General features: G+C 38.4%; 1 protein-coding gene across 1 annotated transcript; it reads left to right on the forward strand.

Moving 5' to 3' along the window:
* Nucleotides 1-8,492: 8,492 nt before the first annotated feature.
* Nucleotides 8,493-31,794, forward strand: LOC140241649 (DDRGK domain-containing protein 1-like). Its single transcript, XM_072321391.1, has 7 exons — nucleotides 8,493-8,644; nucleotides 9,671-9,814; nucleotides 10,495-10,610; nucleotides 12,020-12,121; nucleotides 13,036-13,158; nucleotides 15,852-15,947; nucleotides 29,231-31,794. Exons 1-7 carry the CDS (start codon nucleotides 8,548-8,550, stop codon nucleotides 29,465-29,467), a joined length of 915 nt encoding a protein of 304 aa, XP_072177492.1. The 5' UTR covers nucleotides 8,493-8,547; the 3' UTR covers nucleotides 29,468-31,794.
* Nucleotides 31,795-72,089: the final 40,295 nt, after the last annotated feature.

Raw genomic sequence — 72,089 nt, forward strand, 5'->3', positions numbered from 1 at the left:
TATATATATATATATATATATATATATAATTTTTTCGTGTAATTAATGATTTGTTTAACCCCTAATTTGGGGGGAAATGGGACATCAAGCGCTGAGAAATGAGACAACCTGGAGAGAAATTAGATAACCATCATGACCAAAGTAGGATTTACATGTGCTGCAGGGAGAAATGTAACACTATGCCCTATTAAATTTCTCCCAGTGATAACAAAAAAACAGTAAAAGATCCCTGCCAATTTTTCATACCTGCATGTCTGTTATCAAGCAATTTTATTTTCAGAAGTTTGTACATTTATTAAAATACCTATTAACATAGTATAGGACCTACGAGATCTAAGTTTGATATTTTACTGACAAGATACCTGTAGAGCTGTATGGTAGTCAATATGTCCTTTTCAGGTGTACCGAGGCTCATACTGATATAATTGGATTGTTGACTTGCCGACCATTTTCAACTTATATACATGAGTTTATATTTCTCCCCGTGTCCCATTTCTCTCCGGTCTCCCCCGTGCTTTAATTATTTCAGGAAAATGCACGAAAAGCGCGTATTGCTAGAAAGGTGTCAGAAGCATGAAGGAAAATAAAATCTCTGTCACTTTTACCTCGTCATCTTGCATTTCTACGACTAACAATTTTTATCAATGACATTTTTATCTCTGGCATTATGACCATATAAATGCTTATTTAGGGTTGGAGTTGGGAGTAGACCAATTGGGAGTAGACCAATTGGGAGTAGACGAGTTGGGAGTACACCAGTTGGGAGTAGACCAGTTGGTAGTAGACCAGTTAGGAGTAGACCAATTGGGAGTAGAGCAATTGGGAGTAGACCAATTGGGAGTAGACCAATTGGGAGTAGACCAATTGGGACTAGACCAATTGGGAGTAGACCAATTGGGAGTAGACGAGTTGGGAGTAGACCAGTTGGGAGTAGACCAGTTGGTAGTAGACCAGTTGGGAGTAGACGAGTTGGGAGTAGACCAGATGGGTATAGACCATATTGGGTATGGACAAACTAAGGGTTGGACGATATGATAACTAGACAAAGTGAATGTAGACTGAATGACTTGTAGACGAGGTGGGAGTAGACTAACTAGTAGTAGACAAAATAGATATTAGACGACATGGCAAATAGACATTGTGAGTGTAGACGATTTGGCTATTAGATCAATTGTTTTGTAGACGAAATGCTCCTTAGACGAGTTGGGTATTAGACAATACGGGTAGTGGGCAAAGTGACTATTAGACAATATGGGTACTGGACAAAACGAGTTGTAGACCAAATGGGTATTAGACTAATCGGTAATAGACGATATGCCAGTAGACCAATTGGAAAATAGACATAGTGGCTGTAGACGAGGTTACTATATTACAGGAGCGTCGTGCACACAACAAGGCCATCATAATCATCAACGGCCTTATTGCTATCCCTGCTGCCCCATCATACCTGTATCATTCATCAGACCTGACCAGAGGCCACCACATCCAACTCCGGCAACATCACTGCAGAATCCTCTCTTATCAACACAGTTTCTTCCCAAGTGTTGTTTGCATCTGGAACGGCCTTCCCACAGTTCCCACAGCTATGGTTTCAGCTCCGTCTCTCGAGACCTTTCGGAGCAGTTTGAAACCACTTAGGCCTACACTCCGATAACCCTCATACTATGGAGTTTTTTTTATTTTATTTTTTTTTACTTGCACCATTAAGTTTATCTTCTTGCCCCAGATGTGATGTTTGTTCCTGTAGTCACATCTATAACACCCAGTACGACAATACTCTTTGAGAGTGATGTACTTATCGGAAGAAGAAGAAGAGAAGAAGAACGGTCAAAGGCCTAAAAGATGTACAAGTTGTGTTCAGCAACACACATCCTGGTTGATGGTGCTGAACTTGGCTGATGATGACGAGTCTTCGTCGACACGACGGACGTCCCCTAGATAGATAGATTATAGATTGATAAATAGATAGATAGATACATACAGTAGATAGATAGATAGATAGATAGATAGATGGATGGATAGATAGATAGATAGATAGATAGATAGATAGATATAGATAGGTAGGTAGGTAGGTAGGTACCGGTAGTAGATGTATAGATAGATATAGATAAGAGATGGAGAGAAAGTGGAAGTTAGGGGGAGGGAGAGTAGAACAATTAAAAGATAGGCACCTGGAAGATCAGAGGAGCAAAGACGTCAAAACAAACAGCAAATAGCGTATTGATATCGGATACCCCTCGGCCCTCGTAGCCCTTACTCCCCTGGGTGCCCCCTCCCCATGATAATGATTCTACCTCTATACGGGGGCTAGTCCCGATACGGGACTCTTCTTTTTTCTCACTCTCTTATACGCCCTCATTGGCGGTAGCGCGAAGTCTTCTTGATCGCGACAGTCCCACCGAACTAAAACATAGTGGAATGCGTGTCCCTATTCCCAACATACATGAGACCGTGCAGCCAAATTTACCGTGTTGCGTCGCCATCTTGTTAGGTCAATTTTTCCTTATATGGAGTGCACGCTTAGGTGCGGTCAGACTGGGCCACTGGTACGCGCGCAAGCAAGAGTACGCCGTCCAGTGGCTAGTGATTATGACGTAACAATGCACGTTTGTACATGACAATGGCCTTGCGCTTCGGAGACATAGCCCGCAAACAAATCGAGAAGTTTGGCGGAAAGTTACGTGGAAAGTTTGCGGTCACACTGGCAAAACTTCCGAGTTAAACTTCTCGATCTTTTGCCAGTCTGACAAAGTCGATAAAAAGGGTCTAGAGCTCGACGAAATCATGTGTGCACGGGCGCTGTGTGTAGGCTGTATGGCGGCTATGCGGAGGACTCACATTAGTTCTTTTAACATGTTTGCGGCGTTTTTTTTTTTCTTGCTGTTGAATTTCTAGATTGCTTTATTAACTCTAGAATTACATATGCACCGTAGATAAATCAAGTTTCTTCATTAATAAGCACTTTAATTTAGGCATAATGCTCGCCACTAAAAGAAGTTAGGCCCAGAGTTTCAGTTGTTCATGAAAAGCAGGAAAGATCCTGCGTCTGTCTCATTGCTTCATATCATCAGTGCTTCCACTTTTCAAGGTCAGTCCTCCTGAAATCAACACTAAAAACTCCTGGAATTTACAAGAATATCCTGGAATCAACATCATCATCATCGATAATCATCATAAATTTACACACTGTCAGTATCACTGTCGTAGGCCCTAGCTCTATCTAGCTATGGAACCTGATTGGTAAAAATGGCAGAGGTGAAAATGACAGAGGTAAAAATGTCATAGTAAAATGGCAGAGGTAGAAATGGCAGAGGTAAAAATGGCAGAGGCAAAAATGGCAGAGGTAAAATGTCAGAAGTAATGAGAGCGATTTCGTCAGAGGTAAACGTATGAAGAGGTTTTAAATAATGACCTATATAGCCAGAGCAAACTGTATTTATCAAATTATCAAATCCAAATTGCAGATTTGAAGACTATTTATTGAATTATGTTTTACAAAGATGACAGCTCTCTCATTATTCTGATTTTGATTCAAGTGCAGTGGCGTAATCTGTCTGTTCAGAGGAATAATAAACCAGCTAAAAAAGAGCCTAGTATAGGCCTATGGGAAATTATCATTATTATTATTATTACTAAAGGGGGTTTCAACAATGCTACATAGTCCTTAAACAGTATAATCCTATACGTTGTTTCGCCCAATGAAGTTATCACACACACAAACACACACAAACACACACACACACAAACACATACACACACGCACGAACCCACTTTTGGTATAAACATATACTTCTATACGCAGATTACTCTCACATAGGCCCTACACACTCTTACATAAACGAATTCCGCTCACTTCCAGGCTAGTATATTGTCATTATTTTTCATTTTTTGAACTGTTTAGTGTAAAGAAGTGAAGGAGACATTGTCGAAGCGAACCGCTAATTTTCACCTGTTCTATGTTATTTTCTCACATTCAGGTTTCGTAGGAGCCTGTATCTTTCTCACAAGACTTGATCACGACATAATGTAGAAGTAACTAGATATATCGCTACGACGACTGATATGCCTCCGCCAGAATGCATGGTTCTCCTAATAGGTCTATAGTACAATGTCTTGACAATGTGTGATGACAGTTTCAAACAATTGGCAAATATTAAAATGACAGGTTTGACACAAATGTGCTGAATGTTCACTTTCCTAGAAGTATAGGTTCAATTGGATGAATGATTAAAATGTCAGAGTGCAGGTATTTGGGGAACTGATGATTTTTACTTGACTTTTGACCCTTTTATAAGTTTATGCATTGAGTAATTTTTCAAGGTATTGAGAAAAAGTATAATTTCAGTATCAAATGGGAAAATAGCATTATCTAAACCTGGCCTTTGACCTTTGACCTCACAGTTCCAAAGAGAATCACTGTTAGGTTGAACATGCATAACTCATGATGATACCTTGAGTTACTTTTGAGATATGGAGGAAAAAGTGCAATTCAGCACTTTCACTTGACCTTTGACCTTTTGACCTTGACCTTTTGGCAAGAAACTTCCCACAGAATATATATTGGGTAATACATGTATACATCAAGTTAAAAAAAAAACCCTTCATTCATTGCATAAATATAGGGAAAGTAGTGATATTTTGAGTTGACCTTGACCTATGACCCCCTGACCTTTGACCCACGACCCCCAACTTCCCTAGATAATCACTGCCCATCGGTACAAGCATATATACTAAATTCCATGAAGATACCTTGAACCATTTGAAAAATGTCATGTTTTTGAAACTTGAAAAATTTCATGTTTTTCTCCAGATATGGAGAAAAACATGAAATTTCATTTTTTTCACAAAATAACCTGTGACCTTTGACCTTTGACCCTGCGACCCTAAAATCCACACAAAGTATTATCCCCCAAGGATATACCATCATACCAAGTTTGATGTAAAACCACCACACGGTTCTTGAGATATCGACAAAAACAAAACGGGACGGACGGACGTACGGACGGACGGACGGACGGACGGACGGACGGACGGACGACCCGAAAACATAATGCCTCCGGCTACTTCGTTGCGGAGGCATAAAAATACAAAACGCAAAAAAAAAACAAAAAACAAACAAACTACAGCTAGATGTATCGGCAGACATCAGTAGGCTCTTGCAAAATATTTCATTACATTGTTCAAAGATTTAGGAGTGATCCCTGAGGTCACTCCAAAATGAGTGAAAATGAACATTATCACTCAAAATTCACTCCAATTTCACTCTAAATTCACTCTTTTTTGTATTCGCTCCTTTAAGAGTGAATATTTTCACTCGATTTTTTTTTTTTTTTTTTAGAGAGAGTATGTAGCACAGGAGTGTAGTAACATTAGTAGAGCATTTTGTGATACCCCTATATATATATATATATATATATATATATATATATATATATATATATATATATAATTTTTTCGTGTAATTAATGATTTGTTTAACCCCTAATTTGGGGGGAAATGGGACATCAAGCGCTGAGAAATGAGACAACCTGGAGAGAAATTAGATAACCATCATGACCAAAGTAGGATTTACATGTGCTGCAGGGAGAAATGTAACACTATGCCCTATTAAATTTCTCCCAGTGATAACAAAAAAACAGTAAAAGATCCCTGCCAATTTTTCATACCTGCATGTCTGTTATCAAGCAATTTTATTTTCAGAAGTTTGTACATTTATTAAAATACCTATTAACATAGTATAGGACCTACGAGATCTAAGTTTGATATTTTACTGACAAGATACCTGTAGAGCTGTATGGTAGTCAATATGTCCTTTTCAGGTGTACCGAGGCTCATACTGATATAATTGGATTGTTGACTTGCCGACCATTTTCAACTTATATACATGAGTTTATATTTCTCCCCGTGTCCCATTTCTCTCCGGTCTCCCCCGTGCTTTAATTATTTCAGGAAAATGCACGAAAAGCGCGTATTGCTAGAAAGGTGTCAGAAGCATGAAGGAAAATAAAATCTCTGTCACTTTTACCTCGTCATCTTGCATTTCTACGACTAACAATTTTTATCAATGACATTTTTATCTCTGGCATTATGACCACTGACATTTCGACCACTGACAACTTTACCTCTGACATTTGTACCACTGTCTTAATTATTTACCTCTGCCATTATTACATCTGACATTTTCACCTCTGCCATTTTTACCTCTGCCATTTTTACCACTGCCATTTTTATCTATGCCATTATTACACCGAATTGAACATACCTCCTTGATCATACCATAAACTAGTAGTACCTCCCGTGTTACCAGTGTGTGCGCGATTGATGAGGAAGTGGGGGTGGGGTGCGCGACATGACGCGTGCATGAACAATCGAAAATGAGAGAGTGGTTGGATCCATATAGCGTGCACTCTATATAAGGAAAAATTGCCCTATCAAAATGGCGGTGGTAGCAAGTTTTGGTGGCTGCGTATTTCCTGGGTGAACACGCATTCCACTATGTTTTAGTTCGGTGGACAGTCCACGCATCGCGCGAGTCCACAAATTGCTGCCCCCGAAAAAAAGGGGGGTCTCTCCTTATACTACACGCCCTCAACGACGGTACTTCCGCGTGATGCTAGCAGCTAGTACATAGTAAGCACGCCGAATATGAAGGCAGTCCAGGCAGTGGACTATACGGGGGCTTGCATGAAGACGTCAACATTGGCCAATGGGTGTCACGCTCAAGATGATAATGTCATAAAGATTTATGACAGCCTCTACTGTTGAATTTTCTAGTCATAAGAGTCGAAACTATGCGTGAAATTGTACTTGATCACAGGCGCGCCGGAAGCAGTTTTGGATTGGGGGGGGGGGGGGGGCAAATATTGGAGGGGGCTCACGATAGACCATACATATGTTACACAATACACACACACACACACACACATATATCTATATATATGTATATGTATATATATATATATATATATATATATATATATATATATATATATATATGTAAAGTGGCGTACGGTGGGTCGAAACATTGGGGGTGGGCACCTTGTGGAAAAGTGATTTTGACGGTACGTGTGTATGCATGTGCGTGTGTGCGTGCGCAATAATGGGACTACAATACATTACGGAATGTGATACATTCAACAACGCAGTCATTGAGCAACATTGTAAGTTTTCCTTACATGGATTATGGAATGACGGTGTGAAACGACAAATTATATACTGTCAGCAACATCAGGAGAATTGCATAACAATAAAATGCGAGCGAGCGGAGCGAGAGAGCTTGAAAATTTTGACATTTTACAGTCCCAAAACTGCTGTTTGTAGCTATATCTTTCGCTTTGGAAACTAAGGGGGGCATCGGGCGCAACTGCTGGCTATTACTGGCGGCAACATTAGGAGAATGGCATAACCATTCAATGCGAGCGAGCGAAGCGAGGGAGCTTGAAAATTTTGACATTCTACAGTCCCAAAACTGGCGTTTGTAGCTATATCTTTTGCTTTGGAAATTAATGGGGGCGCATCGGGCGCAACTGCTGGCAATTACTGGCAGCAACATTAGGAGAATGGCATAACCATTCAATGCGAGCGAGCGAAGCGAGCGAGCTTGAAAATTTTGACATTCTACAGTCCCGAAACTGGCGTTTGTAGCTATATCTTTCGCTTTGGAAATTAATGGGGGCGCATCGGGCGCAACTGCTGGCAATTACTGGCTGCAACATTAGGAGAATGGCATAATGATTCAATGCCAGCAGGCGAAGCGAGCGAGCTTAAAAATTTTGACATTCTACAGTCCAAAAACTGCCGTTGTAGCTATGTTTTTCGCTTTGGAAATTAAGAGGGAGGCGCACCGGGCTCAACTGCTGGCAATTACTTGTTGCAACGTTAGGAAAATGGCATAACGAATAAATTTGACGATTAATTTTGACATTTTACAGTCCCCAAACAGCCGTTTGTAAAGCTCTCTCTCTCTCTCTCTCTCTCTCTCTCTCTCTCTCTCTCTCTCTCTCTATCTATATATATATATATATATATATATATATATATATATATAGCTTTGGAAATTAAGGGGGGGGGGGCGGCCCAGGCGCAACTGCTGGCAATTACTGGCAGCAACATTAGGAGAATGGCATAGCGATTGAATGCGAGCGAGCAGAGCGAGCGAGCTTGAAAATTTTGACATTTTACATTCCAAAAACTGCCGTTTGTAGCTATGGTTTTTTTTTCGCGTTTATTCATTTATATACATATCTATCTTATTTTATCTATTTTTATTTATTTGTTTATTTATTTATTTATTTTTTTATCAAAAAAGCACTTCCGGCGCCTATGCTTGATCACCAGCTGCGACGAGTAAACCCTGAGCTGAGCGAAGGCCACTCGTGAGAAAAAGTCTCATTTTATTTGCGTACTAAAGGTACCTTAGTTCCGTCATACTGTTGTAGTGTACTGTATAGCTATAGTTCGATAATTTCATTGTCATACTCCGAAGTTTTGCCATCTGGAACTGTGGTGAACGTTCCTTTGCTATTCTGTGGCATACTGAAGCGCAATATGTCTTTAGTAGACACAAATCTTCTGATAGCATGTATATGTTCTGCTGTCGCGGTTGTAGCTGCCGTCTTGCTGTTTTTCATTAGACAGAAAAAGGGTAAATATGAACGATGAAGGTCTACATGCTTGACCAGTCCCATATGTTCAAAAGCATGCTGGGTGATCATGTGTGAAGAGATGCCTGTGGTTCTAATCGAACACGGCGCCGAGCGCTGTAACTAGTAGTAGGCCTACCGTACTAGGCGAGTATTAGTAACATACTAACACGGTAAGTGTTGGTACTGTTGGGGTCGCTTGTGCGGTTAATGTGGTTCTAACGTTAGGCCCACCCACTGGACCTGACCTAGACTAGACTCTAGGACCTACCACTTTTTGATTAAATAAATTTACCTTGTGTTGTATCTTAGAAAATATTCCTCAGTTTCATCTTAAGTTCATTCCACTCAAGGCAGAAAATACCGCAGATTCGTATATCCCAGGCTCAGGAGTCAGATTGCTGACTTGTCGTACCGTACACGCGGAATTCTCGACAGTAGACGCAAGTGACATTTTTTACTCTGCACTGGTACTGGTGCAAGCTCATCATTTTAATTGACTGTCTGTTTTCCCTTTGAAAAGCAAAAACAGAGCAAAATGAAACACTTGCCATTATGGCATTAAGAACACTGACACTGGAGTGACAGTGACACTAGTGACAGTCAACACAGGGATCTCCAACCATGAAAACCATACCATGATCTCTTTTTTCTAAGTCAGAGTCTATTTCTTCTTCTTCTTTTAGGGCAATCTGCCCCCTTAGATCTTGAAGATAATTGCAGATGTCAGCCAGTTTTGTAAGTGTTGACCTCTTCACCAGGATTTCATTATATAGAATTCTATGCAATTTACATGAGAGGTAAAGTTGGTTCTTTTTTTTTTGTGCATAGCAAAGTCTAGCCACAGCCTATGAAAAGCAATTCTGATAGCATTGACCACTTGAACAATGCTCATCCAAAATGTAGATACTCGTGCATATGACACAACTGTGAAGAAACTGAAAGCAATATTATGCATGCTTTTGAAAACCATAATTATGATTAGTGTTTAGTGAACTGGTTCATGGATGGATTCATCGTATTTACAGATGCAGCAGATAAGCCAAGGAGACCACGCCCGGTGGCTGCTCGGGCTAGAGATGATGGACCTCCTGTCCGGGGGAGGCAGAGGAGAGGAGTGAGAGAGAGGATGCAGCAGGCTAGACAGGAGGAGGAGAGTGAGGAAGATATAGGTGAGTACATCAGAAGATATAGGTGAGAACATCGGAAGATATAGTACTTATTAGTAGGTAAGTACATCGGAAGATATAAGTGAATACATCGGAAGATATACAGTAGGTGAGTACATCAGAAGATATAGGTGAGTACATCGGAAGATATAGGTGAGTACATCAAAAGATATAGGTGAATACATCGGAAGATATAGGTGAGTACATCGGAAGCTATGCCTCAAAGAAATGTGTCCCCTAATTGTCCATCTACCCTTTCACTTTAAGATTCTTAAAGGGGAATTCCAGATCAGATAACAGATTAATCTGAAAAGAAAGATTAAAATCAGACAGGAACAATAGTGAAAATTTTATCAAAATTTGATAAAGATTAAGGAAGTTATGAATTTAAGACAAAAAAGATTGTAACTTCTGTGGCTGAAATGTTTTACAGGTTGCCTGCAGAAGGGAAAATAGAATATTTCTTTTCAAAGGTATTTGAACCTTCTGTAAAAACTCAAGCAACTGCATTTCTCTTGCATAATGTACCCATTGCCTTTTCAACTTAATTACTTAATTATGATGGTGATAATTGTCTTATGCTATTGAATGTCTTGATCTAGACAGGGATTAATAAGAGGTGTGAGAGATGCTGAATATTTTTTGTCTTACTGATATTTCTCACTTTGTAATTTTTCTTTCAGAGGAGTGGATGCAGGATGATGATGAATCAGAAGAAAACAGGGATTCGGGAAAGAAGATCGGTGCAAAGAAAGCAAGAAAGTTAGAAATGAAAGCAGAGAGGCAGAGAGAGCGTGAGGTAGCATTCTTGAAAATATTCTTTTTTGTCTATCTGGTTGAGTTTTGTGGTTGTGCAATAAGAGTGGTGTCATGAAATTAACAATATCTTTCTTAGTGAAATCAGTTCCTTGACTTGAGGAAATTAGTGGCAGCAAATAGGGTTGTAAGGATAATAGTTGATAGGAAAATTTTGTTGTGATTTTTGTTCTTGTTTTGTTTTGTTGAGGATTAATGAAGTAATCACCACACATTGAAAATTTTACCCACAGTGTTTCTACTCTGGCATGCTGAATTTATTCTCATTATCCTGTAGAATTACTTTCCTTGTCACAATGGCCAACAGACTATTTCAGTGTTGTACCACAATATGGTATTACCTATACTTCTTTTAATAGACAGTTTGTAAGAAAGTCTGTATGACTAATCAGTTAATGGTGTTGCTGTCACAAGTGAACTGATCACCTTCACCGTTTTGTTACAGATAATCATCACATGAAAAGTGTGAAGATGTGTAGGAATGATCACAGAATTTCTATCCAACCCTTCCCCTGTACTCTTACAAGTGCTAGAGATCGTGTTTGGTTCGAGGTCAAAAGCCAAAACTACTGTGGGGGGCAAAACCTGCAAAAGTCATGGGTTTATGTGTTTTGTTATGTTTTTGGTAAGAGCCAAAAGTGTGGCTCGGCAGGTAGCTCCACCCTCCCCCCACCCCAAGCCATGGTTAAGATGAATTGTCCATTGCAAATATGAAACTAATCTAGTCTGAGCTGACTGTTGTGCTATGTTGAGACCTGTCTCTCATGAAATTAAAGGACAAGTTCACCTTCATTATCATAAGGATTAAGAGAATGCAGCAATAATAGTAGAACACATCAGTGAAAGTTTGAGGAAAATTGGACAATCAATGCAAAAGTTATGAATTTTTAAAACTTTTGTGTTGGAACCGCTGGATGAGGAGACTACTAAGGCTTGTGATGTCAAATGAGTACAACAGTATAAAGAAAATGTAAAGAAAATGCAACATATTTTCACTTTTTTCGCATAATAAAAGAGAACTTGCCTCTTTCTAAAGGCAATGGGAATAATATTAACTATAACATATGTCAGTAACGAGTCAAGGGAATGTGTACTTTTTTCAAAAGATGACATTTTGTGAAATTCTCTTTATATTTTCCTTATATTGTTGTACGCATGTGACATCATACACTGCAGTAGTCTTCTCATCCAGCGGTGACTGCACAAAAACGTCAAAAATTCATAACTTTTGAACGGATTGTCCGATTTTCCTCAAACTTTCAATGACGTGTTCTACTAATATTGCTACATTCTCTCAATCCTTATGTTAATGAAGGTGAACTTGTCCTTTAACTACATGTATTATGAATGATTCACCATTAACTTGTCTTTGCCATTCCTTGACATCTGTAGCTGATGCTGCAAGAGAGAGAAGAAAGCAGAGCAAGGCGGGAGATGATGGAAGAACAGAGAAAGAAAGAGGCTGAGAAGGAAAAGGAAGAGGAAGCAAAGAGGGTAAGTGTTTGCAGGTGGCAAGATACAGTGAGATACACACTATTCCATGCACTGCTCAAGAAGATTATCTTCTGTAGATATAAGAGCGCCCTCTGGTGTGCTCAAAAGAACATTCTAGCAGTTAGCCCTTTCATTTGCTTGAAATGCCAAGAGGCCTCATGTCTATAGATTGAGGCAATGTAAATAATCACTGTGGATTATGCATCACCCTGTTTTGTTGCCACAGTCTTTAGGTTACGCTATATCTGCCAGCATGTTAGTTGCTATTCTTTCTCACAGAGTTTCTGTGTGGTGAGCCAATAGGCAACCAATTTTGCAACTGAGAGCTAAAGAAACTGGAAATGAAAGTATTTTTTCATAATTCTCATGCCATTGATAAATATCATCTCTTAACTTTGTTCATGTTTTGGCTGTACAAAAAACAACAAAAAACACCCAGCATGTTTTAATGTCTGCTGCAGGTAATTTGTGATACACTGTACTGATAATGTTTACAGGAGACTTGTGTTTCAATGTCTGCTATAGATGATGTGATAGATTGATTGTCTTCCAACCAGTCTTGTATTGCTTTACAAAAAATAATGTGTAGTGGTTATTTGTATTACCATTTCTGCCATAATTACTGCATTCATTCTTTCCACTGTTCTTGTAATTTTTTCCTTTGCTCTCCCATTCTTGTGAGTATTATCTTATAATCATGATTATCATGATTTTTTCTTTTGTACCATTTTTTTTTATCAGTAATACTACTTTACTGCTAATGTTACCACTACTGCTACTACTACTACAACTACTGCCATTATGACTACTACTTAAAATGCTATTTTTCTGCTTCTCTAACTTAAATCAAGGTTATTGTTATCTCATCTTCATCAATGTGTATCCTTTGTTTCCCCGTGCTCTGTATCCTGCAGGAAGAAGAAGAGCGGTTGAAGAAAGAAGAGCAAGAGAAGAGAGAGCACGAGGAATACCTCAAGCTGAAAGAAAGTTTTGTGGTTGAGGAGGAAGGCCATACTCAGGTGCTGTCTGAACATGAGGTGAGTGCAGCTTGCATCATTTCCATCATTTCAGTGTGATAGGATTTTCTGCACAACATAAGATTATTTCTGAACTGAATGCAAGTGGGATATGCACAGGTCTTTCTATGACTTTTTTGTTTCAACTGATTGACAAATTGCCGTACATCGACGTAAATGAGCACAGAATTGATCTGTGTTTTAGTAGTATCCATGATAAGAAATCATGGGCATACACACTCGAGCAGGATTCAAACCTATGACCTCCTGATCACCGGACAGGCGTCATCTCCACTAGACCACCGAGCTTTCATCCGACAGCAAGTGTTGGTCCTAGTCCTTATAGCATGCAGCGGGTACTGCGTAATTATTCAAATTAATGAAATTCTTCCATCGAGGTTTTTTCATTACAACTAACTGGCAAATTGCCCTACTACATCGACGAAAGCTCAGTGGTCTAGTGGAGATGACGCCTGTCCGGTGATCAGGAGGTCGTAGGTTCGAATCCTGCTCGAGTATGTACGCCCATGATTTTTTTTATCATGGCTACTACTAAAACACTGATCAATTCAGTGCTTATTTATGTTTGCTAGTGTGTTGATGTAGGGCAATTTGTCAGTCAGTTGCAATGAAAACACCTCGACGGAAGAATTTCATGAATTTGACTTTGTTGTTGTTGTTGTTGTTGTTGTAAAAACAAATATACCATAACTGATGATATGTTACAAAGTGCTTAGAGCGGCATGACATAGTAGGAAAGTACTGAGAAAGAAACATCCGTGAGGAATTTAAAGGTTTTGCTTAAAAAATGATCCTCTATCTTGTCAAAAGTAATTTGAAAAAGTATCTGGTGACACACATTTTAAGGAAATTTTGGAAATGAGAAACAATGGATTCATGATCAACCTATGCACAGGAGGTTGAAGTGGTACACAGAGGATTAAAGTCTTGTGTACATTTCCCCTCCATCCCAAGACTCTTTTTTGAAGAGAAAGACCATACAATGTCTCTATTCATTACCACTGTTTAAATTTCTCCCACTGATGATCAATCCAGCTAAGAGACATAGGGCGGGGACTGAGAGGGGTGTATGCAAGAAATGCAATAAAAATGAAATGAAACAAAACAAAATAAAATATATGATATAATAAAATATAATATGATTTGATATATGATATGATATGGTATGATACGATCTATATGATGTAATATAATGTAATATAATATAATAATTACAATATAATGTAATAATGATATAATGTAATGTAATGTAATGTTATACAAATGATGCACAGGATAGAGTGCGTTAGTGGAGATGTAGCGCACTCGAGGGTATTTACAATTGTGAAACATGCACGAGGCGAAGCCGAGTGCATGTTGCACTACATTGTAAATACCCGAGAGTGAGCTGCATCTCCACTAACGCCACGAAATAATCCTGTGCATCATTTGTTTTATAAAATGGGTCGAAAACTAACAGCATTTTTCACGTACCTTTGTGGATCAAGATGTCCGAAGATGTTCGTCCCAAACATTTACGCACGTCGCACTCGGAAATCCCGTACACATATAAGTACTGTACGTATAAGAGTATACGTACGCCACACATGTTATGCGCACAAGAAAGGCCGGCCGGCAGCCCGAACTAGAAGTTGTTTACAGGATTGACAGCGCGTATAGTAGCGCGCGACGCACTTGTAACAACTGATTGAGTGCGCACTGCTAGTGCAAACATGGTGACGTCGGCCGTGCATGTTAGTGAGAAATTAATACAAGCACACGTGACTCATTTCAGCGCTTCCAATTGGCTACATTCTTGAACCCATTTTATAAAATATGATATTATATGATATAATACAATAAAATATTGGTACTTATACAATGCCCTTACAAGCAATAAAGATGTATCACAGCACTTTACAAAATAATATCACACAAGTAAGAATCACACTTACCGTGATTACCAGACTTATCTGTGCATGTAATGTAATATGTCCAGTTCAAAAAGTACTAGAATGCTTTGTGATTATTTCCAGATTTTTATGAACACAGATTAACAAGAACTTGGATATGGCACTGTGGATATGCATGAATTTGGCTAAGTTAAATGAAAGTTCTAAACCAGTTAAAAGTGGGCCTGGAAAAAAAAAATCATTTTACAAGAAAAACTGTGAAATTTGATCAAAACTGAATTAAAAGGAAATTATTTACAGGAACATGTTAAAAAACTTCACAGTTTCATAAATGCCAATTTTTCCCAACTTTTGATCAAATTTTCACTACTCTGCTTGTGCATTTATACTCCCTTTTTTCACAATAACTCATAACTGGTCTTGAATCCCCTGTAAGGATACACTATGAATGCTTCTGACTCATGTGATGCTGTTACAAAATGTATTTTTAACCAGGAATTATTGAACAAAGCCCCCCAAAGGTGATAACAGTACAGTCACTATATCTACCTTAATGAGCATTGATAAAACCTGGCATATTGCTGAGTAAGAACTTGAAGGAAGTAAAAAGTTTATGGACTTAACAACCGTCCTTAGGGGATTCAACTGACAGATTACAGTGAATATTATATGTGACAGTTTAAATCTGTATCACACTGTATTTGAATATCCTTCCATCCATGATAGTATCAATTAGCATATCACATGAGTGTTGGACGGGACAGTTTAAGTCTCTTGTCACTTTTGTTCTTTATGCTGTAGTCCCAATCACTACTAGAAGAGTTTATCAACTACATCAAGAACATGAAGGTTGTGCTGTTAGAGGACTTAGGAGCTCAGTTCAACATTAGGACACAGGTAAGACAAGTTTTGTTGTCGACAGCACATTCTTATTAAGGGATGAGTATGGTGAGATGTGATAGGATGATTCTTGTTTCTGGGTGTTTCAAGACCCCCAGTCCAAATGCACTTTTGACTATTAATTATTAAAGATGGACTGTATAGTTCAGGATGGATTATGCAATGCAATATTCAGTTTGTAGAATCATTGAGCAGGGTTGTTGGTGGTTATAGTTAATTTTTCTGGTCAATCTTTGTGGTTAATATCTTTTTTTAATGATTTTTGTTAATCTATTAGATAGTTAGTTTTGATTGATTTCATGGTAATGATTCAGTATGTCAAGATGTATCATTACATCCATTTGATTGGATCCCTCTATTATGCAGTCACTTAACCCTTTGAGGACAGGCTGATTTTGCTACAACACACATTTCCCATGGAGCCCTGCCTGAGTATACTCGGGACTCGTCCTCAACGGGTTAATGGAGGCAGAGTGCGTGTGTAAATGTGTGTGTGCCTAGAAGTATGAATGCTGTACGTGTCTGATCTGGTTTATGTGTGCAATGTATGTGTGTGCCAGTGATGTCATTGAAAAGTCTATGTCAGAGATGTGTGACATCAGCAAAGACATCATTTAAGTTGTTGATATGAATATCACATCGTCTCATGTAAGGCCGAAACCTAACACTAGAGGCAATGCCTCTGAGTGAAATTTTGAGTCACATTAAAAAAAAAAGTATTTAAAGGCAAAACGTATGTGATGTGTAGAATCCCCCCCCCCCCCCATGCATCACCTATTCTGCCATCCTAATGCTAACCCTGTTGTTACAGCAGTTTCAAATGTATTATATGTGATGAAGGGCTACCTTTTGGAGCAGTGATTTAAAAAATGTTCAAGATATCTCATTTCATGCATATGTGCATTTCTGTTGTACCACAAAATATCGTAACATATATTTTTTTTGCAATAAAGCCTAAGATATAAGGAGATAAACAGTATTTTTCTCAGTAAACCGGAACTGTAGACGGTTTAGTCGGGAAACACTTTTATTATAACTATTGTTCACATTTTGTATTTTTTAGCAATACCTATCATCGATTTTACTGATTCAGATTTTTACAGTGGTTGTGTCTATCCCTAACTCACATTTCAGAACTAGTGTAAAGCACTAAAGCTGGGTTTTTGTTTCATCTGCAAAATATGGTAAATCATTCCTTAAATGGATTGTATAGTATTGGTTGAGGTGAGAATTTAGCATTTAACTTTTTGTGAAATATATTTAGAAACCACTTCATGAAATGTTAAGAAGTCTACAATTCAAAGTTTATTTCATGAAAATTGGTTCTGAAACGGCTGAGCTGTCCAAAAACAGAGTAAAACAAAGAGATCCTAACAAAAGATGGATCCTACCATTTATTAGTACAGTATTGCTTGTTTTGGATATCTGAGCCATTTCAAAACCAATTTTCGTCAGATAAACTTTGTATTCCTCTTGGAATTATATGCTCTTTCATATCTTATAAGAGGTTTCTCATTATAAAAAAAAAAAAAAAAAAAAAAATCAAAAAACTTTGGAAACCTCAAACCCCATCTCAACCGAAACTGTACGATTCCTTTAATCAGAACCAGTCCCACTCTTCTCAGCCATGGTCTGTACATATCCTGAACTAGAGAGGGTGCTGTTGTTTATCTTCACACTATTCTTAGATGGAAGGAGCACAAATCTGAAACTGCAGTTCTGACTTCATGTGTGCAGTAAGGGGAACAAACTGCTTCTTGAAAAGAGAGTACATGTAGTACTAAGAGGCATTTCAGGGTAGTCTTCCTCAGGAGGATACTTACGACCAAAGCTCACCTGAAAAAAGTATTTGGGATAAATCTACATAGCACAAATAATTCTGACTTGTAGATGTTTGCTCAAAGAAGAGACAGTGCATGGAAACAATGAAACAAAAAAGACTTAGCCATGTGAAAGTTATGTTTGCGTGTCTATGTAAGCATTGATCAGTGTGATTCTGAAAAAGAAAAAGATGAATCTTTAAAGAAGAATGCAAAGGTGTGAATGATAATGATAAAAATCTCTTATTAAAGAGAACAACGAGTAATGAAGTCTGCTATGTTGATGTGAAAATCATGGCATGGTAGTGCTGAATGTGGAACATCTGTGCACATCACTTTGATATGCTGAGCTGTTTGTGTATGTGTGTGTTTCTTTTTTTAATGATAATGATAATGAATAACACTTATATAGTGCTTAATACCAATGTTTCTAAGCACATTAATACAGAAAAAAAAAAATTGAAGTAAGATATAGCATTCTGTACATATTGTCGGTCTTATGCCAAAAGGGCCTTAAACCATTTCCACTGTTATGCCAAAAGGCCCTTAATGCTATAGACTTTGTACACTATTAGTGCCCTTTTGGCATAACAGGGGAAGTCCTTTAAGGTCCTTTTGGCATGAGGCCAATGATATGATGTAACAACTACAACAACAACAAAAATTAGGATTAGTAAATAGATAAGTTTTCAGCATGATTTGAACTTATCAACACTTTCACATTACGAATATAGAGAGGGATTTTTTTCCAAAGAGATGGGGAAATAACAGAAAAAGCCCTATCACCATAACGGGTACGGGTGCGGGGACTATTGTGTGTGTGTGTGTGTGTGTGTGTGTGTGTGTGTGTGTGCATTTATGTTCAAATATCTGTACAGTTGAAGGGTGTTGCTTTGTTTGCTGTTAGACGTGACAACTCTTTAAAGCCAACTTGAAAGGAAGGATCTCTTTTTTTAATACCAGAACATAGTAGCACATCTTACTTTCACAAAGCTGATCATAGTACAATAACATCTCAACAAGCAATTTCAAAGTATTGTAATATCATATGATTCCAAATTCCAAAGAGAGCCTTTTATCTGAAAGAAGTCATGAGCATTTGAGAAGAAAGAAATATGAATGAATTTCAAGAAAATGCTGTTTCTGGCTGCTAATCCGCCGCCCACTCTAGGCTTTGACTTTAGCACATGCTAATCCAACACCAGTTGTTATGTCGAGAGGAACTTTGGTGCAAACGTATACTGTTAACCTTTATATTCTATTTTTTTTTCTTTTCTTTGTTTGAAAAAGTGTTCCGATTCCATGACTACGTCTACGTCTACGAAGATACTCAGCAGGATCCATAAGTCAGGATGTAGTGCTAAGAAATTGAACTTAGGTGCTCATTTGCAGTGCATGCTTGTTGGTGCATTAAAAATATATGGTGCGAGTAAAAATCCAGTTCCTCAGTCTAGATGCCGAGTGGAAGAGCTCCCTTGAAGACCTCCGATGAAGTGGCTTCAAGGGCGTTTTTAGGAAGCTCATTCCAAGCAGTTACTGTGCGCGGAAAAAATGAGTTCGGATAGAGTTGGGTCCGGTAGGACCCATACACTATACATACGTATGTGTGGTCTTTAGACTTAATTTAGTGTTTATCAAAAAGAAAGAGAGAAGAAAATGTATTGTACTTCATATATTATGCTTTAAAGGGATCGTATAGTTTTGATTGAGACCTGGCTTCAGGTTTCTAAATTTCTTGATGCGATGTGAAACCTTTTATGAAATAAGAAAGGGCATGTGATTCCAAGAGGAATTCATCGTTTATTTGATTAAAATTGGTTTTGAAATGGCTTAGATTTCCAAAACAAGCAACATACTAATACATGACCCATCTTTTATTAGGATCATTTTGTTTTACTTTGTTTTTGGATAAATCTGAGCCATTTCAAAACCGATTTTCATCAAATAAACTTTGAATTCCTCTTGGAATGGTACGCTCTGTAACGTTCATAAGTGGTTTCTAAACATCTTGCAAAATGTTAAAAGCTCAATCCTCATCCCCACCAATACTGTGCCATCCCTTTACAACATTTGAAAAGGATTTTGAAAAGGATTTTACTTAATTTTGAAAATGCTGCCATTGTTTCAAAATCAGTTTTAAGAGCAGTACCAGCAAATATCTCTTTGTACAACCTGTACAACTGTACATTCTGGCTTCAGGTCTCTACTAATTGTGTTCATCTTAGAGGTAAAATGTACATTGTTCTACATGTAATCTAATACATGTACATTTATGTATTGTATCTATAATGCATATCTTATAGGCAGGGTGAGAATAGGACAGTGAGCCCGTGAAAGGAAGAAGGAATTGCGAGAAAATAATTGGTGGTAGATGTCAATGTTGTTGTTGATTTAAAGAAAGAAAGAAGAGAGAGAGAAAAATGGGGCCCTATACAAATAATTTGCCCCAGACAGCACTTAACATGAAACAAACATTATAAATCTTGGAGAGATATAAACAAGATGTCAATGGTGAGAGAGAGAGAGAGATCTTCGATCTAGACAGAGATAAAAGAGAACTGATGGAAAATTAAGGGCAAGTCAGGTGATGGAGATATCTATATATGTATATGTATATATATATATATATATATATATATGTGTGTGTGTGTGTGTGTGTGTACACTATTTATTATCATTATATAATTATTATTATGGGAGATATGAGAAAGGAAGGAGAAAACGGTGCGTAGTGCGTAGCTTTGACATCATTATTCCTCTCACTGTTCCTCCTTTTCGGAAAAGTTGTTGAAAAGTTGGTCTCCGCCGGGAATCGAACCCGGGTCTTTGGCATGGAATGCCGACGCCTTAAACCGCTCGACCACGGAGACGTCATAGCGGTTCAGGCAGACCCAAGCTCAATTATCCGACGACCCAACCCTTCAGCCCTTTATGCGCATGTTCCTTTTTGGGGCAAGGAGTGTGTATGTGTATATATATAATATAACACAGAGAAAGGGAAAGTACAGAAATGAGCTACAAGAAGAGAAGTGATTGGAAATGAAGGGCCAAACACAAATTAGAAAGAAACCGATTAGGGAAAGAGAGAAATAGTGAGGAGGAGTATATGTTCAGTGACCTCTTGTTTGCTTAGGTTCCTGGTAGAAGGCGCAGAATGAAAAAAAAAAAAAACAAACAAACAAAAACATGAAATGGCCCGGGGCAATGCGGAGGAGGGCAATATTGCACAGAAAGTTGGGTAAACTGATTTTAACGGGAGGAGACGTTGCCGCAACATCGAGAAGAGCAGTGAGAACAAGGGCCACTTGTGTGTAAGGAACAGAAACCTCTTCTTGATCACGACACCCACTCAAATAATTACCATTGGCTGCATAACAAGCCACGTGTATCATTTCCCTACTTTCAGAGTCTGTGTCTCTTGTAACCAGGGGAATGGATGGGTTTGTGGTGGGGGATATGGGGGGGGGGGGGGGTCCGGGGTTGACCTCCAATACTTTCTCATTTTTCTGTATATATATGAGTATAAAAAAAAAAAAAAGTTGATGTGGGTCAAGCAATCAAAATGATATCAAGCCCTGTCTGTGCTTACCAGCCACCCCGATCGTACACCCAAGACAGGCTGTCGCCCCAAGCGGTGGTGCGGGGAGACTTGGGGCGTTGCCATGGTTACCTCCCACTTGATGTTGGGTAGTGTCGAGATGCATTTTGCATGCTTGTCTGATGAGGCAAGCACTTTGAGATGAGCACCCAGTAATCCATAAGTGCATGTAAAGGTAGAGTAATACACATTTTATGTGCCCCCTTGGGAACGTGGAGACATGTCATGGTATTCAATAAGATCTGACAAATAAGGGGAAAAGGGATATCATTACTTTCGTAGTAGCTGCTGCAATGATTTTGTCATTTTCTTTCCCCTTTACGTGGAATTTGACGGGGGTCAACATGAAATACTTTAGTAGTACTTGTGAGGAACCTTTCCTTTCACACCTTTTTTTTTCTTTTATTGTTAAGCAATTATCTTAGCTGACTAGATTTTAAGTTGATTTTTTTTTTATTTACTAGTAATCCCCAAATTTCTTCTTAGATCACATTTGAAATAGTTATAGAAGGATTCAGTATACCTCATTTTTTGATAATCTGGTTTTGTTTTAGATGATATGCAGTTGATACCCTTACGTCATGTATATAGGCCTAATATCGAGAAGTACAAGCTATACAATGTATATGTATATATACTCGAGAAACACATCCCGTAGTATATTTCTTTTCTGTAAATAATATTGGACTACATGTATAAGTGTGTAAGTGCATTGACGGTATTATAACAGGAAAGTGATTTATGGAATGTGATAAGGAGGGGATAACATTTTCAGGCGCCACTAGCGTTTGTTCGTAGACGCTTGGCTTCCAGAGCGCGAGAGGTGACCGATGCGATCACAATTCTAACGTTTGTGGCAGCACCTTATAGATGAACTGGCTAGCGCAGTCGTTATCAAACAAGGAAAATTTCATTTAATTCTCTTCGGTATCTAAAACGGATATAGATTGCTTTTATTCCGGGCATTCTAGATATTATTGCCCCTCAGGATCTCTTCTCTGTGCTATTACCCTCGGAGCAACTCCTCGGGTCATAGCATGGAATTGAGATCCCTCGGGCGGGGCAATTGTTATCGGCAATGCCCTGAAAAGCAGTCCTTAATGTGTATTTTCAAGCGTACGCTCGCGGTGGTTGTAACTGGGTACATGAGGGGCCAGCGATATATCGCTCTACGTTACATCGATTGCGTCGAGTGATATATCGTTACAGAGCGTCACACAGAGCGTCATCCCAGCAGAAGATTGCTTAAGGCTGTCCTTTTGTGAAGTCGATAGGAACTTTTGAGATGAAAATAGTTGTAGTAAATGTCTATGACTGGTGTATCCGTCATGATTATAGCTGAGACAAAGTCCTTATCCGACGGCACCCTTTAAAAGTATAGTGAACAAGCCTATTTCTCCAAGGAAAATTGAACTCCTTGCGGTGGAAAATAATCATAAATATCAATGTATCGACTTCATGCTAATTGTTTTTTTTTTTCAGTTACGTCAGCAAATAGTTATATTACAGATTCTACTGGAAGAGAGACCAGTCAAGCCACTTGCGAGAGCCAAGACCCGTACAACCGCGGAAGGACATTTTTAGATCCGTCTGAATTTCTTAACTTTCATACACCTTTGGATTACCAATCTTTGGTACCACCATTTGGTAGCAAAATCACAACGAATCCGCAGAGCGCCGTCCAAAGAAATTTATGCATCAACACATTTCGCACAGATAAAAAAGAAATGATAAAAATAATAATGAGAGATGTAACATGTTATTTTCGTTGTATTGATAAAATGGATCGATTCGTCCTGAGGCAACATAAGATATCATGTGTAGATGTGCACCGCTCGTAGATAATAAAAAAAAAAAATAATCCGACATGATTAAATCTCGACTTTTAAAGGGATGGTACAGTATTGGTGGAGATGAGAAATGGGCTTTTAACCTTTTGCGAGATACCAAGAAAACACTTATGATATAGTACAGAGCATATAATACATGTACCACTTTAAGATGAATTCAAAGTTTATTTGATGAAAATCTGGTTTGGAATGACTGAAACATCCTGAAACAAAGTAAAACAAAGCGATCGTAATAAAGTGTGGGCCCCACACTTAATTAGAATCGCTCATTTTTGGATATCTCAACAATTTTAAAACCAACATTTTCATCAAATAAAAGTTGAATTCCTCATAGAATTACATGCTCTTTCATATTTCACAAGAGGTTTCTCATTATCTCACAAAAAAAAAAGGTCTCAATCAAAATTATACGATTCCTTTAAGGGAAAGGTCGTCATCAATAGGATTTGACAGTAGGCCGTTTCAAACCTGAATGGGATGGTATAGTATTGGTAGAGATAAGAATTGGGATTTTAAGTTTTTGCGAGATACCAAGAAACCACTTATGACATAGTGTAGACCATACCCATTCTAATAGGAATTCAACGTTTATTTGATAAAAAATCTGTTTTGGAATGACTGAGACATCCATAAACAAAGTAAAACAAAGCGATCGTAATAAAAGGTGGGACGCTCTGTTTTTGATATCTCAGCCATTTCAAAACCAATTTTCATCAAATAAACGTTGAATTCCTCTGGAATTACATGTTCTTTCATATTTCATTAAAGGTTTCTCATTATCTCACCAAAAATGTTAGAAACATGAAGTTAGGTCTCAACCAAAACTATATTTACGATCCCTTTAACCTCCTCTCTAGGAAGAGCTCGATGAGAACTGGATATGTTTGCATGAGGGAGAAACATATTGCCTTATAAGGCTTGAAAAGGCAAGAGAAACGAGCAAAAAAAAAAAAAAAAAACCACAAATATTTTGACTCTTGATAGTCAAATCATGTGGCAGTTTGATCTACAATGTGGCACATTTTGCCGCCATCAGTAATTATCAGATGGCGTTTATGGAAATTGAGAGGAATTTCGAGGGGTTGAAAAAAAAAGAGGGAGTGGGGGCGAAAATACATTATGTAGACAGATATCCTTTCTGAGATGACTTAGCAGTGATCTCTCATACAGAAATAATATTGGTTCCGTGAGTATGATACCATATCATTAACATACACAGCTTTGGTGAATGCAGGCATGGGACCTTTGGCATAATACTGTTCAGTTTGTTCATCTTCTATCTTATTAGCTCTCTTTTTTTCCTTATAAAACATGTTTTCTCCCTCGGATATTAATAATTCTATGTACAATGTATACGTAATTTTAATACTTCTTTTATAATCATTATAGTAAGCTGTGTGTGTGTGTGTGTGTGTTGTATCTGGCACGATTGTGTTCCTTTATTATTGATACGAGATAAGTTACTGAATGCATCACTTTTATCTACTTGAATCCCTGAAGTAAAAAACAAAAAACAAAAAAACACCACATCTTTTTCTGACTTCAGGGATTCAAGTAGATAAAAGTAATGCATTCAGTAATTTATCCTGTATCAATAATAAAGGAACACAATCGTACCATACAATACACACACACCTTACAAGATGAAAGGACTAACAATCTCGCCATTTTGAATAACTGTACTGACTAAACAAACAAGCGTAACGTAGGTTTGATGGGCTCATGAGATTAGCGTTGTCCTCTTTCACCAAACATTGCCAGAAAACGAAACTGAGGGAAAGAAATAGAATATGCCTTGTAAGCCAGTACCGTCCATTTCTTCTATATTCATACGCAAGAATCATGACGTCAAATGCCGTATAATGATGTGTGGTGTATAGTGCTTCCCATTATCCATCACGAACTCCTTTTTTTTTTTCAGTAATAATTTGGGACTGTGATGTAAATGATACAGCCTATCTCTGTGGATATGCTTTTAATCTTCGTGGGAGGCGCACTGAGGCGGGGGGGGGGGGGGGGGGGGGAGAAAATCACCCGTGGCATTCATGTGCGTGACATTCACAGCTAACGTGTTGCGTAGGCCGGACACAGACAGCTGCCCTGCTGAGGGATGAGTGTTCCTTTCTCAGGAGGCCGAGCACAGTTTGAAATTAATGCATAATGTAAGTGTGTCCAGGATAAGCGGCATTACTGTGGGGAAAGGTGGGCGATTATCGTTTCTTCTTACATTAACTGACAAAAGATGGGAGGTGTCCTTTTCTTTTTTGTGTCTCCGCCACGAAGTCTCGCCTGAGGCATTATGTTTTCGGGTTGTCCGTCCGTCCGTCGTATAAAGTTCCGTCCGTAATCAATTTAGTGGACAGCGGAACTTAAAAACCGTTCGAGGTATCCTAATGAAACTTGGCATATGTATGTATGAGTGGACGCAGTTGTGCCTATCAATTTTTGGGTGCACATGCTCAAGATCAAAGGTCGAGGTCAAATTCTTAAGTTTTTATTTCTTATCCATTTCTATGCAGTGCCGGAAGGTATTCCCTTAAAACCTAGTGTGTACAAGTATTACCAGGTAAAGATTTTCAAAAGTCAAGGGTGAAAGTTCAGATTAAAATGCTAAATTTCTGTTGTAATTGCACTTCTTATCCATACCTTGGGAGATTACTCATTGCATACACGAGTCATGATTAAACTAGGTATACATGTATTTCTGCACCATGATTTTGGCCATGGGGTCAAAGGTCAAGTGAAAAAGTTAATGTTCAAATGTTACGCTTTTTCGTCATTTCTCGAAAATAGCTTGAAATATTGTCAAGAAAATGGATGTTATCAGTAGTAGTGATTGAAGAATTGCGGGCCATGAGATCGAAGGGCAAGGATGAAGTAAAAATACTAAAATTTCCGAATACCATGCTCTCTTAAACAATTTCACCATGCATCCAAATGAACCGAGTTCAATTAAAGTTAACACTTAACACATTTGTGACAAATATGCCGTTTCATTTTTTTTTTTTTTTTTTGCCAATTGTGTGAAACTGTTTTCTCATATTGTCAAGATACTCTAGACCTATAAGCCAGTTCGGAGTTCCACTATGCGCATGAGCAGAAACAAGGTCATTCGGACCAACGTGCATGTTGGTTTTTAAATTCACTCGGATAAGCGTCTGTGATGTAATGATTATTCATATAATCCTTATAAATGCCGCTTGCCAGCACATCCACCTGACAGCAAAAGTGGTATTTGGCAATATCAATAGAAAGAGGTTGTTAATACATTCAACGCAAAATAATGAAATGGATGCTTTCCCATGTGCTACTTGACGGATCATTCTGGTCATCTGGTGTATACAAGTTCATTCTTTGTTTGAAGAGGATCAATGAATTCCATAAATTGTTACGTAAAGCTTATGCATTATGTCGCTCTCAAAACGAATGAAGTGCCCCTAACCGACTGAGAAAAAAGAAAGGTCATTCGGACCAATGTGCCCATGAGCTAACTCCGAACTGGCTTATTGGGAAAACCATGCATTATGACGGAGGTACCAGTCGCCTGAGCAACATTTCTAGTTTTTACTTTTATATGGCATTTATTGGTCTTTTGACATATATTTCCAAGAATACACATCACATTAGTATACATCAATGATAAGCTTGATTATGTTGGTGTAAAAACCCAGAGATGCTTGATACCTATCGGCGTATAGAGGGGGAACGGACTTTGAGTGCTGAGAGCAAACTTCTTCTGAACAACATAGTCATAATATTATATCCATGTAATATTATTGGCTCTCTATACTTTTCACTATATTTCTTTAATGTAAAAATAGTTTGAGAGACTAACTAAACTAAAAAAGAATTGGTACAAAAGAGTGAGAATGGAGACGTAACTTGATAGTTGAACGTAGCCACGAAAAGTCATACGAAGATGCGACGTTCATGTATTGCCGTTAGATTTCTGGAGTCGATGATTACCAAAGAATTCAGGTTGCCTGCTCCGTTGTCCGTTGCGTTTCTGAATCAGATGTATATGAAAGCATAATGCAATTTTGATTCACGTCCAAGCTGAAGGCCAAGATCAAACCGAGCCCGAGCTCAACCATAAGCACGAAAAGAGAATGAAAGAGAGGGAGGGAGGGAGAGTGAAAGAACAAGACACTGCCTGGGCAGGAAGATTGGAGCGAAAGTTGACTAGATTAAAGGGATGGTACAGTATTGGTGGAGATGAGAATTGGGCTTTTAACCTTTTGCGAGATACCAAGAAAACACTTATATGATATAGTACAGAGCATACATGTACCACTTTAAGATGAATTCAAAGTTTATTTGATGAAAAATCGGGTTTGCAATGACTGAAACATCAAAAAAAAAAAAAGTAAAACAAAGCGATCGTAATAAAATGTGGGTCCCACGCTTAATAGAATGGCTCTGTTTTGAATATCTCAGCCATTTCAAAGCCAATTTTCATCAAATAAGCGTTGAATTCTTCATGGAATTACATGCTCTTTCATGTTTCATAAGAGGTTTCTCATTATCTCACACACAAAAAAAAAAAAATGTTAGAAACCTGAAGTTAGGTCTCAACCAAAACTATACGATCCCTTTAACATTCGCTTTCTGCGATCTTTGTATCCCAGCTGTGAAATGCTTGCTAATCAAGCGTGGAAGATTCAAGGTTGCGGGCAGAATATTATCTGCAACATACAATATACAATATTATATTCTGCAGCTTGGATAAGGAGTTATTATTTCCTTAAGACACACACATGTTTCTCGCTCCCTCTTTCTCTCTCTCTTTCTGTCTCTGTCTCTGTCTCTGTCTCTCTCTCTCTGTCTGTCTGTCTCTGTCTTTCCGTCTGTCCGTCTCTCTCTTTTCTCGAATATTATATGCCTATGTGCATCAGAAAGCATTGTAAGGACAGAATTTAAAAAAAAAAAGACATTTGAATGTTAGAGCATGTATACATTGAGACTGCAATGATAGTACACTTTAATTATGACAAGAGGAAAACGTGGTTAGACGAAGCATTTGCAATGCCTTTCCACATAATTTATTCATCAAAAAATGCCTAAATCAGTCCTATAATAGCAAGTTGTTCGTTTGTGAAGGTTCGAAGGTTTACATGTACACTGTATTAATTTGGTGTGTAGGATAGGTGGGAAGATGATGAAACATGAAGACACACGACGTACATTGTACATTGATACCTCTTTTGAACTCGTCTTCCCTTGGCGCAGTTACGATTGGCAGGACTCGCTGTGATAGCACTGTACAAAATGTTATAGTACAAAAAAGTATAGCAAAGACTAGAATTCCAATGAATTACTCTCGACGTGTAAGCGCGGGTATTGTCATTGATTGCGAACACTGTGATACTGTTAATATTATACAGTGTAGTTCATCTCCACAATAAACCCATTCATGTGACGTAATGACAATGGTTTCAATGTGAGGATGGTCTTCAGTGCGTTTGTGATTCTGTGTGAGTGTACACGTCTGTGTGGGTGTGTGAGTGTGTATACGTATGTATGTATGTATGTATGTATGTATGTATGTATGTATTCATCCGTGTGTTTCCCTCTATGCAAAATGATGCTATGTGAATGTCAAAGCGATTCTGTATCCTCTTTAGTTTTTCTGCCCCACCCAATGATGGTCAAACATTTTGGAGGAAAAGCTATGATTTACGATTATAAAAGTAATGTACCATGCTATGTCATTATTGTTGTTATTTTTTCTGTTTTCCTATATATAGAAAAAATATTGAAGTGGATAGGGGAAGTGTAATTGTGGAAAAGTAGAGCTCAGTTCAGCTTCTGATGTTTTTGTTCATGTTTTGGGAATCGGTGGATAATAGGAGGATTTTTCGCATAAAGGCAGACCGCACCAAACTAATATGTGGTTTATTTGTTTTTCCATGCGTTAAAAATAAACACCGAAGGGAAAGCATTGGAAAGAGAATATGACAAATGGATTACAATCTGTCGTATATATTTCTCTCTCTGTCTCCCCACGTATAGGAGGCCATTAACCGCGTGCAGGAATTACAAGAACAGGGCCGCCTTACGGGGGTCATTGACGACCGAGGCAAGTTTATCTATATCTCGCAGGAGGAGCTGGATGCGGTGGCCAAGTTCATCCGGCAGCGGGGTAGGGTTTCCATTGCCGAGCTGGCTGAAGCAAGCAATCAACTCATTTCGCTCAGCCCGGAGAACGAGGACGTGTACCAGAGCAAGCTTATGAGCCAAGCCGTGTAGCTTCGCGACAACGCCTGAACACTTATACAGAGACATAATTTGAGAATCTGTGATAAAAAAAGACATAATTTCATTAACCATATCTTCTGGATGCTTTTATCAAATTAGTATTTGCATTGGAGATCGCTGTCTTGTACTTTCTCCCTCGGTCTTCCTTTTCTCGTGATTTCGGGAGGGTATGGTTCATAATGTATTTCTGTGTTGATAAACGTTTCCATTCGTCATAACTTGATACATGTATAACTTGTCCTTCAATCATTATTTTCTCTTTTTTCCCCCTCCGTGTAAGAGTCTTTATTCATCGTTTTAAAGGTACTAGCCCACATTTGCAAACCCACGAAAATCAAAACTGCATAAAACAGGTCCAATATGACTTCAAGTACAAGTTATAACAGTAACATACCTCACCTGTTGCTCTTTGTCTATACCATTCGATAAAAGAGAGAAAATCATCTTTTTAAAATCAATTTTCAAACCGGGTCAACCCGACCCAATATCGAATTGCGAGCGCGGGCTAGCTACGTACATTAACTTACACATGTATCGCATGCATGTAGTATGTGCATGGACCGGAGCTAGCGAGCGTTTTTATACGCATGCATACGGTGCATTTTCATTTATTTTTATGAAAGTAATGGACTAATTGGAACGAAATTTTGCACAGGTGTTACTGCAATCATACCCAAACTCCATGCTAACTATGAGACCAATTGCTGCAGGTTTACAAATGTGGGCTAATACCTTTAAGTTTCTGTTGGGTCTGCTAATAGCGAGCTTTAGATCTGCGACGCTCAAGCTTTCATGACGCGCCTTCTTCCTTCCTTCCTGCTTTTTCCTTCCTCATCCTCCTTCCCGTCTCGCGCATGTGCAGAACAGCATTTTGGGGTCAAATGATGTGTTTTTGTTTTTGTTTTTTGGTACCCAGGGATACCAAATAGAAATCCGCTTTATTTAACCCTAACCATGCAGGCCTTGATTTTTGGCCTGTTCTGTGGCCGGGAGAGGGTTGTGTCAACCCCCCCCCCCCCCCAATCTCGGCCATCGATCGCGCAATCGCCCTGAAAATTGGCGCATACATTACCTGTTGCGTAATCACCCAGACTATCGAAGAAAAATTATATTTTTCATTTTTTTTTATATTTCATATCAATTAATTTGCGTGAAATCATAAATTATGCTCTAATTCAAAGCTAATCGCATCCTAATTTTGGTGACATTATTCTTGTAGCATTCCTAACAATGTGCTTGAAATGAATCTGGTATAAAAATTAATTTCTTATGTATTCTATTGTTTTATGAATTTCTTATGTATTTCCTTGTTTTTCGACCTTTTTTTCGGGTTTTTTTCACAAAATTTATTACAGAACCTATCTTGAGCAAAGTTATGCTAACATTAATTGATTTCAGCCATTGAAAGTGAAAATAATCATATCTTTTTAATAAGGTGAGAAAACTCTATTTGCATAGACTTTGTACACAAAATCAAATTTTTGAGCAATTTTCGGTCTGACAAGCATGTATACAAGGTCATGCAGCGTCGTAACGGTACGTCCAATTTTCGCGAAAATGGTGTCATAAGATGTGCGAGACTTGAAAGTGAAAAGTCAGTGAGCGGCGCGGTCAAAAAAAAAAAAAAAAAAAAAACATTCGCGCGGCAGAATGGTCGCGGAAAATGTCGGGGGGGGGGGGGGTTGATTCAACCCCAACTTCCCCGCCCTTTTAGGGTTAAAGCATTGTACCCTGTGTTGGAAAAAAAAAAAAATGGGTGGCAGTACATTCTAATATCTTTTGAAAATTCTGTTGCTCAGCAATTCAGCAGCATCATAATATCAGTACTTATCTCATACACTGCACCAGGCATCTCGGTGTCACACACAGACAACTGCACTGCACTGTATGCATTCCATTGTAGGGCAGGTTAGTGTTCAAAATGATCGCATGAATTACTGTTAAAATTGTAATGACGCGTTTTGAAAAAGTTGTTAAAAAGTTTCATAATTATTGTTAACTTCATAACAGGGCTGAATTAGCACTGGGATCATTATCCGACAGCTACATTTTGACCTCCATGATGAGAGTGTGTAAATATACATGCTCCGAACACGATATGGCGCCGTTAAACATGGTACCCCGGGGCGGGGTACCTCGTGGTACATTAATAGCTGCGTCCTAGCATGAATAGCGCCGCAGATCTTAAGCTCGCTACAATGAGTCATGGGAAGACAACCCATTGCGAGGTAGTCAATATTATCTCCATGCCAAGCAATGTGAAACAAAGAAAGAAAAGAGGCCGGCAGTCAAATAAAGTGTCTCGTTTTTAACTGTTACTACGTGTCTATTTCAGTCATTTTAGTTGTCAGTGCTTTTTAAATTGTTCCGAGTATAGCAACAATGCGTTGTACACCACCTATCTTACAAGCCCAGAGGTAAATGAGTTAAACGAGCGGCTATTCATCTAAGCACTCGCAGAGCGCAAACGTTTACCAAGGCAAATGGGACACTAAAGAACTGGGTACTCGTGATCCGGGGGATGTTTCCCATCCGATCATTTTCATTTTCTTTTCTATTTTATTTCCTTTCCTGCCAAGGTATACAATACAGTATGACAATTGCATATAAACAAAGTAAAGTGCAATGTAACGTTAATGTTTGCATATCCAAATGAGATTTAAATGCACGTCATTTGTTTACAATGAAACAATAAACATACATGTACGTTAGATGAAGACATACATACTTTCAATCCTAAGTTCGATTCCACTGATCTTAGGGACAATTTTGGGATCGATCAATCAGTCCTCGGGAGTTAGGAACAGTTTCACTATTAGCCATTTAGGAACAACATCACGCCTCCATCTCGCCAAGTTCTAGTTAGAGTCAGTTCTAATACACCTTCAATGTACATTGTATATGTATCCTTCCCGACTATATAAATGTAGGAATCTTATTTTGTTTTCAACTTTGGGTTCCTTGTTTGGCTTTATATTTCCCATGTTAGTGAAACAGGGCTGTGTGATCTTCTGTTCCTTATGCCACTAGGGACCTATTCTGCAATAATGTTATCGAATTGCGTCCATAACTTTTAAAGTAATATTGCTGAAAGACAGAGAGACAAGCACTCGCCAACAAACAGATAACCTCCTTGACAAAATGCCTGTAATGGCAGAAGATGCCTGATCAGTTATTGAATACATCCAATTCTCACACTGCTTAATGCACATACACAGACATTCCTACACAACGCACAACAAACTCATACTTCCATACGACATGCACACACGATAAACACACACGCAAACATACTAACAGACAGCGTAAACTAGGGATAACAAGAGTCTTTGGACCGGAATAGACAGATAGATATCTGAAAGAAAAATACATAAAGGACTTACTAGTTTACCAAGCAATAATAAAAACCAGCAATTTGTTTCATTGAGACCGGAGCGTATAGAGTTTTCTAAATCAAGAACACTGTCGCCATTTATCAGATCTCTTTACACGAAGTTTTCACTGTACTGCGAATGTGTTCACCTGCACACAGAACTGCGGGGGCCTCTTTCAGTGAGTTCTCCATATTAAGGTTGTTTAAGTGATGCGAAGCAAGCCAGGACGCCACTTGCCATCTTGTCACGGGAGCTGAATGCAAAAAGCATTACTCCATAATTCATTTCATACACCGACTATATGCATTTGCCATATTTCCGACCGTAACATCCATTTGTGATATTCCGACCTTGTCCCCGACGTTGCCTTGTCAGATCGGACGAGAAATAAATCATTGGTATACACGTACTGTCTTGATGTACCTCCCCCTCCCCACCTCCACCCCCACACCCACGCACATGTCTAGAGACATACACTCCATCATAGTGAGGACTGCTTGTCACCAAATGACATCTGTCACGTGTAATGATGTTTTTATGATGTGAAGGGGGAAATGATGCGAAGAAACAAAGTCCAAGTGCAAGTGGATGATAATGACGATTAATGTTTGTGTGTTTAACGCATTCGTTACAATAATAATAAAAGCAAGGTCGTCTTTATCCAGGGTGGCCTCTTCAGTGTTGCCACTGCTCTACCAGAGGGCCCTGCCATTATAATCAACCCTAACGTTGTCAGGTACCCTTTTATACACGTGGGTCGAGAGGGACATGGTGGGTAAAAACGTCTTGTCCAAGGACGTAAGCACTGGGCGGGAATCGAACTCGGGGTCCTGCGATAGGGAGCCGGGCGGCGAGACGTATCCACTAAGCCACAGCGCCCCAATAACAATAAGGCCCATATGCCTCTGTCTCTTCGTACGTCATGACTTAATCAGAGTCTCTTTATCTACAAGTATGTATGTTATATCCTCTTCAACCCAACTTTTCGACAGATTAATTAGTAGGAACCTCTCCGCATTTTTATTAAGTTTTCTTTGTCTGAAGCTGGGTTTTTGATTGTCAGAATTTCTAATTCAAATCACCCGCGTATACACTAGCAGTGCTTCTTTGATAGTTCATCATCAAAAGAGTGTAAATAGTGACGAAAAGCGTGGTTGCTCCTTTAAAACTTTTAGCACTAGTGGAACAATTAACAATATTTTACAGCATGAATCTGTCATGAAGTTGTTGAGATGACATCCCCCGTCTCGCCTCCTTCCCCAAGAATTTCAGAATAGGTCATCTACCTTTAAAACCTCATTACAACTCATCATAAAGACAGTGTATTATCACACGTAATAATCGGTCAGCGAACTTGTCAATGAGGGCTTAGTCATCTGAATAACGAATCGAGTCAGACACTCCTGGTAATCTCAAGGAAAAAGTTTGCGCATACGGAAAAAACAGATTGAGTGAAGAGGTGCAAGATGTCGTCCGTTTCTTCGATTTGCCGAAGGCCGTAAATTCATCGTATCCATTTAATCATTAAAACGATCAAAACTATTCTAGAGTTCTGGGAGTCTTTAGATGTCCGAGTCAATTACGGTTTCTCTATTTTTCTTTTACCGTAGAGGGCACTGCTGTACAGTGGGCCCCTTGTAATCACATCCATGTATATAATCTGCCACTTCTTATTATTCTACATGGGGGCTCGCTCACTTTCATCAATTTTCTGTAAAGTTTTTTTTGTACTGCTGCAGTGTATTAATGCGTCACTCCTACTCAGAACTACTAATGTCCATTTGCCGTTTCTATTCGAACATGAGAATACAGATGCACATTCGTAGAGTCGGGACAACTCACCGAATCTGGCAAACATAGCCTAGCGAGTTTATTCTACGAAATGACGGGGAGGGGATCTGTGAGAATCACATAGCTTAGGTGGAAAATCATGCGTTGTTTCAACTGTCCTCATTCATCATGTGACTAAGTTCATAAATTCAAAAACCTAACCAGGGAAGCTTTCTCTCTAGCAGATTACAAATATACTGTTGAAGCCAAATTCAGTCTATTTTTATTTCGCGTGTCAGTATTGTGCATCGGTCAAAAAAAGAAGAAGAATTTGATTTTTGGAAATGACTAGGTATGCCTTTTATTGACAGCAACGTCCAGTCCTTCAAAACGTCATTGTCGATGAAAGGAAAAACATTTCAAAGTCACTCTGTCGTACGGGTATGCTAGACTTTCGAGAGCAGATAGCTTAAAGTGCGCGGTTAAATGGATAGCAGAGTACAGATACATTAGCTTCATGTCTAAAATGGCTTATGCTGAATATTTCTCATTTCTTCTTCAGTGGAGACTTTCCCCTCCTATTCGTAAACAAAGTGAAATACTGACAATATTATGCACGCGGTCAAAATGCATGACCTTACACTGTGCATGTATTTGTCTGTGTGAGTGTGTGTATGAAAGCATGTGCTTTCATTTACCATGTGTATGTGTGCCTCTGTGTACGTTGTATGTACATGTATGTGTGTACATTAATTTTGCTTAATTTATAAATTGTTTAAATCAATAAATATTTATTTGTAACTACATTATAAGTATCATTATGAATCATTGTGTCTGTGTGCGCATGCGTAAGCCAAAATCACAATGGTGTCTAAGTCAATGTGTAAGCCCTAGGACTATCTTGGTTATTTGTGTTGCTGTTTTGGTTCTTTTAAGGAACACCGCGTGAATGTAAAATTGATACGTCTTTGGCTTTGTTTCAATCGATACCACATGGTGCTTTCAGACCCATTATGGCGGAATACCAAGAACCGTTTAACTGTTTTACTCATACTGTTGGATGGTTCTGGTCCAAATGGGTAACGATGAAGCTTATCCGAGCCCAGCCCAACATGAAAAGTATGATTAAGGGAATAATTCAATGCTCGCTATGTGGAAATGAAATACAACACGTATCCCCATTCTTACATTATATGCATATACACAATAGCGACTCGGACTTACAGGAACGAAACAACTGATAATGAAACGCGTCCACTTGTTGGATTCATGATATAGAGCTCTATCGAAGAGCTTTCTGAGCCTGGTATCTTAAATTCAAGTAAAGCTAACTTCGATGATAAGCTCGTAGTCAACTTAGTATCGTGTATAGACGCACTAAAAAGTTAGCTAACTCAAAGATTACTCGATGATAAGAACCACGAGATTTCTTACAGCTTCCACGAGTCCCGGCCGTTCCCCAATCGTAGATAATCATCATGTGGACACGATAATCAACGAACTTGAAAGTAAGCGTGACCTCTCGTGAACCCCCATTCTGCTTTATATATAGCTTCCAGGTCAACCTGCCGAATATAATACAGTGACCCTTGTACCAGGGTCACGGTGAAACTTCCGGTTCTGTGCATGGTTTAATCATTGAGTGGGACTCGTTCGCAGTTGAGGGGGCAAGAGTTTATAATCGATCATTAGTTATCATTGATGATTAGCTCCGTCGTGCGGGCGCGCGTTGAAGTTATGGGGGCGAGAGCTTATAATCGAAGTTAGCTTAACTTGAACTTGAAGTAAAGGAACATGTTTTCTATCGGTCCGTCCTTTTGTCCGTCCATGGACAATTAATCTTTGTGGACAGCAGCATAACTTAAAAACTAATGAAACTTGGAATATGTATATATGAGTGGACAAAGTTGTGCCTATATCAGCTGTTGAGTGCACATGCTTAAGGTCAAAGGTCAAAGTCAATTTCTCATATACATTTGTAACAAATAGGCTTAACACATTTTATTTTTTGCCTATTATGTGAAGCTGTCTTCTCATCATTGTCGACATTATCATTGACGTACACTAGGCATATTGGGAGAACCATACGATGGCGGAGGCATATCAGTCGCCATAGCGACATTTCTAGTTTCATTTAGACACTGGCAAATCATTTGCTTGACTGAGACTATTCGTAAGTCACAACCTGAAGAAAGTTTTTCATTGTAAGTGAAATATTACCCGATAACAGTAAAGTGGCAAGGAAGGAAACATTGCCCACAATGCGCCGCTGTTAATGTAGGCCCTGTTTCCTGAACTCACTCGTACATAATCATGGATAAAATATGAAAGACAAAGATGGAGGTGGGGGTGTTATGGAAGGAATGTACCAGTAGATTGGTATGTAAAAGAGAAAGCCAAAGTGACTGCCTAAAGTAACAGTTCAGTCTTAAAAAGTTTCCGGAAAGTCTTGGATGTTTTCGCCATTCTAGTGACGTTACAGTACCTTTTTTTTTTTTTTTCTTGTTTTTCTTTGTGTGAGGTGCATTTCAGACAGTTTATTCATGCAATACTGACGGGCAACTGCATAAAACTTGTAAAATTTCGCAAAGACTCGGAATATTTTTCAGTTTAACAATATCATTTTGATGTGGACGTCGGCTTGCGACGGGATTAATGAAAATAGCAGCATAGGCATTGTTATATTATTATTATTACTATTATTTATAGTGCGCTTTTCCCACAAGGCCCAAAGCGCTTACAATCAATTCAAAACATTGTTATAGAGGAAGTTTGTCATAGGGGAAGTCTCAATTTTGTGTTTCCGTGGGTTGGAAAGGGAGACGCTCATCTTGATACAAGTCCCGGTATGAAAATAAGATAAATGGGCCCTTAGTATTGTGTAATATAGAAACAAACTGCTATCAACTACGGTTACAATGCAGTGGAGATCCCGATGGAAAGAGATCTCAACATCCATATCAGACTAAGGATTACTTGCAGGCTTGCATAAGAAACGAATAACCTTATAGACTACCCAAAGCGTTTTGCTTTACTCAAAATATGATTCTTTCAGTCGAGTTAGACCAAGATTTAACATGGATACACCTCGCTTACACTTGACCATGCATCCACCGTGGATAAAACCATACCCCTCAAAACTGTATGACGCTGTCATAGCATCTTGATGTCTCTCAATCTGTCGCTAGGCCCGACGTATTGAAAACTTAGTGGGTAATTCCCTTGCGCATATTTATGGTGGTAATTCGGCGCCGGTTGAATCACGTTCCAAATTAAAAACTGTCTCACCTGTCATCCGCAACCCCAAAGTGAGACTGTCACGTCACTAGTGGCAGATCAAACCTATATAAGATGAAAATAAGATATTTTTCAGCAATTAAATATCGGTTTTGGGCCTTGACCGACATTTTTTTCTTTGAGGGAAATCAATGACTTTGGAGTGCGGATTGGGTTTGGGTTTTAAAAAAAAAGTATCTGCGTCTGATAACCAACAGCTGTAAAGCCGGTCGGACGTTCGTCATTTATCACTCTCGAGTTTCACTGCTTCGTCCGAATAATTTGGGGAATATGGGGCATCTTCAAGACGTTTTGCCATTTGCAATGTTTTTCCTCATGTTGACGAGGAGAGTGACATTTGTGGAATAAGTTGATGAAGGCGGGGATGCCGGGTTGGATACTCTGCAGTCGTTGTTTTCTCTTTACCCTCTCTCTCGGCGCATTCAAAATCTAGTCCCATAAAAAAACAAAAAAAACAAAAACAAACACCAAATCACAGAAAAAAATAATGTTCCCTTCGTTTCCCGACAACTGCTTATTTTTCGTACCGCTAGCCAGGTCCATCACAGTAGTCGGAAGGAGCGTCTTAGTTTACTGCGTCAGCGTCACTGAGATGCATGTTCGATGCAAATACGATTCTTATTTTGTTTTGCTGTCTATCCTTATTTGTTTGTCTGTCACGATGACCATTACTATAGAGTCGAATGATGGAGACGAAGCTCCTGACATCGTGTAAACCAGCGGACTGTGTTTCATATTCAATGCGAAATAGTCGCGTTATAGCGTGCTATGCCCGCATCTGCCATGTGCCTGAAAACTCGCTCAATGTGTCATTGCGGCTATTAACGTAAAGGCAACGTTTCTTTTCGCAACTATACTGCTCCAGCATTTAGGATGGAGTGAGGGGTGGTTTGTTTAAGAGCAAAAAGTACAAGATATCGTGAAGAGAACTAATCACAACAATAGTCTTTTTCACGAAAGTCCCTCATACGAGGAAAAATAAAAACTTTGCCCGTAAGGCAGCTAGGACACAAGTCATCGCGACATTGAAAGGAAAATACTAAAGAAGGTGAAGAATGTCGGAGGTTAGAGGAGGAAGAGAAGGAGGAGGAGAATGAGGGGAAAAGTGGTAAAATATCATCACTAGTCATTAATGGAGACGTGAAGATGTTACTTGCCAGCTATTCTCGTGGAGGTATGAGCCGATCGCCACCTGTTGAGCGCATTACATGGAAGCGCGTGGGTCACATTAATGTAAAAGCCAAAATGTCACGCGGCGGAGCGGCTTTTACTGCATGTGAGGGACAGCCGGTTTTCACCGTTTACGAAAACAGTTCTCCCTGCTTGTCTACTTGTCATGTTAGCGTCATCTGCATGGTTCTTAATAAGGATGCCCCACCTACCGAGGCAGCAGACCTTCTTTTTTTTTTTCATCCTTCTAATACTTAACGTAGTTCACAAAGGTTATTCATGCTAGCCACTAAAGGCTGCTTGAGTTTGTTTTTTTTTTATTGCCACTGCAGATGACTATATAGCTTATTTACAAAATCAAATGCAGCTAAATAAATAATTCTTTAGCAAAACTACTGACAAATGGTTACCAATATTCATCAGGACGGGACGTCTGAAATCCTTAATGCATTAAAGATGTACATATTATTCACCCAAACTTGTACTTGAAAAAAGAAAATCCATGATTATGGTTTTTTCAGTGCTTAAATTATTTAGCATAAGGAGAAAAAGGGACTGTACATAATAATTGTCAAATGCACACACGTAATCTCTATAATAATGTATAGAAAGACATTACTAGATCAGCGTTTTAAATGGTAGGCAGTAATTAACAAGTTGTGTTCCTAACTTTTCCAGGTTTTGATCAAAGTCGTTTACCGAGCTGTACGATGCAACGAAAAGAGCAACAATAGCCGCGGTCACACTGGCAAAAGAGCGAGAAGTTTAAGATCGCGATCTTTAAAAACTCAAAGTCTTGCGAGCGTGACCGTAAACTTCCCGCGAAATTTCCCACTCAAACTATAGGACCATCTCCCCACCCCCGCCAAACTTCTCGATCTTTTGTCCGTCTGACCCCGTCTATTGCTGATTTTTCGGGATCCAGTATTCATGTCGATAACCGCAGGAACTTTCCAGTTGGGATGATTATATTATTACCCAATTTCAAATTTTCATGGTAAGCGGATTTACTCCGGTATGAGAATTTCGTACCTTGCATATTACAGGTGACGTAGCATTCAAAAGCCGAGTTTATTGACACTATGTCGTTCTTTATGCGTAGAGTCTACATCTATTTCAGGTCATATTCACCAGAGAAACACGAAAAACATATCTCATTCTATTTTGTAATCAAAGTAACATGTCTAATAAATGGGAATCCACTTGTTGGATCCCTGCAATAAATTTCAATTTCATATCCACTTCTCGTCATGATCCATGCAACATATCTCCCCTGATCAATGTTGATGAAAATGTCAGACAGGTTTTTCTTTGTTAGAATGTTGATAAGAACCCTTCTCAATATGTTCTCTATAGAGCAAACATAAAACATTACATTAAATTTGAAATGCATAGATTTTGGTTAATTTATAAGAGGTGTTCTACGACACGTCGAGATCTTGTTTTACCTCAAAAGCTTAAAAGATTCTTTAGTGTTGCGTGCTCTCCGCGCTACAATGCAGATTCCCCTATGTACAATCATCACCTATCTTCGTAAGTAAGAAATAGCAAAAATAGTATCATGACATGTCTTTCCCTGTTGCCTTTTTATTAGATTTTCAAACTGTTTGAGGTTACCTACCTTCAGCTGCCAAGTTAAAGTGAGATACACGCTCTTTAAACCCCAGAAAGAAAGGTCGAAATGCATGAAGGCTCACATTGTCGTGCCAAATAATAGCGAGCTCTAGATTTGCGATGCGTACGCTAAAACGACGCTAATTAGGCAAAAATGGTGTTCTGCACATGGGCGAGGCAGTTGTTTCCATTATTCAACCCGGGAGGCTGCTTTGTCCTAGCGTTCGCGTCGCAAATCTAAAGTTCGTTATTAATGACGATGACGACGACGATGATGATGATTACAATAATGAGAATAATTACAACAACTACATTCATATCTACCAAAGATAGCCTTTTCATTGTATGCACAAATAGGAGGTGCCTGCTTCTTCTTCTTCTTTTTTTTTTCTTTTTTTTTTCTTTTTTTTTCTTTTTTTTTTTTGGGGGGGGGGGGAGGGACCTTCACTTCGGTGCTAACCAAGCATCACCCGGTATCCCGTATGTGCACTTGCATCAATGTTATCCGAGGATGTATCCGCTGCCCAGGATTCGAACCCGATATCTGCTGCCCGTACTACACCGCGGGGCTACCGGTGGTGATGCCAAGATGAAAGAAGGGAATGCGTGGTATAGTCTGGGTGCCAGAGACTGAACCTGGTTTTATCGTTCGCCCAATGTTTTTTGATGGTGTTACCCTATATTTTGAGGATGCTGAATCCGAATCTGGATGACGCAACTTTTCAATCCTTGAGGATAATGAGAAAAAAAATTGACATTGAAAAAAATTGACATTCCCATTATTATATTTCCTTAAAAACGGTGAAAATTAAAAATCATTGTCGATGATTTGACCCTATTTCGTGGGTGCTGAATCCGAATCCGGATGATGCAGCTCTTTCATCCCTACAAGTTTTGAGATTATTATTATTATTATTATTATTATTATTATTATTATTATTATTATTATTATTATTATTACTATCATTAGACAAATTTGTATAGCGCAGCTACTATATGAATATACTCTACTGTTCTATGATGTAACAGAGCACCTAACATTGTTACTGATATTCAAGATGGCCAGCGAAAATGACGGCAGTATCTGAAATTCCTTCATATTTCTTTATAAACGTTGAAAATTGAAACAGAACAATATTTTCACCCATTGTGGATGATATGTAAATCCAAATTTGGATAATGCAACTCTTATATCCTTGGTTGATATCTGAGATACTAGTATCCAAAATAGCTGCCAAAATCTGAATTTCCTTTGCAACATTTTCTTATAAATGGTGACAAAATATTATTGTTCTCTAAAGTGATTCGACTTCATGAACCCAGGGTGACAACTAGTAATTCGTATTTGATTTACCTTTCAGTTTAGCGAATATGTCGCGATTTTCATCTCTTAGAAAAACTGTTAATTTCAACCTTTTCTGTACAAGTGGAAACATCCTATACATGAGACATGCATTATCTGATTATCGAGATATGTTACTGCAGATTACCATTGTGATGAGCATGTAAAGAAAGACATGAAGTACATTTTACCCTGGATTCAACTTCCAGTGAATTCCCGAATCACTTAGATGCAGTTTTTTAGTCATCCAGGTTTGGATGCAACAACCTTGGAAATAGGATAAAACCAGTAACTCTTAGGGTTTTTTTATTCCAATATGGAAAAGATAAAGTTGATTTTTTTTTTTTTTGGGTGGTCTTTTTGGCAATCATCTTGAATATTTTTTTTTACAATCTTTTACCATTTGAAGAAAAGCATATAGCAATTTTCACTTAGAGTATAATATACAGGTATTTCTACAGAATTTCAGGTTTTGGTGGCCATTTTGGTGGCATCTTGAATGTTTTAACCCTAATCAGGCTGGGCTTTTTTGGCTATGCTATACTATATCTGGGGGGGGGGGGGCGGATTCTGCCCCCCCCCCCCCTTCAGATCGCGCCGAAAATCGGCACACGCGACGCCCGCGACGTATTCTATCAAAATGTATGGTTGCTTTCTCCGAAAAATTTTTCTTATATCTTATATTAATTAGGTGATCCGAGTATCCTCTCGGATCACCTTCTGTTTTTGTACGGATTCTTTCTTCTTCTTTTTCTTATTTCTCCCCAAAAGTTGTGCATCGATTAGCTCAGAAAGTCCTCTTCCTATCAATTTCAAACTTATACCATATATGTATCGTCTCCCAAAGACGGCAATCGAACTAAAATCAAAGTGATCAGTCGACCGCGACGTCACTATGACGTCATTATATGAAAACACATTCTCAATCATATCTCATTAATGGAATGGAATTTTTCAATGAAATTTACGTCACATATATTTCAAGTCAAGGGCATTCTACTCATATTCTCAAAATTCATCTATACCTTAAAACGTGCGCGTACGCGCACGTTGAAATATTTGTATGCTCAAATCGAGCTCAAATTTTTTTTGCACACATTTCAGACCATTTAGAGCATTTTTTGAAAAATTGAAAAAAAATGCGGACGCGTACGCGCGCGCACATATACTCACGCACAGCTCATATGCAATAGAAATTTCCCGTTTTTTCACACTTATCAGCTGCCTGAAATGTCAAGGAATATGTCTACCAAGTTTCAAGTCAATCCGACTCAATATGACGTCATACGGGCCCGTTAAAGTTGAAATTCCGCGCGCGCGTCAATGGCGATATACAGTGCAACAATGCCAAAAAAAACCGCCAATTTTAAATCCGATTTTACTCGTCAGGATGGACGGTGACCCCCAATTTTCTTTACATATTCTGAAAGCTGATGAGTTGTACATGTCATTTCATGGGTTGGCGATGCTGGAAAAATGATTAAAAGATATCAAATTTCTTAATAAAATAAAAAGAGTAAATTTTCAAAATGACGTCATCAAATTACAAGTTCACTCGAGCGTATCTCACTTATCCTTTGCCCATTTTCACCCAGATTTCGATATGTTGTAGCTTATTAAATGTTCTTTCATTAATGTAAAAACAACATTTTGATTGGATGACGTTATCGCCTCGTAAAAATGGATTGAAAGTATCCTTGTAAGATTTGACCAGTTTACGTGTTATCTCTATGGGAGAGCAGTTTTTCTGGCAGTGAAAATTGACATGACTCTCTTTTTCGAGCACTAGCTCACTTATGCTTCGGTGAATTTCTCCCAGATTTTAGTATGTTGTAGCTGAGACTTTGGGCTATCGCAAGTGTGCCCTCCATTTCTTCATACAATGTCGGCATCACGTCGAAAAACTTGGTTGAAAATGGCACGAGGCTTCGATGCAGCGTCATTTTGCTTAATACACAGGGCCTATGGAGAATGAAATAGGTCATTGCGTAGCGCATTCGACTCGTAATCCTAAGGTCCGTGGTTCGAGGCTCACCCCTGCCAATATTTTTTTTAAATCTTTTTTGACACTTTTTTCTTCTTTTTCTTTAGTTAATCTTAATCTCCCTTTCCTTACTTTATCTTTTTCTGATTTTTTTCTGCTTCTCCTTCAAATTTCTATAAAATAACATCATTTTTGCTTTATTTTTCTTTCTTTCTACTACTTTCTGTGCAATAGATGAACAACAACAATGGCTATCAATCCCATATTTTGCACGTGTTTAGTACATGTCACGTACATTATTTCATAAAATAACAACTACTTGATCGGACACCATCTTGGGTATGTAAATTAGGGTCAAAGGTCATAAATGTTTCATCCTGTATCTTGGTGAATACATGTCCTATCTTTCCCATATTTTGCACACGCAAAGACCATGTTACAAGAATCATTTCATAAAATAATTACTTTTTGCTTAGACGCCATCTTGGGTGTGCAAAGTGAGGTCAAAGGTCAAATATACTTCATTCTGTATTTCCGTTAGTGTATACGGAATTCGGTACCAAAGATGGCAGGTCTCACTCCCTTTTCTAAATGAGAATCCAAACATCACACGGCCAATGTCCCGTCAACACAGATGAAACCTGTATGGTCATGAATATTGATGGCAGACCTGACTCCCTTTTCAAAATCAGTATCCAAACATCACACAGCCAATATCCCTAAACACAGATGAAACCTGTATAGTCATGCCTATATTGGGATCAAAACTCAAATCATTGATTTTCAAAAGATCGGATCACCTAATTTGTCAGTCTTGACAAATTCCGGGTCTAGTTAATTATTGTAATTTATGCATAAAATCAGTTTTGGGCTCTAAATCACTTATTTATGCTCCAATTAAGCTAATTTCTTTTTAAAAATGTTTCTTGTATCATTCTTCTGAGACATAGGATAAAAAAAAATCTGTATCGAAATTAATTTCTTATGTATTTTATTGTTTTTTGAATTTCTTATGTATTTCTTTGTTTTTTGACCTTTTGTTTTTGTTTGTTTTTTGGCCAAAATTTGTCACAGACATTTTTCAAAGCATTATTATGCTAAAATGAATTAATTTCGGCCATTCTAAGTGAAGATATGAATTTTTATGTGAACTAACTTAAAAAACACAATTTGCATTGGATTTGTACACAAAATCACGTTTTGGAGCAATTTTGGGGTTGACAAATTTTTTTCGAACGGGCGTCGCGTCAAAACGGTACGCGCGGGCGCAACAATTTGAGTCTCAAAAGTTGCGCGATACTTGAAAGAAAAAAGTCATGAAACATCGCGGCGGGAGCTTATCGCGTTGCGAAGATATTGCGCGAAACGTCGAGGGGGGGGGGGGGCGGATTCGGCCCCCCCCCCCCCCCCCCAGCCTGATTAGGGTTAAACACTAAGAATGCAAGAGTTACATCATCAAGAATCGGAGTTATAGATAATATCGAAATAAGGCAAAACCATTAAAAAAAAACATTGGGCGGACGGTAAAGTAAGATTAAACCCAAACTTTCACTTTGGCACTCAGACTATGTGTTCTGCTGATGTCCACGCTCTAAATGTATGTTGATTTTGTTGTATTAATGGAAAAATGCATGACTATTATTTGGGTCGTGGTCGTGGTCGTGATAGACAAGATATACAATGAGTTTTATTACCGAGTTAGAGAAGAATGTACAATGAATTTTACTATTGGAGATGTAGAATATACAGTCAATGTAAATGAAAAGTTGCTGCTGTACTTGTTGGGGCTACAGAGACTCTGCGTGTCATGCATTTATAATGAATTTTGTTATTGGAGAAAAATGCACCGTGAATGTATAGGCCCTATATGAAAACTGGCAAGTGTCTGATGCACTTTTTGGGGCTACAGATTACTTTACCTGTCACGCTTCTGCAGTTCCGCTGTCATCCTATTGGTTTCGTTGGGGGTCATGGAGGTGGTGGTAGTGGTGGTGTGTGGTTGCTGGGCGTGAGTTTGGATAGTGGTGATGGTGGTGGTGGTGGTGATGTGTGTGTGTGTATTGTCCATGTGGTGGGTGTATCCAGAATCGTCTGTACTCCACGTCAATTCACGCCGACCAGTGCGTGGGTGTGGAAGGTGTTGATGATGGTGGTGGTGGTGGTGATGGTGTGTGTGTTGTCCCTGTGGTGGGTGTATCCACAATTGTATGTGGTGCACATCAACTCACGGAGACAAGTGCGTGTATGGGTGTGGAAGGTGGTAATGGTGGTGGTGGTGGTGTGTGTGTTGTCCATGTGATGGGTCTATCCACAATTGCGAGGGGCACGTGTCTTTTCTGTGTTTATATCTCCAGATCTCATTAGCCAGCTATGTATCTATTTTTTTTTTAATTCTTTGGCCGACGCATCTTTTACTGCTATACCATGTCTTCCCCTCTCTCTCTATCTCTCCCAGTCTTTCCCTTTCTCTCCCTCTCTCTCCCTCTCCCTCTCTTTTTCTCTGTCTGTCTCTCTCCTTCACTCTCCCTCTCATTTTACAATGTTTTATTCTCCATCAGTCTTCCATGTTATTTCTCCTCCTATTTCCGTGGCTGATTATGCTAGACGAGGTACGCCCTGCCCCTTCTGATTTGCCCGTAACATTCATATTAGCGTGTCAATATGCCGCACACGCTCACCAGCATTATGTCATAAACGAATACAGTATTTTTCGGAGGTCACGGGCGCGGGTCTATTCCTATCACGGCGACATTTCTTCCTACATCATGCCACGTTCATATATGACCGGGTATCCATTGCGTAAGTACATGGAAAGGTTGACATGACCATCCTGTATAATGTGACTTTGGGTAAAAAAAAAAAAAAAGAAAAAAAAAAAGAAGAAAGATATATGATGAATTCAAATGGACGGGTTTTTTGTTGTTGAAGAAGAACTTGCACTATATAGCCCCTTGCTCTTTTTTATTTTACTAATTTAGGAAGATGCTGAGGAAACATCAGGAACAATAGGAATGATGGTGGCGGTGCTGATGAACAATGAAAAAGAAAATATCAAAATTTCATGATGATGGATAAATACCAATTGCTCACATAAATTATGATTATGACAACCGTTATCAGACGTAGAAGAAGAAGACGACATAAAAGAAGAAGATAATGATGATGAAAGAAGAATTAGCTTAATAAACGGTAAATATAATTTTAAGAAACTGAAATGTATTTTTTTTCTCAATAATTTTGATTGCAAAGGAAGAACAACCATACTCGGCAGATAGGAAAATGTCGATGACATTGTTCAGTCGTTTTGCTCCTTTAAGATTTAGTTCGTCTCTTGATATTCATTTGGAGACCTATTCTTACAAACTCTGCCCATAGATAATGTTCTTCAGCACTGATCAGATTCTTGTGTAATTGCGAATGACAGCTGCAAAATGATAAACTCATTACAACATGTTGCCTTGTGATGCAAGTTTCTTTTTTTTTTCTTCTTCTTTTTTTTTCGTATTGTAATCATTGTAATCATTACAATAAATTGTATTGCACGTACTTGGGGGTGTTTCATAAAGCTATTCTTAAAGTTGCGAACGACTGGTGATCAGTTTTAGTGCTGAGTTATTGAAATATTTAAAGTATTATTGAAATTCTGATATAAATTCTGAAGTATAGCACATCAGAACCACTGACCACCAGTCCTTAAGTCGTTCTTTTTTCAGCTTTATGAAACACCCCAGGTACCTTATGATTAAAATATAGTACCTTGCTTTGTTCTAAAAATCCAGAATCGAAGATGAATAAAACATGGCCTTAAACTCTCCAGGACCGAGAGAGATACTACCGATCTGGCACCATCCATTACGTCGACAAATGGCGTAACTTGGCTCATTTCAGGCCATAGCTTGAATCCTAGTGTGACCTTAATCGACAAGACATAAAAGCACCCATTTTCTTGAATATTTCCTCTTCCTCTGTCACTCCCTCTCTACCTCTTCCTCTCTCCTCTCTCTCTCTCTCTCCCTCTCTCTCTCTCTCTCTCTTTATGCATTATATATGTGTGTGTGTCTCTCCTCTGCTCTCCTTGCAACTTTTTTTTTTTCAAATGCTCCTGTTTGCAAACAACCCCTCTCCCGTTGCCTCCCCGCTCACAGCCACCCTTGACAAAAATAATGTCGCTGAATTCGATACAACCGATCACGACCAGTTTCATTTGTCCGTATAGATGTCAAAAGTGATACCCCTGAAACAGTACATCTTCTTACCGGGTGCTGTTCGTTATTCCGAAGGTTCGTTAATCCGAAACACACGAATTCCCTATACCTAGAGGTTCGTTAATCCGAAAATGAAAAAGGGTTCGTTAATCCGAACATTTGTGGCGTTATTCCGAAGGTTCGTTATTCCGAAGGTTCGTTAATCCGAAAATGAAATAGGGTTCGCTATTCCGAAGGCTCGTTTATCCGAAAATGAAATAGGATTCGTTATTCCGAACCTTCGGAATAACAAACCTCATCACATTTTCGGATTAACGAACCTTCGGAATCATGAATCTTCGGAATAACGAACCTTGGGAATAACGAACCTTCGGACTAAAGAACCTTCGGAATAACGAACCTTCGGAATAACGAGCTGTAACCCTTCTTACCACCACCCTATGCGTGCAAAACACCCGTGCAAGCCGAAGATTTTTCCCTTTTTTAGGTCTTTGCATGCAAATTACGTCACTGTTTTGATTGTGTTGCTTAGAATGAAAAGTTGCATCATCACCAAAGTGAGTAAGACCTTTAAGGGGGTACATTCCACAGACAGACAAACAAACAGAAAGAGAAAACAGACAAAATCAGAGACACTTTGAGAAAATACTGTCATAGACTGTATTACATCCAACTCTTGTAACTCCATCATGCTCTAACTCAAAATATTTGCAGGGTTCATACATGAGGAGTCGCTGTTTCTGAAGTATACTTGGGCTATAAGAGCTGATGGTTCTACGCATGGAGTACAACGTATGCGTCTACACAGTAACATTAGATTCAAATCATACCTGTCCAACTTCTTCACGACACCAATTCTTGTTTTAATAGCCTTCTTTTCATGAAGGTTCGGAACGCTTTAAATGATTCATGGATTTAACTTTCTTCTATTAAAACAACCCCTGACAAGCTTGACAAAACCAGCACATATAAGATGAACGACTGCCGACGCTTTCATATATTTGGTAATTTCCATTTCATTTTTTAAACTCCATCATTATCTTTAGGACGGAACTTACAGAAGAAATCACCATTTACTCGAAGTTGAACACTACATCCATGATTTAAAAAAAATAAATAAAAAATGTCTGATTCACCGTCAGCAGAAATTTCTTCTTTGATTGCGTCACGTTCCGAAAGGATATACGTCAATAAAGTCCTAAAACCACAACCAACCTTCATCTGTTTTGCGAGATATAATTGCAGCATGCACAATATTATTAGAAAAAGCGCGTTGTTTGTGTAAATGTACTGTCTGACTTGATTGTCTGACTCTCTGATTGATACTCAAAAAGTTTCTTTGTTTCCTCTGTTCGTAATGATTTAAATCTCCATGCGAGGACCAATCACAATAAAAACAGAAATTAAAGACACGTTGAAAGGGTTAAAAAAAATTCAGACGTCCTTCTCTGTACGATAGTCCGAGCGTTTAAATAATGATAATCGGGCGTTTTGTTACATGCCCAGCTTCACTTCCACTCAATTTGCCGCAATTTGCCGCAATCCTTGAGTTGTTTCTCCTTCGGCAAAGCAACCTTCCTTGATCTCCAGCCAAGCTTGGTGCCTGGGGATTAGCGGGCAAGGAGGTCGCGCCACGGAGTGTACAACGGGGTGTCATCAGCGAGGCTGTGATTCGCCTATCGTCTTTCCGGTTGTTGTTTTTTTTTTCCACTCAGTGATAAAATAGTATACTTTATTTTTGATGAAACATCAGTTGCCCTTGAAGTGGTGGACAGCATTGTCTGTTTGTTTATGTATTGATTAGGTTTGTATGTTTGTTGCTTTCGTTTGTTTGTAAACTTATTTGTTTACAGTGAGTACAAAAAAAAAAGTCTATAGCCAGTATCCATGAGTGGGAATGGGGAAGGTAACTTGTCACGCTCATCGCAAGCCGTGGACGATATCCGTCAAACTTTATTTGACGTGATGTCCTCAAGTTTGCAAGATACACTATAATCGGGCAGAATTCGAGTACCATGTGCTAACCAATTGCATTTGTCAGCTCAGTTTACGTAACATCATGACAATTTTGTCGTTGTTATTCCTCCTCTACCCATCCCCCTCTCCCTCTCTCTCTCTCTCTCTATCTCACACACACGCACACACACGCACACACACACTTTCGTCTGAGTGTTTTGTACAGCCCTAGATTCCAGTGAGTTTGTGCTGATCTACTTTAGGGAGCGAAGGAAGCCTTTGTTTACATCCATTCAACAACACTTGAAGAGGCTGGATAAAGTGTTTTTTGGCCCTTCTGTGATAAAAATAACCTAAAGATCTATAGCACTGAGACACGGACTTAAGCAGAAGAAACACACCACTCATCTTTGACGCATACTAACTGGCGAGTTAGCTAACGAGTAAATATATACTGTTCAAGAGAGTCAAGTTAACCAAAATAGAGTGCTGATGAGGCAAAAATGTGCTTAACATGGATTCATGTTTAGAAGGTAACTAAGGATGTAAAGTGCATAGTGCATCAATAATGGTAAAAATTCTGTGGTTTGCTTTATCGTGTGTGTTTCCAAGCATGCGACGGAATTGTCCTCAACTCAAGTATTGTGGAGATGTTGATGAAAAAAAAAAAGATCTTCATCTGAAGTTTTACAAATTTTACAAATCATAAATGGAACACGTGCAAGTCTGGCACATGAGGGTGATTAGTAAAATTGAGCATGCAGTGTCCAACAAGGGGAATTATTTGAATGAAGAAATAACCGGTGTTGAAGCACCGAATTCTAAAGATTTATACACAAAGGTGAATAAAGTTTGGAATCTATGTGACCCTGCACCACAAAACAAACAAAAAGTCGCCAGACATAGATTTTTAGTTTAGGGCAGATTCTGAAAGAGCAGACTCTGAAAGAACAGACTCTAAGCTTTAAAATGATGTTATAACTCGGCTCAAATGGATTCTCTTAACCTATATGAATACTGAAAAGAAAGCACACACTCTGGAAAAGTGTGAACTGAGAAAAGTGGCTCTGAAGTACAGGGTCTATTCAAGTGCTTAATCTTCACTAAGCCATGCTACCTGTGCAATGCATGGGACAAAAAACATGATGTTAACCACTGTAGCACCAACATTTAAGAGATTATTAGATTAAGATGAAATTTAGCATGGTCTATTACCACATTCTGACCATGATAAATTTCAACTTTCAGAGCAGTAGCATTATCCTTTCTAAAGTTATTAGAGTTGAAAGTGAAGAGGGTGCAAAGGATTTTCAACAAATGAAAGAGGCCTCTAAAGAAAAACCTGATCACAATACTCTACCAAAAAAGAGGTTGTAGAAAAACTGCTAAAAACCCACTTTCCCATTCGATTTATGATCCCAAACTCAAGAATAATGTAGAAGAAGAACAGCTCTTTTAGAAAATATGAAAAACTAAAAATTGACTAGGTTCACCCATTTCACCTTCTTGAGTCCTCACGTAAAATCAAGGGGTGCGACTTTTTGTTTGTTTTGTGATGCACGGTCACCTATGAAGCGTTTATAGTGACATGAACTTGGGAGGAAGAGCATAATGTATGCCCCATCCCCCTCCCCACCCACAAAAAAAAAATACAAGCGAAATTTCTCCAACGATAACTTTAAAAACAGTAAATCAATCAAAATGCAATCTTAGAATATAGGAAGCTGTAGCTTATAGCTTACATCTTGCAGAAAACCCCATTCGATATTCTCTAGTGGTCACAGAGAAACAAGGATCTTTGTAACGCATGTCAGAAATCCCTTCCCCAAGATTTTATAAGGAGACGCGTTGTCAAATGTGTTCAAATACCAAACCGAATACTGATGCACGCACACACAAACACACAACACACAGCCCCTCATTTACATACTTGAAAACAGCACACGCAATTCATAAGCAAAGACACATTCTCGCAATATACGGGCATTGTTTGACAAACCATTTTAAGATACGCAACACCAAACCTGCATTTGAGGTATTCGTCCACTCTCTTTTACAGTCTCATTCGTTTCATTCATAGGTACATCCTAACTCATTCTTTCATGAGCTTACTTGAAAGGGGGAAGGTAAAAGAAAAAAAAAAGTGTGGTTTTTCACGTGGGTGTAATTTTGCATGCTGTTTCGTAATACCACAAGTATAACTGTCTTTATAGCAGTATAGAAGTCTTATTCTGTGTATCTTAAAGCCCCCAGTGTTTATAGCAAAATGGCGTAAACTCTAATGCTCATTATGTTTTGTTAAGTAAGTTTGGAGAGTACGGTGACCCCCGTAACATCAATCTGAAACATTCCGTTTTGATGTACATTCCAATGCACTCTAAATCTTGTTACACACACCAGACTGACTCACGTTCCTAACACGATTTTCTCCTTGTGGGACCAAAGCAATGAGCTTCACACTTGGGGTAGTACGACGCCCTGGGCATTTCCGGCTGATGCAAGGCTGATTGGAGTTTTACAGTGCGATTCCCTAGACCGGACCAGAGACAATCAGATGCACAGAACGAAACTCACTTTGATAGCAGTTGTTCTCGGTCATCTTCTGTCTTCAGATAATGAAGGTACTTTTTAAGTTTCGACTACTAGTCCAAACATGATCTGATCCATGGATCGGATCATGTTTTCATTCTCCGTCATAATCACATCAAACTTTGTTGGCTAGACTCACTGAGGTGCCTTTGCTTCACGCTTCGTGCAAGTATGCACATGAATTCTATAGAGATTTCTCATTCACGAGTAGATCATAAGACTCATTGACTGCTTAAACGGCTTGCACAAAATGCACGAGGAAAAGCACCATTTGCAGCTAAATCACACAAATACAATACATTCAGCAATTTGAAGGAGCCGTAGAGCGTTACACTGGATCTTATGCATGGCCCTTGTCCACAAGTATTTCTTTTGTTTTCCTTCAAAGCAAGTGGTCATGTTTTGACTGACATTACAAGTTTTGAAAAAGTGAATGAATTCATGTACATTGAATGACATTCTTGTTCACGTAGGCAGTTGGTAAGTAAGGATTCGTTTTCTGTTTGTCTTATTAAAGCATTCGTGCCTGTCTTACATTTAATATCATAGTTGTGCATGGTCAAACTATACCACATTTATATTTGCCAATCTCTCGTCATAATTTTACTTACAGTCTCCATGAGATCCAAGCTAGAGGGGCAAACACATATATTATCTCGACTCACATTCTTCATCATCATCATCATCTTCTTCTTCTACTTCTTCTTACTTGTCTTTGTTGGTATTGTCATATTCGTTGCAGCTGAATTTTTATGTTTTACAGTAAACCTCGTGGTAGTGTTCCCCAAAATGCGCACGCAGCAGAATTCCCATACAATGTTCTTCATATCAGTTTCTATAAAAAAAAAGAAAAAAAAGACACACACACGATCATTTGGGTTTGTAAGAAACGCTAACTTAACCCAAATAATAGAATATCGATTTGTTGCGGCCCACATTTGAGTCTTTGGCTTTCTTCATCACCGCTTCCTCCTGCAGTGTGGGTGAATTACATGATTCCACAGTGATGTAACATGACCGTGCATAGGATAGACTCCAACACGTCTCCAATGGTCTTTGTGCCCCCGTCTATGTCATATCCTAGAACACCGGACGCCATTGTTTGAGATAGCCGATCGACTGCTGTAACTCATGCAAGAAGATTTTGTGCACAAAAGACATGAGAATGGAATCAGAATGAACAAGCCATTCCGAGGTTCCACTTTGCGCATGAGCATTAAAGGGTTATTTATACTATAAACAGGGCATGTTGGTTTTTATATTCACTGAGATGAGCATCTGTGATGTAATGATAATATTCAGGTATCCTTAAAGTGCTTGCCAGCACATCCACCTGATAGCAAAGGTGTATTTGACAACATCAATTAAAAAAAAATGTTAAAGCATCCAATACTATGTACTGAAACGGATGCTTTCCCCAAGTTGCAAGTGTTAATTGATGGACTGTCACCATTCTGGTCAGTCTGATGATCTACGCAAGTTCATCCTTTCTTTGAACATGACAGATGAGTGCCGTCAACTTTTGCGTCGGGCAAGCTGCATGCATAACACAAATTGTCGCTTTAAAAACGGGTGAAATGCCTATTCAACTGAGAAAAAAAGAGAAAGTTCATGTGTACCCATGTGCGCATAAGCCAACTCCGAACTAGCTTGCTCTCACGAATCATTAAAGATTGCCCATTTCATGACTTTCATCTATAGTATAGTATTAAAAAAGGGAATCTTTTATACTCGAAGTTGTTTCCTTTCTGCCTTTCTTGTTGTCTTTTCACAATTTACGATGTATTTAGCTTACTTTTATTTGTAGTAGTTCGCTTTTCTTTTAGATGGGGATTAAGGACATCAAATATACTTTTTTTTTTGCTGGAATTTTTTTTTAGAGAAAGGTTTATTCAACACCTGTTTAAGGTATGTGTTCTTGTATTTGTTTTTGTTATGTTGGAATGTTCCGCATTCGTTTGCATTCTTTTGTAAAACAATGAAAAATACATTCACTTGAAAACAAGACAGCAGAAAGAGAGAGAAAGAAAGTGTGTGTGAGAGAGAGTGTGTGCTGAAATCAATTCGAATTTAATGTCAACCCAACCTTGCGATACCTTTCTTTTCTTTTCTTTTCTGGGTTTTTGTTTCAGACCTTAATCCAGGTGTTTCTGCTCCATGCTGTGACCGTTTTTTCTTTTCTCATCCTATATACTTGCAAATGCAACACCTCTGTCGCCTTTTTAATACAAATTACGCCGAGTCTTTCATTACATGATCGAATTTTAGAATAATTCTTCACAAGGGAAAACACAGATGGCAAATTCTCTCCTCGGTATCTTAAGATCCAACCCACGTCGTGCTCCTACACAGGTGAAAAAAAAAAAATGTCAGGGAAAGTCGCCGAGTTCACCAAAGTGGGATTAAAACTCCCCATCGATACGATCACTCGATCACATTAGATAGACTCATCCGCGATAATAACTCGCAAGTCGACATTCTTCATTTCGTCTCGGAAGGCGTCTGCTAATACACAATGGCGTTGTATTTCCCCTCTTTGCTCACGCCTTAAGTCCTGAGGTTAGGCCCGTGGCGTCGGATTGCTCACCTCTTTTGGACTCTGGTGGCCGTGTGTGATCTCGTCGACACTGAAATTAAGCTCGTCTGTCATAGTTCAGGAACACAGATGTGTTTCTTTGATCTTTTAGTGCTCACCCCGCTTTTTTTTTCTTTTATCGACACCCACGTTTACCTCTCAGAACTTTATGTTAAAGTGCTTGCCATTATTCCTGTTATTTCCTTGCTCCGTTGTTTTGTGAGACATACCTCATTCTTATTATATTTGTTGAGCTGTGTATTTTATTTCCTGGTAATAAAACCAGTTTGAAGAATCTCCAGTTATGTTTGTTACCACTGCATATTATGCTCCCAAGTCCCAACAGCATTGGTATGGTATCACTATGTTGTATTGGTATAAATATTAACCTTTAAATAAATCTGCGCAAGCTTGAGGGTGTATGAGCATTTATGTGTGTACGTCTGTAAAAGTGTTGCAACAGTGTGTGTGTGTGTATGTGTATGTTTGTATGTTTGTGTGTGTTGCAAAAAAAAAGCATTGATGGGTCTGTATTTGGGAGTAAATGCCTTTTTCTCTCCGCATGTTTGTCGGGGTGTGAGTGTGTGTGTGAGTGAGTGCATGCAGTATTCTGCATGTGCGGATTTCACTCTCCCTATTAAAAACTCTCCCTATACTAGCTCCCCTCCTTTTTTCTTTCTCTGTGGATCTATATGTGTATATGTATCTATAGATTGTCTTAGGTGTAAGCGCAGTGGTGATTTTGTTATAGCTGTAGCTAGTACATCATAAAACCCAATCGGACGTGCACGGATACAGCTGATCGGTGTCTCCGACAAGGTTACCGACCGTAATTCTCAAAGCTCTACGTGACGACACACGTGTCTTGGGATCAGCGTGTCTAGAAACCCACACCTTCCGAGGTACTATATTCGCATAACACTGAGATTCAGCCTTGACGGCTCGCATCATGGCTCTTACAGATGTCTCAAATCTCCACCCCCCCCCCCCTCCATCTTCCTTCGCTTTCTCTTCCTTCCTTTCTTCTCCACAATCTTACAACCCCGCCCAACCTCCCGAAATTGCACATCGGGGCTGCGACAAAATTACACTCATGCCATTTCTTCTCTTTCTCATTTCTTTCTTTCTTTCTTTCTTATACTTTATTCTCCTTCTTGTTCTCATCTTTTCTATCCGCCACTTGTTTTGTTGATCAAAATCAATAGCAATTCTAGACATGATATTTGCTCTTTCAAGGAGGGTAAACATGTGATTAAAACATGCAGACTGAAGGTATTTCATTTGCTGTTACAATCTAACCAGCGATTTATAAACGGCTGTGATTGGAATTCGGGTATGCTATTAAAGTATCTGCAGCAACATTAGCCTCTACACGTAGATATGGCAGATTTAGAATTATTGCACCAAATGAATGCTTCACCATTATAACCTACTATAGAATTCGCTATTCCAACATGTAGGAATGCGTTGTAGCATTACGGTGTGAGGCAATCACAAATGTGAAATAACGATTATCAAGCATACTAGTAACTGTGCAGTTAATTTCGTTTAAAGTCACACTTACACATATAGATAATTCTCTACGCAGGGCACACACGCACACACGCATATTTGTATAGCGATATCCTTACAATGTACTCCGAGAAACACTTCACACTTTTCAGCACGCGAACAATCTTTTAGCGTCGTATTTTTATTTTTATTTTTTTTTTTTTACTGAAACTTGTGTCCATCATTTTCATTCTTGTTGTGTCCACTGTCCAAGTCACGGTGTGACTAGGTTATCCCGACTAGTATTTCTTGTATGAATTTCCCACATAACTATAGAATCAGTATGATGCAATAATTCGTGTTTACTTGCTGCAGTGCGCGGTCTACTTACTCAATGATGCTTTCACAATAATCCCTTCAATTCAATTCAGTTTGAGTTAATTTAATTTATTTTGAGTTAATTTGATTATTTTGATTTAATTTAATTTGATTCAATTCAATCTAATTCAATTTCATCTAATTTAATTCAATTCAATTTTATTCTATTCTACTAAGTATTCTATTCTGTTCAATTGATGGACTTTCAAAACTATCATTTTCACTATAATGTTATCACTTTTATATATTGTATTGCCTTAAAAGGTGCAAGAATTAATGTTAAATCTAAAAGCCTTAACATCCTTCAATGATTATAGGATTTACAGTGTGTTATTATAGTATACGTATCCTGTAAAGGTACTCCTTCCGCATAAACCCTACGTTTATCCATCCAATTATTGTTAGAAACTGATAGTTGTTCTAATATAATTTGAAGAAAAAAATATGACACCCTCACATAATGTAAGTCAAATGTAAGATTTTCCCCTCTGGGATTTTCCCATCCCTACTCCATAAATTCTCTCACTATATCATGATTTTTCCCTCTCGGTATTGTACAGTCAATCACTGGGAAGGAGTAGGGACCTAAATAGAGTGCCTGTCAAAAGACAATTTTGTTCCACAAAGTATTCTTGGCTTCATCAGTATCTATTGCGTAGTTGTACGGGGTTAGTGCCTACCGTCAATCCTTCACCGAAATTTCATTTGGGCAGAGTGATAAACAAGAGAGCTAAATGTTATCACAACTCGCCTACCCATCCTGTCCACAACGCCCCCACCCACTTCCATCTAACATGTCTAATCCTTCCCTTCCTCCGCCCGATGCTCTTCTCTCTCTCACCGATGAAAACCCCGTCATGTTTTCTTTTCCTGCAAAGTCCGATCCTCTCACATCATGGTTCGCCTCTTGTGCGATGATCGAGCTATAAGCCATCTTTCTATTCTTACGCACTACACATCTACTTCTGAAAAACTACGGGAATAGAAAGAATACAGAACACTCTAAGAGTTTAACTCTAAGAATTTAGTCTCCTAAAAACTATAGTCAATACCTGTCATAAGCCATCAACATTTTTGACGGACAGAAAATGAAAGGATTTAGGGGGGAGAAATGTTCGTTAATGTTTTGTGGGCGTGTGGGGGGGGGGGGAGGGGGAGGGGGAGGGGGAATTCTGCATACATGACATGTCTCAAGGGGGAGGGTGGCTTGCTTGATGCCCACATAGATTTTACCACCTCAGGATTTCTTCCCCACTGCGATTCGATTAAATCGCGCTGACGTACATAAGCCAGTTAATCTAACATTCGGCGAGGAGGGAGATCTAATCATTTTAACTTAACGCGCTCTGCCCCCAACGTGTCAAAGTACGCGACAAGGCTGCTGCTTCGAAAAACAAGGTCTAAGACAGACAGTCACGCACAAACCCCTGCACCAATGAGACGGGTTTGTAGGTCACTTTCATGCATTCGTTCCCGTAATGCTTTATGTAATCAGTTTCAAAGCTAGTACCTGTACTTTGCATCTATTCAAATTTCCGTTGAGTTTGCATCTGTTTGAATTTCCCTTCGGATTTGCATCTGTTCGTGAATTTCCCCTCGAGTTTTACAAACGGTACAGAGTTTAAGTGAAGCAGAGTTTTCACTAAAGCGGGCTCAGCGGGGGTTTTGCGATAATAAAGCTGAAAACGCTGAATCAGCACACGCCATTCTGAAACAATGAGGTTCTTACTTATTTTTTTGCTTGAGTGTTGTGAGTGCATTTCTGTCTCATTAAATATCAACTTGACTATAAAATGTGAGTTTTCAGGGAAACGGTCGGTCATGTTAAACTTTTCGCAGCTCTAAATCTTTAAATCTAGTGCCTTGTCCACTTTGTTCACGTTATTGTTGATATGCGTGCGCCAAATATTCGAGCACATTCTGTGGGTGTATATTTATATGCGCTGGTTTGAATCTATTTGAATATTCTTTTTCCTCATTCCATATAACAAATAAACTGTTTTTCCTTTTTTAGACAGTAAACTTTGTTGTCAAATGAACATTGATACCTGGCAATAATTCATGTAGTAATCATTGACCCACTTCATTGCTCAAGAAATGTGAAGAATAATAATACGATATTAAAGGCAAAATCGTTATTTCAGAATAACGTGGATGCAGTTGGAAAGAAGTTACACAACTGTTGTTTGTCGTGCGTATTCTAAAGGGGCAAAAAGGTGAAGGGGGCAGGTAGCGTGTAAGTGCTGTGTTTTAATGGAATTCTCCCAGCAGGAGGAATAAGCATGCAAACAGGAAGCGGCACGTAGAAGTGCGGCGGGCGAGGTGTGCACTGGTCGAGGCATGAGAGAAGTGAAGGACACCGGAGACAGTTGCGGGTCAAGATCGGAAGTTTGAAGAGGGGGGAATGGGTGACGACATGGTCAGTGAGTTACGAGAGGCAGCCAAGCACTGGACTTTGGACGAGGATGCCAACACGGACAATCAAAGATGGTTAGACGAGGCCCGGGAAGGCATAAATCACATCCTATGATTGACGTTTTACTGCCTTTGAAGTCACTAAATTTCGTTTGTCATAGAGTCTTTAAGGTTGACGACGTGTTCGCCTAAGCAGCATTTCATTTCATTTCATTTCATTTCATTTCATTTCATTTCATTTTATTTCATATCATTTCATTTCATTTCATTTCATCATTTCATTTATGTATCAAAGGCACTATGTGGTAATGCAATACACTGCGAGACAAAATGTAACTTCAGGTTGGGAAATGGTGTATGAAAACAAAGATTTCGTCACCCGACAAAATGAAAAAAAAAATCCAAACCAAACAATATAACTTCATTACAAAACCATCGTTTGATTCACTATTCCAGCCATAAGACAAAGAGCCTTTCAAGTAGTATCCTTTTACAAATAACCCTGATAATCAGTGGTTTGCAACATTGTGTCATATTGTTCTGCATGATATACACTCCCAACTGATCACAGATTACGCCACGGATTAGATAATTTGCATGCGGAGGGGTAAATTTAGAAAAAAAAAAATGTTCTTTTAAATTCGAATAATGAAGTAGGCAGTCCACGAATGAACAGGGAGCGTTGTTTCTTTTTTTTTTTCTCTCTCTTTTTTTTTGTTTTCTTGTTTTGTTTTTGAAGTAGATACCCTCATGGTGGCTTCATTACGGATATGTGTAAGGAAAGTGGAAAGGAACCAGAAGTATGTCAGGGATGCGGCGTAGCATAGCAACGGAAGAGAAGGAGGAGAACACACCGGGATGAGGAGGAGGAACCGGGACGAAAGTAATTATACTTCTTCTCTGCACTGTATCACGTTCATTGGCTCAAAGCGACCGCGTAATGTCATGTCATCTATTCTTTGTCCGCTTCAATATCAATATCAATTTTCCCTGACCTCCGTGGCCATACCCCTCTTCAAAATTGATCTAATATTATTTTTCTCATCTTGTGATCTAATCAATTGCTACATCTGGCTTAATGAGGCAGGATATGTGATACACGCGGGCTGGAGCCGGCAGTGGTGGATGAAAAAAAAAAAACAAAACCCAAGCAAAAACAAAAACAACAAAAACTGAGAGGTGAAATTTTCTCAAAGATGTGGCAGGCCAGTATTCCTTCAGTGTGATTTGCCGCGCGCAGACTCGGTGCTGCCCAGTCGGCGTGGCGTCCTCCTGCTATCATTCACCGCATGATTGTATTCACCCGAGCAGAAAGCTTTAGAAATGGCGCTCTCAGTGATGTGAGAAAAGAAAGAGAGAGGGGAAAAATAGAGTGAGGGAGAGGGAGAAAGGAAGTTGCTATTTTCGGCTGCCGAAAGCAATCATGATCGTGGTTACATTCATGTCCTGTCAACACACGTCAGGGCCTGTTTCTTTGCTACTTAGAAGATACAATATCTTGAAAGCAAAAAGCTAATTATGCATTGCATTGCTTAAAACGGAGGATACATCACTGTAGTTCATTTAGTGCTTTACCCTGTTTCATAATCTATAAGTGCTCTGCAGTTTTGATTGTTTAAATTGTCATCGAATTAATTGAAACTGCTTTGCTTTGGCATTATGATAACGACGAAGGAAGAACAAACCCGGGGATTTTTATGTTACTTTGTGTGTATGATGTATCAAAGTGATTAATGTCTTAAACACTGCTAGTCATTAAGACTATAAGACTTGCTTACTTTTCAACAGCCGCACAAGCACTGGGAGCGCAAACGAAGAAAAAAATATTGTACTATAGAGCTGCTTACATATAAACTTGAAAGTCAGTAAGTAAAGTTTTATTGTTGTTCCGGTAGTTTGGATATACGACCAGCATCTGAACTCCGAATCTAAATATAGATTATTTCTTTCTTATCCACCAAATACTCTTCGATTGTTTGTGCCAAGCATGTACCAGGGGTTGTCGACGTCATGAAACAGCTGCCCCATTCCTCGCCCTGAAAGGGAGTTGAAAATAAAATTAGGATGTAGGAAAGGGAGTGAGAAGTTAGACCCTTTTTTTAAGAAGGAAAAATAGACTCTAAGAAAGGGGAACTAAAGTAGGTTTGTTTGTTGTTTTTTAAGCGCACTGGTTTGATGAATCTTATGAATATTTCCAATTCGTCACCAACTCCTTGTTTGTATTCATTATTTTAGTATGATCTCAATTGTTTTCCAGTGTTAAAGGGATGCTACAGTATTGGTGGAGATGAGAATTGGGCTTTTAACTTTTTGCGAGATACTAAGAAAACACTTATGATATAGTACAGAGCATACCATTTTAAGAGGAATTTAAAGTTTATTTGATGAAAATCGGGTTTGGAATGACTGAAACATCCAAAAACAAAGCAAAACAAAGCGATCGTAATAAAGTGTGGGTCCCACACTTTATTAGAATCGCTCTTTTTTGGATATCTCAGCCATTTCAAAAGCAATTTTCATCAAATAAACATTGAATTCCTCATAGAATTACACATTGTACGTGCTCTTTCATATTTCATAAGAGGTTTCTCATTATCTCACCAAAAAATGTTAGAAACCTGAAATTAGGTCTCAACCAAAACTATACGATTCCTTTCACCCTATACTATAGCACAGGACCTATTCATTACTGTTAGTTACCCCAACATTTAAAAATTGGTAGTTACCTATTTCCTTTACTCCTGGGTAGAGAGTGACATCGTGGGTAAAAACATCTTGTCAACGGACGCAGCAGCGTGGCAGGATTCAAACTCAAGATTTCCCCCACATTTTTCGGGTGCACGTCACGAGACCGAGCACCCACGAGTCATACAGCTCACGAGACATAGAGCTCACAAGTCATACAGCCCATGAGTTGTACAACTCACGAGTCATTATACAGCCCGTTAGTTCGACACTATGCTAACAAGGCCTACGAGATCAACACATTACGCCCCGTGTTGTATCTGTCGCACTCGTGGGCTGTTTTTACCTAGTGTCGAACTCATGGGCTTTATTTGCCAAGTGTCGAACTCATGGGCTCTATGACTCGTGAGCTGTTTTCAGTGTCGAACTCGTGGGCTGTATGATTTGTGGGCGTCGGTCTAGTGGGATGACCCCCATTTTTTGACTTGATTATACATAACGGTATTTTTAAACTGTCATTAATAAGATGTCCAACTGTTAAACTGTATTTATGGTATACAATCATCACTCTCTCAAGGTGTTCATTGTTTTGTTGTTGTTGCTTTTTTCTTCAATTATTATTGGTTAGATATTTCTTTGTCTCATGTCACGTTCTTTTTTCTTTTTCATGCTGACATTTCCAAGAAAGAAAAGTGTCTTGAAAAAGTGTCAATATGTACAATGAAGAAAATAATATTTGAGCTTGGATTAAATGACGAAGACATGATTCAAAATCAACCTGATAAAGATCGTTGACTGACTCGCAAAACTAATCCGTTTTCATGTAAGTAGGCTGCTATGGAATAAGGGTTCAAGTCCTCTTTCTTCACGGCTTTGTCATCTCATCTCAGGGAACAGTCGTAATATTCAAAGTATTGGCATGATTGGGTCACGATGAAATGAGTATAAGAATATTAATTTGTTAGCCAATCGAACATTGGTAATGCAGGGAGTAGTTTTGAGCGAAATCATACAATTTACTAGTTTTCAAAATACCAGGGTGACTTTCTCACCATCTCATATTTTTTCTTAAACTGACTTTACTCTTGTTGATTTTCTTTATGACGAGTTACTGTAAAAGATTTTTTAAAAAGACTAACATCGATTCATTATCATATCAGTAGTCTGTACTTTTCATCTTTTAACAGATTTCATTTTGGGTCTGGGAATGTCGATTCTTATGTATCTTCTTTTTTTTTTAAATCTAGTCCCTTGACGTTTTTATTTTCTTTTCAAGGAATCCCGTATGATAGAACAAATATACACACCTCCTTCATGTCCCTATTTCTAAGCACTATCATAGCCCTTGAAATTGTTTATTTTCAACAGTTTGTATCAAATAATAAAACCCCGCTTTTGTATTGAAGGTGGTCGGATATTCAAATCGATTAACTCATTCACGCGAACGAAAGGCGGGAAAAGTGAAATTTACCTTTAGGAGGCCATTATACTATATTGTGAAATTGTCAATAGATGGTGAAATGGAGCACCAAAGAATTTCACGTTACATTAGAATGTTCTCTTCATATAGAGCCGTCATTCTCGTTTTATCTGGGTCCCGGAAACCTGGTTCGTGAGCAAACAGACGGGCATTATCGCATCCCATTTAGGTAATGGGATGAAGAGAGAGGTTTAGCAAAAACAGGTTGGTGGTGCTAAGCGAATTGCCGCGGAGAATTCGTTCCAGAAATGTTGACCTAGTCAGTGATTCTCCGGAGCCTGATTTAACCTAGTTTATTCTGAAAAATGAAAACAAAGCCAAAATAGTTTTTGGAAAGGTCACAGGCCTGCACTGTGTTGAATCTAAAAAGGCAGGCTTGCCAGCATCAAATCAAACTAATCCACCCACTTTCCGAATGCTTAAACACATTAAGCACATAAAACTGGATATATATATATATATATATATATATATATATATATATATATATATGAATTGTACGACTATATAGTATAAGAAATCGAATAATGGATATCGTAACTACTCGCTTTCAAAAAAAGTGAGCTTATATATATATATATATATATATATATTATATACGGATTATTTCAGTAGCATTTTGGGTGGGTGTTAATTTGAACCCTAGTGCTCAATTTTGCCTAATCTCCTGCCTAATACTGCTTACAGGTAGTATGGACGATTTTTCCCAGACTTTTTTATTCTTCTTTATCTAATTGCTGGCTGTGGGAGCATGCCTGCAAGACTGTCGATTTTCTTTTTCTGCTCTAAAATGTACAAATAATCATGAATAACGCTTTACTAACACGATTTCAAATGTCTGATCATAGTTGCTGCGTAATTTTTCATAATCGATTATCGATAATCAGCAAATCGGGCCGCAGCATTAACCAGCGATCCTTGCAAATCGCGTATGATGTATTACAAGCAAATTCCACATGATGGAAAATGAATTTTGTGCCCTTCTGAGAACCATGGCTTTAACCTTTCTGTAGTAAGTTTATTTGTGTGTGTACAGTATGTCCCCAAAAAATACAATCAGATTTTCGCATTGATAACACATAATATGATCAAACTGTCTAAATGCTACTTCAAGGTCTTAAAATATAACATCTTAGCTCTATTTTGCAGAAAACCTCATCCGATTTGGTTAAGCGGTCACATAGAAATGTGGATTGTTGTAAAGCATGTCATGAGTCTGATTCTTCCAAGTTTAGCACTTCGATGATTTTGTGTGTGAATACGATAGACAGAACTTGGAGGGAAGAGATGCCTGACATCCCCTACAAAATTGCTCATTTTTCTTTGACCATTGAATCAAATCGAATGGAGTTTTCTGTAAGATGTTGGCAATGAGTTATAGTTTCATACCCTGAAATTGTATTTGGACTGATTCACCATTCTTAAAGCTATCATTGTGGAGGGTACCGTAGTAGTCTTTTGGGGACATACGGTACGTGTGTGTACGTATGTGTCTTTTTTTTTTCTTTTTAACACAAAGGAAAAAATCATATATCACTAGAGAAATTAAAGTAAAAAACAACAACAACAACAACTTCAGTCTAGAAATCCTAATGACTGGCAATTTAACTGTGTGTGTAGAAACCAAAAACCAAAAACGAAAATATGTTGTACCGTATGTATTGTACTCTATATGTTTTTTTTTTTCATACTAATTTCATTGTGAACATTGGCCTGATATCAAATAAAATTGAAATAAAGAATATCATTAAAAATGTGTGTGTGTATGTGTTTGTGTGTGTGTGTGTGGCAAGATATACTGAAAGAGAAAAACAGATGAGTACTATGTACGTTCTGTGACCAACTCCATGTCATTACTAGTCATCAGTGCTAGTTTCATATCTTCAGTAGATTGTTTTAAGAACACTCGCATACATTCTTACTGTGTGCGACACAATCATGACAGAATCTCTATACACTGATTTTTTTTTTTTGTATGATATCATTCCCACGCAAAGAGGTCACTGTAAAATCAAAAACATGTTTCTCGTCTGCTTGCAGAACTGTCGATTTTTGCTCTGATTTGTACATTTATGTATAAGAAATGTGTGAAAGCACCCCAAGATAGCACGTCTACCGTTGGGTATTAATAATGACGAAAATGCGAAATCTCAACCAAAAAGGTTCACCGGAAGTTTTACAGTTTCAGAGCATATCTGATAGTGGTTGCTACGGAATGTTTTACATTCGATTACATGGATTACAATATATCGGGCCTTAGCGGTACCCATCGCTCGCGAGAGTGAATTGCATGCAGTTTGTTCTGCGTGCGTTTCAACACTACTGACTGGACACGATTAGATCATCACGTAGGCCCTACTAGCAGCGTTCTACGCAACCACTACTGAACGGGGGAGGGCGCTTCCAAAATAAAAGTCGGTATATCGACTTTTATTATTTGACACTTTTAAAGTCAAAATACTGCCCCCAAAAAACAACAACAACAACTCATTATCCCGGTAAATCGCGTCAGCCATGCAGACAAATTTCTCGGTAAAGCTTTCCGATATTTTGCAAGTAAATTCGAATTGGTGATAGATGGATTTTGAGCCCTTACGAAAACTATGTTTTAGCTTTAACATCCGGCTGTAAAAGTGTCACTTGCTTTCCTCTATAGTGTATACAGATAACTTTTGGTATGCAAAATGTGATTCGGCAAAAATCAATGTCCTTTTGGCTATTCATGTAAATTCGCGTCACATGGAAGAGCAGCTGAGTAATACTCTTATCTAAATGTAAAAGAATATGAAATCTTTTTTTTTTCCTGTTTGCATTCCTTTCCATTAGCCGTAGCATTTCGTTTTTAAGCAATAGTCTGCTATATATAAAATAAAATAACAACCAGAAAAGAAGTTATGGCTCGAAAGTGACGGCCAATGCATGGTTGCCCACCCTTGAGCTCCCCGGTCCCTGGTAGCAGTGGTGGTACCCTAAGGCAGAGGCACTTTATTTCTCATTGCTTAGTCCTTCGGAAGGGATTGATTGCAGCAGTTGGTTTCTTAAAAGCTTTTAAATTTCTTCCTCAGTGGCTGTTTGAAATGAGTCCAAATCTTTGTAATACGTCAATGACGCGAACTTACTGAGGGCATGATAAAAAGTTTGGAATTACACTTTGCATACTTCATACTGAATTTGTTTCTAAGCTAGGAAGTAGCATAAGAATCATTAAAAAAAAACGCGACCAATATATGGATATATATATATATACATACACACACAAACACACACACACACACACATATATATATATATATATATATATATATATATATACATACACACACAAACACACACACACACACACACACACACATGTATATATATATATATATATATACAACAAAGCTAAAATAATTTTCGTCAGTGAATTAGATTTCGGGCTGACATGCTAAATTGATTTCAATGATTTTTTTTTCTTTGTTTCTAATTTTGACTTGCAACCTGCTCTTCTCAAGAATTGTAATGAATAAAGTTCGCGTTTTACTGTGAAAGTGTGTGTAGAAACACACGTCAATACCCTTTTGACAATGACATTTCGAATGTATCGATAGACTGTATTCCACACAGACATGGAAACATCTGCGAATCCAAACACATTTTTCACACGTACATACATACATACACACTCAGGAACACATGCACATAGACCCACACCCCGAGATGTACACTCAACTATAGATGAGGGAAATGCTGAGATAACGTTGTGTAATAAGCACGCATTGGTCACTGATTCTTCATACAGGGTTAAACCTGTGTGTAGTCGCTAGCTAGAACTACAACTGGATACCGTCATTAATTTCTGTCAAGGTTGCAGCTATCGATCACACCAGATTCAACACCCGCGCGATCTGCCATAACGGAACTGTGCATGGATCGTCTGCGCACGACTTTCCTGTTTATTTTCTATCGGCTTTGTGCGAGTCCCGGGCACTAGTTTACTGACTCAGACCCGACTCAACTTTTGCTCAATACAGAGTCTTGAATGAGAACAAATCGATACATTTCTCAGAAGTTTGGGTTTAGTCATTGCTTCAGACAAAGACATGCGGATATCCTACGAAGTGAACATAATGAACACTTCAGAAGCGATTGTTTTTAAGAACTTATCGCGAACTCGCCAATCAGCCCTCAATGAAAGTTTGTAAGTGCTGACATTGTAGACTGTTTCCTTTCTTGTTTTGGGGGCGTGTGACCGCGAAAGTCGAATTTCCGGACTTCTCTGTCATCGACGATCAAGGTAGCATCTGCGTGATGTTTTTCATAATTAGATGATAATTGCACTCCAGGATATATAGAAAAAAAAAAGTTGTGTGTGTGTGTGTGTGTGTGTGTGTGTGTGTGTGTGTGTGTGTGTATGTGTAGGGGGTATACATTAAAGAACGAACCATGCAGTTAATGGAGCGCCGATTTTGCAAACTCTTCTCAGTATGCATGTGCTGATGCATAATATTTCCATTCACTGATCATCCGCATCATTTCATACAGCATATGAATATGTGTATTTTCTTACGTCACAGAAGTTGCAAGGGAGAGGGGTAGCTTCGACGAATAAACATCTCCAAGAGGGGCTATGCCACTGTGTTTGATGAAACTTTACGTTCAAGCTATCGATGGCGATATCAAAAGCTTTCTCGACAACCGTATAGATGTATAAACACAGGTTTTCTTTATTTTGTTGAAACGATAATTATATACAAGAATAATCTCAGTGAGGGATGGTCCACTTTACTTTCTAACTGTGTTGATAATTCACTCCAACTCAACTTTAATACTTTGTTTCTCGGAAACTTACAATGGATTAATAATCGCATCAGACGTTTTCACCTCACCCCTAATACCAATTTTAGTTCTCTTTTTTTACGTTGCACACTGCAGGCCACCCATTTAACTGGAATAACATTAACTCATTTCTAAAGGTTCTGAACGCTGCTTTAACTTTGCAAAGTATCTATCAATACCCCCTAGGCAGACGGTAGACTACATCCATCAACGAGGAAGAGGAAATTCAAATCGGTCCTTTAAAATCACGCACATGTAAAACTAAGTTCACTTCCTCACTCCTCATTCATCCTTATCAGCGTCATGTTAGTGAATGAATAAAGTCCACGACAGCCTTTATGCAACGTTTTCGTTATCCGAACTTTAATTACAATTTCTATAGCTTTCTCCTTTTCTTCTACCCTTCTTATCCAAATGTTACTATCCCTGTTCTCTCTGCCTTGTCCTGCACCTCAACTCTGTTCAGTACTATCAAATTGCGTGTCATTTCGGTATTGTCACCTTCCGTAAGGCCTCCTGTACTACAGTACTGGTAACATTTGTTCTGTATTTCCCCTCTCACCTAGAATTACGCAAAGAACTATGTATTTGTTTGATTGCCTGCTTGCTTTCAAGGTGGGCCCACAAATTACCAGTGTTGCCTCTTTGGTTTATCTCCCATATTTCACAGTTTGCATTTGCACTGCATTTAAAAAAAAGTCTGTCATGTAATTCATTTAAAATGTATGTTTCACATTCAAAAGTTTAAAGGGATAGTACAGTTTTGGTGGAGATGAGAATTGGGTTTTTAACTTTTTGCGAGATACCAAGAAAACACTTATGATATAGTACAGAACATACCATTTTAAGAGGAATTCAAAGTTTATTTGACGAAAATCGGCTTTGGAATGACTGAAACATCAAAAAACAAACTAAAACAAAGCGATCGTAATAAAGTGTGTGTCCCACACTTTATTAGAATCGCTCTTTTTTAATATCTCAGCCATTTCAAAACCAATTTTCATCAAATAAACGTTGAATTCCTCATAAAATAATATGCTCTTTCACATTTTATAACAGATTTCTCATTATCTCACCAAAAATGTTAGAAACCTGAAATTAGGTCTCAACCATACCTGTACAATCCCTTTAAATCTGCTCATTTATTTTGTAATAATTCTTGTCAGCGGATCAGCTTAACAGCAACAAGGTGTTCATTATAGCCTAGTATTTTGCAATAACAACTGATACAGTTTGTTACTGCATACAATGGATATGAAATGGATGCTTCCCTGATTGTTGATTGAGAGGCTTCTCTGTCACCTGCATGGTCTATGCAAATTCATTTTTGGTTTGAATATGAGTTCCATAAATACTTCTTACGTCGAGCAACCTTATGCATTTTGTCTCCTTGAATATTATAAGTTTCACTTTTAGGTTTCACTCTCTCTTCTCCTACATCTGTTGAAATTATAGTAGATATGATGAAACAGAAAAATTGGCCACATAAAACATTCTAACACATCGGTACAAACCATTCCCATATTGTTTCAAACTCCGTGAAAAGCGTCAAGATCACTCAACCCACCAGCAGGTAATATGCCCCGCTCCAAATGCTCGCCCTTTGTTTTTGTTTTTGTTTTTTTGTGTGTCAGGTACATATCCAGCAAAAAGGAAGAAATTGTTTTGGGAAAAGTGGTTCATTACCTCAGATGTTATCGTACAGTCAAATTTTGTGTACTCAAGATCATTATAATTTTCTTATTTTTTTATGTTCTCTAGAAGAAGAAAAATGAGAGTAAATTGAAATGAATTTAATTAAATTTAATCTAATTTAATTTAATTTAACTTAACTTAATTTAATTTAACTTAATTTAATTGAGCTGAATTGAATTGAATTGAATTGAACTGAACTGAACTATAGTGATACCATTCCTGTGATAGTAGACAACAGCCTTCAGTTATGAAGTCTATTGTATTCAAATGTTTTATCATGTATTTGTACTCAGGACTCCCCTGGAAAACAGTTGAGAAACTGAGAGGACTACCCTGTTTAAATATGACAGAATAGATAAATCAATAAATAGATATATAGATAGATAAGTAAATATATCTCATACTGCATAAGTGTAAGAGTATTGTCCCGGCCAGATGTAATTCTATAGTTCCTAATAAACACGGAAAACCAAATGCACATATCAATTGTAATCAGTCATTTTGATGACGAATAAATGGAGAAAAAAAAACCGTTGCGATGATATGCATTCATTTACAACAACATAGACGATGACGACAACAACAAAATGATCCTCTTTAATCAATTGCAAATCGACAGAAGAAAACACACTAATATTTTAAAGCAGTAAGTAGACCTACTTACGGTAATAAATTTAAAGATGTCGCCCTTAACACCAGTAATCTTGATTAAAACGCCCCGAAGCGACACTCATTTTGCGGTTATGATGATTTGACAATAGTTAATGCCTCCCTCAACATTCCGGAAGCAGTTCGGAAATAACCTTTCCTTTATTAGATTCGCTAGCATCCGGAGACGTCTTCGACACACTTTCTGCAGCTCGTGCAGCCAACGCCTGAGGTAGGACTAACACAATTTCGCCCCAATTATGAGCAGCAATATAATTTTCTATCAGTGTAAAATGGGGCCTGGTTCAACAAAATATTTCCATGCTCGTATTTACATGATGTGTTTGAGGGAAATAGAAGGTCTATGCTTGGCTATGATCTTATTGTCCATGTAAGAAGAAAAATGTTTTTTAAGTAGCACTGCATGGGTGTAAGAGACTGTATCTTAATATTCGGTTATTCCAGTAATAATCAATGTAATCAAACATATGAATATAACTCTTCAGCGGAAACATACATGTAGAACCTTTAAAGGGATGGTATAGTTTCTTTTGGGATGGGTTAGTGGACTTAAGGTTTCCAACGGTTTTTTTATGATTTTTTTTTTAGATAATGAGAAAACTTTTGTTAAATATGATAGAGCATATAATTTAATTCTAAGAGGTATTGAAAGTTTATTTGATGAAAACTGGCGTTGAAATGGCTAAAAATAGCGAAAACAAAGGTATATCCACTCTTCATAGAGATCACTTTGTCTTAATTTGTTTTGGGATATCTCAGCCAATTTCACCCAAGGCCAGGGATTTGCAAACACAATGTCTAGGGTCCAAATCCTGCCTAGTGTGCTCATCCTCTTTATACAAAATATATTGCCTAAATTGACCTTCCTGACCAAGGTTGTTTAAACGGTTGCATGGCAATATTGGAGTAATTATTTTCCGGTAATTAATTTAATACTGATTAATTTTCCGGTATACCGTGCGCTTAGAGACATCCGTATTAAGCACCTAATAAAATGTATTGTATTATTATTATTATTATTATTATTATTATTATTATTATTATTATTATCATCATCATCATTATTTTTATCATAATTATCATTATCACCATCATCATCGTCATCA

This window comes from Diadema setosum, chromosome 18 (assembly GCF_964275005.1).
Source record: "Diadema setosum chromosome 18, eeDiaSeto1, whole genome shotgun sequence".
Taxonomy (NCBI): Eukaryota; Metazoa; Echinodermata; class Echinoidea; order Diadematoida; family Diadematidae; genus Diadema; species Diadema setosum.

What these genes read in the sequence shown, in the direction of transcription:
- LOC140241649 (XM_072321391.1), top strand. Translation starts at nt 8,548, where the DNA reads ATGTCTTTAGTAGACACAAATCTTCTGATAGCATGTATATGTTCTGCT. An exon ending in GGAGAGTGAGGAAGATATAG is followed by an intron (nt 9,815 to 10,494) that starts GTGAGTACATCA and finishes TTTTTCTTTCAG; the next exon opens with AGGAGTGGATGCAGGATGAT. An exon ending in AGTTCAACATTAGGACACAG is followed by an intron (nt 15,948 to 29,230) that starts GTAAGACAAGTT and finishes CCCCACGTATAG; the next exon opens with GAGGCCATTAACCGCGTGCA.